Source organism: Oryctolagus cuniculus, chromosome 12 (assembly GCF_964237555.1).
Source record: "Oryctolagus cuniculus chromosome 12, mOryCun1.1, whole genome shotgun sequence".
Taxonomy (NCBI): Eukaryota; Metazoa; Chordata; class Mammalia; order Lagomorpha; family Leporidae; genus Oryctolagus; species Oryctolagus cuniculus.
Window position 1 is genome coordinate 17,621,479 of NC_091443.1, and position 71,669 is coordinate 17,693,147.

At 45.2% G+C, this 71,669-nt stretch overlaps 1 protein-coding gene across 3 annotated transcripts; it reads right to left on the minus strand.

Moving 5' to 3' along the window:
- Nucleotides 1–13,251: 13,251 nt before the first annotated feature.
- Nucleotides 13,252–56,380, minus strand: TUBGCP5 (tubulin gamma complex component 5). 3 transcript variants are annotated; one of them, XR_011380680.1, is made up of 24 exons: nt 56,178–56,380; nt 52,401–52,454; nt 52,185–52,293; nt 45,280–45,376; nt 44,745–44,824; nt 44,203–44,338; nt 40,157–40,274; nt 37,520–37,609; nt 36,778–36,871; nt 35,308–35,554; nt 33,678–33,880; nt 32,507–32,622; nt 30,190–30,458; nt 28,760–28,958; nt 27,979–28,167; nt 24,988–25,170; nt 23,914–23,998; nt 23,696–23,816; nt 23,089–23,270; nt 19,581–19,711; nt 18,509–18,634; nt 17,767–17,855; nt 15,501–15,601; nt 13,252–14,560 (listed from the first exon to the last, which is right to left on the minus strand). XR_011380680.1 is itself a non-coding variant. In XM_008269727.4 (23 exons), exons 1-23 carry the CDS (start codon nt 56,321–56,323, stop codon nt 14,514–14,516), a joined length of 3,081 nt encoding a protein of 1,026 aa, XP_008267949.2. In that variant the 5' UTR covers nt 56,324–56,379; the 3' UTR covers nt 13,252–14,513. The 3 variants fall into 3 exon arrangements, 2 of the variants coding, with proteins under 2 accessions (XP_008267949.2, XP_069909661.1); XM_008269727.4 differs by lacking the exon at nt 19,581–19,711 and having other exon boundaries at nt 56,178–56,379; XM_070053560.1 differs by lacking the exons at nt 19,581–19,711; nt 45,280–45,376 and having other exon boundaries at nt 56,178–56,307.
- Nucleotides 56,381–71,669: the final 15,289 nt, after the last annotated feature.

Genomic DNA, 71,669 nt, shown 5'->3' on the forward strand with positions numbered 1-71,669 from the left:
AACAAATGAAATCCAAAGAGAATAGAAGTGAATAAATAATAAAGGTAAAGGCCGGCGCTGCGGCTCACTAGGCTAATCCTCCGCCTTGCGGCGCCGGCACACCGGGTTCTAGTCCCAGTTGGGGCGCCGGATTCTGTCCCGGTTGCCCCTCTTCCAGGCCAGCTCTCTGCTGTGGCCAGGGAGTGCAGTGGAGGATGGCCCAAGTGCTCGGGCCCTGCACCTGCATGTGAGACCATGAGAAGCACCTGGCTCCTGCCATCGGATAAGTGCAGTGCGCCGGCCGCAGCGCACCAGCCGTGGCGGCCATTGGAGGGTGAACCAACGCCAAAAGGAAGACCTTTCTCTCTGTCTCTCTCTCACACTATCCACTCTGCCTGTCAAAAAAAAAAAAAAAAAAAAAAAAAAAAAGAAAAAGAAAAAAAGAACGTAGGTCAATGAAATAGAGTCAATGAAATAGAAAACAGATAATCAAACTGAAAAAAAATCCCCAAATGCTGGCTTTTTAAAAAGTAATAAAATTGTTATACCCTAGCAAAACTGGCTTTTAAAAAATTAATAACATCAGGCAAAAAACAGAGAAAATAAAATAGATTGATTTACAAAATAAAGCAAGATTAAAGAAATTTTATGGAAAAAATTATGGCAATAAATCCAATGATTTAGAGGAAATAAATTTGTCAAAAAAAATGACGCCCCAAAGCTGACACTTGAAAAATCTGAACAGTCTCATATTGGTAAGAGGAAGAAAAAATTGAGGTCGGCACTGCGGTGTAGCAGGCTGAGCCTCAGTGTGCAGCACCAGCATCCCACATGGCTGCCGGTTCGAGGTCCAGCAGTTCTGCTTTTGATCGAGCAGCAGCAGAAGATGGCCCAAGTGCTTGGGCCCCGGCACCCACATGAGAGACCCAGACAAAGCTCCTAAGTCCTGGCTTTGGCCTGGCCATTGTGGCCATTTGGGGAGTGAACCACAGATGAAAGATATTCTCCTCTCTCCCTCCCTCCCTCCCTCTCTAGCTCTGTAATTCTGACTTGCAGATAAATAAATCTAAAACAATTTTTTTTTTTAAATCAGAAAAAAAATTTAAAGAGAAAAAAAATTGAATCTGTAGTGAAAAAATCTCCCTACAAATAAAAACTCCAGACCTGTATAATTTCTTATTTTTTTTTTTTAAGGGAAAGGGTTTATTGGGGAAAACCCATCAGACCAGGAGGGAAGGGACGAAGAAGGAAAGAGAGACGCAGAGTGTAAAAGAGAGAGAGAGAGAGACAGCGAGGAGAGGAGCTAACGAGGAGAGAAGAGAGAGAGCAGAGAGAAGAGGGAGCGAGAAGGAGATAGAAGAGAAAGGAGCAGAGACAAGAGAGGAGAGAGAGACCAGAGGAAGAGGCTCCATACCTGTATAATTTCATTGGTAAATTCTAGCAAGCACTTAAGGAAGAAGCAAGAGCAATTTTACAAAGCCATATTGATTAAAATAGGTGGCCTTGGCAGGGGAATATACAACTAGATCAATGGGACAGAAGTGAGAAATAAGTACACACTGTTTGTCAGTTGAATTTCAACAAGGAAGTCAACAGAATTCCTGAGAGAAGCTAAAGTCTCTGTGTGTGTTAACAGCACTGGAATAGCTGCACAACCATGGGAAAAAGTGAACCTCAACTCCCTCCCTCACACCGTAAACCAAAATCAACTTGATATTGATCATAGACCTAAAGGTAAACACTAAGGTACAAAGCATCTAGAAGAAAATATCAGAAAATAATTTCACAATCTTGTAGTAGAAGTAGGCAAAGATTTCTTAGAACAGGAAAAGTAAATAGAAAAAAAAACCACAACTTGATCAAATTTTAAAACTTCCATAAAGGGGCCGGCACTGTGGCATTGTGGGTGCCGGCATTCCATGTGGGCACCAGTTAGAGTCCTGGCAGCTCTATTTCCAAACCAACTCTCTGCGAATGCAGTTGTGGCCATTTGGGGTGTGAACAAGTGGATGGAAGATCTCGCTCTATTTCTCTCTGTCTCTTCCTGTAACTCTGCCTTTCGAATAAACAAATAAAACTTAAAAAAAAAAATAAAAAACTTCCATCAAAAGAAAGTGCTGGAGTGGGTGTTTGGGGTAGCTGTTAAGACACAGGCAAGGCTTCCACGTTCCACATCCCAGGTTTGGCTTCCAGCTCCAGGGCGTCTGAGTCTACCTTTCTGCTAACCCAGCCTTGGGATGCAGCAGTGACGGCTGGAGTTACTGGGTTCCCTCCGCCCACGCAGAGACCTGGGTTGAGTGCCTGGCTCCTAGCTCCAGCCATGTGGCATCGGAGGAGAGAACAAGTGAATAGCATCTTTTGTCTTCTCTCTCTATTAAACATTACAAAAACAAAACTAAACAAAAAAACAACACAGGCAATGGGGCTGGCGTTGCGGTGTGATGGATTAAGCCACCGTTTATACCCCAGCATCCCATATGGGTGCTAGTTCGAGTTCTGGCTGCTTCACTTCCTTTTTTTTTTTTTTTTTTTTTGACAGGCAGAGTGGACAGTGAGCGAGAGAGAAACAGACAGAGAAAGGTCTTCTTTCTGTTGGTTCACTCCCCAAGTGGCTGCCACAGCCAGTGCTTTGCCGATCCGAAGCCAGGAGCCAGGTGCTCCTCCTGGTCTCCCATGCGGGTGCAGGGCCCAAGCACCTGGGCCATCTTCCACTGTCCTCCCGGGCCACAGCAGAGAGCTGGCCTGGAAGAGGAGCAACCGGGACAGAATCCGGCGCCCTGACCAGACTAGAAACCGATGGGCCAGCGCCGCAGGCAGAGGATTAGCCTAGTGAGCCGCGGCGCCGGCCCTGGCTGCTTCACTTCCAATCCAACTCCCTGCTAATGCACCTGGGAAAGTGGAGGAAGATGGCCCAAATGCTTGTGCCCCTGCCCTCACACAGGAGACTTGAAAGAAGCTGCTGGCTCCTGGCTTCAGCCTGGCTACTCCCCATTGTGGCCATTTGGGGGATTAACCAGGGGATGGAAGACCTCTCTCCCCCTCTCTAACTCTGCCTTTCAAATAAATAAAATAAATCTTTGTTTTTGAAGGCAATGTTATGGGAGTGAAAAGTCAAGCCACAAACAAAATTACAAGACAATATAACAATACATAGAGCTGACAAAGAGGTTGTATCCAGAATAAAGAACCCCAACAAATCAACAATAAGTCAATAAAAATAAGGCAAAAAGCTAACCAGCACTTCAGAAAGAAATTCCTGGGTCTCTTCTAAGTTAAACATACATACAATACAGTAATTCCATCCCTAGGTATTTACCCATTAGAAATGAAAATTAACCTCTGTACAAAGACTTGCAGTGAACATTCTTATTACTTCACTCATAATAACAAAAAATCCACAAATTTATGTTACAGTTCAGAAGGTCAATGTGAGTCTCACTGGGCTAAAATCGACATGTCAGCAGGACTGCATTCCCTCCCAGAGGCTCCCAGACAGCATCTGCTTCCCCAGCTTCCTGACGGTGTTCACATTCTTCCACGTCTGCCCTCTTTCTCTGTCTCCAAGGCCAGCAGTATAACTTCTCCCTCTTGTTGCATCTGTCATCAGATATTCTCTCCAACTCCAATTTCTGCCTTCCCTTCCACCTTTTGCAACCCTTGTGACAATACCCCCTCTTGCAGATAATCCAGGGTAACCCCTTAGTCCTCTTTGCGCTGCTAAAACAGAATGCCCAAGACTGGGTAATTCATAAAAAAACAGAGATTGGGTTTATTTTTAATTATTTTATATTTATTTTCATCTTAATTGTTGGGTAAACAGAGAGAAAGACAGACAGACAGACAGACAGACACACACACAGATCTTCCATCTGCTAGTTCACTCCACATGCCTCTGACAGCCCAGGCTGGACTAGGCTGAAGCCAGGAGCCTCGAACTCCATCTGTTTCCCACATGCCTGGCAGGAACTTATGTACTTGAGCTTTCATCTGCTGCCTGCCAGGATGTGCAAAAGCAGGAAGCTGGTTGGAAGCAGAGCAGCCAGGACTTGAACCAGGTACACCGAAATGGGATACAGGTGTCCCAAGAGGCAATTGCCTGCCCTTAGAACTTGCAGTTCTGGAGGCTGGGAAGTCCAAGGTCAAGGGGTCTACCCTTGCTTCCTTCCCTTGCTTCCTTATCCCATGGGGGAAGGCAGAAGAGCAAGAGAGTGTGATAAGGGGAGAAGGAAAGGGGGCCATATCCTCTGCTTAGGGGCCCACCCCCAAGACAGAGTCCTCGTGATCTATTCGTCTCTTACAGGTCCCACCTGTCAACACTGTCGCACTGGGGGTTGAGTGTCTAACACAAGACATCTGGGAACACATTCAAACCACAGCCCCTATCTAGCTTATTTTTTTCTAAATGCTTATTTATTTGTTTTATTAGCAATGTAGAGCAACAGTAGGGAGAGTGGGGTGGAGAGAAAAAGAGAGAGAAAGAGAGATCTTCTATCTGCTCTTTCACTTCCCAAATACCCACAAGAACCAGGACTGGGTCAGACCAAAGCCAGGAGCCTACGACTCCATCTGGGTCTCCTACACAGGTGGCAGGGGCCCAAGAACTTCAGCCACCATCTGCTGCCTCCAAGCATGCAGTAGCAGGAAGCTGAATTAGAAATAGAAGAGCGGGGCCGGCACTGTGGCATAGTGGGTAAAGCCGCCGCCCGCAGTGCAGGCATCCCATATGGGTGCTGATTTGAGTCCCAGCTGCTCCACTTCTGATCCAGCTCCTTTCTATGGTCTGGGAGAGCAGTACGAGATGGCCCAAGTCCTTGGGCCCTTGCACCCATGTGGGAGACACAGAAGAAGCTCCTGGCTTCTGGCTTCTGAACGGCACAGCTCCGGCCGTTGTGGGCCAGTTGGGCAGTGAACCAGCAGATGGAAGACTCTCTCTGCCTCTCCTTCTCTCTCTGTGTAACTCTGCCTTTCAAATAAATAAATAAATCTTAAAAAAGAGACAGGACTCGAACCAGGCACTCTAACACAGGTTTTGGGCATCCCAAGCAGTGGGTTAACCTGCTGCTCCACAAAGTGCTTGCTCCTCTAGTTTAGAGTCAGCTGATTAGCAACTTAATTCCATCTGCAATTTCAATCCTCTTGCCATGTAACCTAATGCAGTCACATAGTGCAGGGATTAGGAAGTGGGCGTCTTTGGGGTCCTTATTCTACTCACCACATGCCTTCAGGTGGAATTTCTTCTCTCAGGAGCCTGAGTCCTACTTTTAAGGCTCTTCGCCTGTTTGGGTCAAGCCCACCAGATTATCTAGGGTCATCACCCTTACTTAAAGTCAACCAATTATAGCCGCATCCACAAAACACCTGCACAGCTACACAAGCTGTGTTTTTGATAGAATCACCAGGTCAATAGTCTCACCACATTGATACATCCAAAAGACCACTACGATACACTCTTTCTCCACTTGACACTCACACACTTCTTCTTAAATCACACTTAATCCCCACATAAAGACAATAACAAAGTCATCCCCCCGCTTAACATGACATAACAAAACCATGCACAACCATAGACAATGGATACTTTTCCCCAGCAGAGGAGGCAAAGTGTTTGAGGTTTATTCTCCTCTCATCTCCTGTAACTCAAACACAGTGATATAAAGCTATTGTCAACATATTTTGTGCTAGATGATGAGGAGATAATAAAGAAAAAAAATTACTAGCAAATATTCAGGAGTGACATCAGCAAAGATGGCAGAGGGCCTTTTCCTCCAGAGAAATGCTCCCCCAAAATGAGCAAAAATTGTTGGAGCCAACTTTTCTGGAACTCCAGAAACTAGCCCAAGGCTTACAGTGTCAAAGTGAACACTGAACCAAGAAAAGCCGAACTGAAAACACTGGAAGAGATCAGGACTTCCCCTACGGCAGTGTGAGGTGCTCTGCAGATCAGTTCCCTGGCGGCACTGGTAAAACTTAGGGGAAAAGAAACCAACCATGTAAGGACTCTGGAAATGAGTCTAAGGGCATACAGCCAAAGACGAAACATCTTTTTAGGAAAATCTAAAACTGATGCAAGAAAGGTAAGGAAGAGTCCATGATGTCTGAACCAACATCATTCCCTCCCCACTCTCGGCTCAGGGGCAAACGCCTCTGCACAGTGCTGCAGTCTTTCGGCTCAGGCCCCAGTCTGAGGGTGTTCTTTCCTGCAGGAGTAGAACTTCATCCCGCCTCCATGACCCTTGCCAAGGCCCAGGCAAGTCAGGTGGGCTCCCTTCTTGCACCCGGACTCCACACACGGAGTGGAGGCTGAGCCCGGATTGTTTCGCCCCAGCTCTTGGGAGAATGGCTCCACATCTTAGAAAATGTCAGGCTGACAGCCACCTCCTCGGGGCGCTCACCAGTGAGAGCGGGGACCTCTGCCTCGGCCCTGCGAGATACTGCAACTGAGTCTTCCCAAGGCCGTTCCACTGCTGCATGGTGGTGGGGAACGGGGTACGACCGGGGGGTTTCAGGAACAGGAGCCCACTGCCACACTTCTGCTGTGAAGTGAGTTCCCTGATTGGGAGAAGAGCTGTGTGCGGACTGCGGTGGAGGACAAGGCATTCTGTTGCATCCACAGAGGGTGGTTTCCGCAGAAGCGCTGCATGCAGGGAAGGCAAGCATGTGTCCAGAGTATCTGTTCCAGTAAGAGCCAAACACTGACTGTTCCACAGTGGAAGCAGCCCAGAGTAATCAATCTACCACCATGTAGCTGGATGATCGTCTCAAGGAATGGCTTTTATAAAAGGATTTATTTATTTGAAAGGCTGAGCAGCAGGGAGAAAAAGAGATAGAGAGGTATCTTCCAAATCTGTTGGTTCACTCCCCAAATGGCTGCAACAGCGAGGCCAGGGCCAGGAACTCCATCCAGGTCTCTTACTTGGTGGCAGGGGCCCAAGCACTTGGGTCATCCTCTGCTGTCTTCCCAGGCACATCAGCAGGAAGCTGGATCGGAAGCAGAGCATGCAGGACTCAAACTGGCACTCTGATATGGGATGGGGCATTGCAAGTGGCAGCTCAACCCACTGCGTCACGATGCCTGGCCCTCGAGGAATGCTTGCTTGCCAGTGGCTCATTTCTTATCAGTAGCTCCTCAGAGCATTACACTACAATCGGTGCAGTTCTCTGATGCTGGCAGATTGGGTACTCGGCCCTAAGTCCAGGGTGGCCTTTGTGAGTGGAAGTCCATGTTGCTGCACTCATACGTGACCTCCATCCCTGCCATCATGGCCGCTGTGTTCCTGAGCCCGTTGGATGATGACTAAGGTAGTTGGGAGAAGAAGTTAATTATATCCACAGACCAGGTCCCTCTGTGTACTTGATTATTAACATCCTTTTCTGATGAGGTCACACTCCAGTGAACACTGACACGGAGATGTATGACTTTGCTCAAGCAACAAAACCATACCTGGTACAGCTGCTGGAGATGAAGCCAAGCGTACAGCAATCCACTGTCGTTCTCCATCTGTCCTCTACACAAACAGGAGAATCGAAGGGGGTGCGGTGGAGTCACCATCCCTGTAACTTTCAAGTCCTTGGTGGTGGTGCTCAGCTCTGCACTCCCTTCAAGAATGTGGTACTGCTTTTGGTTAAATATTTTTGAGGGTAGAAGCAGCTCTAGTGGCTTCCACTTGTCCATTCCCACCATAATCTCTCATTGCACTGTTCATTTTGTGAGCTGCTAAGTTTGTCTGTGCCAATTATACATCCTGGAACTGGGGAAATAGTACAAGGTAATTTACGGGAACCCACTGGGCCCCCTGGGAATGGGACCTGAGCTACGTTTCCTCCAGAAACAGGCAGAACCTCTGGGCTGGCCTCCACCAGCGAGTGGCATGGCTTCTTCAGCATGACTGCCACCAACCCCGAGGCTATGAGCAAGCAGGGCCACGAGCAGCACCGCGTGGTGAGCGGGCGGGAGTGCGCCCACCCTCAGGGCTTCCCCAACGCCTTCCAGCTGTTAGGCAACATCCTCAACAAGCACTGGCAGGTGGAAATGCTGTGCTGCCTCCCCCGGCCAAAGCCGTCGGCTTGGAGATCAAGCAGTGTGCGCTGGCAAAGCGGGACAGACTGCCTCAGCTGAAACAGAGGAGGGAGACAAGGCTGCCAGGACTAGTTTTCCTGCCTGACCCCCTTGTTGTAGGCACCAGCAACCTCCAGCATGCACTGATGTCCTTGTATGTTCAACATGTTGAAATCTGTCAGGTCGGGGCCAGAGCTGTGGAGTAGCGGGTAAAGCTGCCGCCTGCAGTGCCAGCATCCCATAGGGGCACTGGTTCAAGTCCCTTCTGCTCCACTTCTGATCCAGCTCTCTGTTATGGCCTGGGGAAGCAGTGGAAGATGGCCCAAGTCCTTGGGCTCCTGCACCTGTGTGGGAGACCCAGAAGAAGCTCCTGGCTCCTGGCTTTCGATCAGCACAGCTCTGGCTATTGCTGCCACTCGGGGAGTGAATCAGTGGATGGAAGATCTCTCTCTCTCTCTCTCTCTGCCTGCCTCTCTGTAACTCTGCCTTTCAAATAAATAAATCAATCTTTAAAAAAAGGAAAAAAAAAAGGAAGAAATCTGTCAGGTCAAATGTACTGTCCACAGTGTCTGTGGCCCTGGCTGACGTGGCGCTCTTGTGTGAGGTTTGCTTATCAACTAATGACTTAATGGCCACACTGTGTAGTCCTTTGTGCATTCTGGATTTTAGAAGTGTTTTATTGTAACTGTATCAAATTACAAGTGGAAATTTAAGACTTTATATAGTTTTTATATGTTGTAATATTTCTTTAAATAAATAAATCTCTCCTATAAATTAGAGAAGCTCAGGTTGATCACCTGAACTCCATAAGCCCCTACTCTGGAAGCCACAGTCTATATCCTGGGTCTCTGGCAGTTAGTTCCAGCTCCAAGTTCGCTTTCTTACCTTCTAGTCACTCCTCCATCATGGACTTCTGCTCTGCCCACTCATCCACTGCAATTCCTTATGGAATTCCAATTCCAATGGCAGAGTCAGCAGGGGTCTCCTCACCAACAGGGCAGCCAGGCTGGTGAGGCTGAGACCATCTCCCTTGTCCTAGTGCACACTCACTCTGGTGAAGAGAACCTGGCATCCTGGAGTGATGAATTCTTCCTCTTTGCTAGGCTGTAACTTAAATCCTCAAAGTACTCAGATATGAAGTTAATTGTTGGTAATGCATCATAAGAAAACAAATAGCAAAATGGTGGACATAAATCCTTCTCAGTGATTATACAATAATAAATGTAATTATATTACTTGTGATGGGTTGAACTCACCAGTTGATAGGTGTGGATTCACATGATTTTCAGATTAGATTTGAAAAAATCCAGCAATCTGCTCTCTACAAGAGACAAATTCCACATTTAAAGACATATTGAAACAAAAAGGATGGAAAAAGCTATTCCACATAAAGAGACTACAAAGGAAAGCAGGAGTGGCTATACTATTATTAGACAAAACAAAGACAAATATTGTTACTAGAAACAAAGAAGGCCATGCTGTGATAACAAAATCACCAATCCATCAACAAGGTATAACAATTGTAAACAAATATGTACCTAACACACAGCCCAAATACATGAAACACACTGACAAATTAAAGGGAGAAACAGATAATTTGGTAAGTAGTCAATAGTTGGAGACTTAAATATGACAATTTCAGAAATAGATAGAACTAGAAGAAAAGACTTGAATGACTCCTCAAGCCAACCAGATGTAACATAAATCTACACACAACAGAACACACATTCTTCTCACATACAATAGAGCATCCTCTTGGACAGAGCATATTCTGATAAGCCAAAGATATCACAATACTATTGTGAAACAATATACCTGATTGTTATAGGTGCAAAAGTCATCGATGAAATGCTAGCAGGCTGATTCCAACAGCACATAAAATAGATTATACAGCATAACCTGCTTGAGTGTATTCCAGGATTGCAAGGTTGGTTCAACAAATAAAAGCCAGTTAATGTAATAAGCCACAGTAATAAAATGAAGGGAGAAAAACCCACGTGGTCTTCTGTAGAATTGCTGCATAAGTGCTTCTCGGGGGCACAACCCCCTGAAATTAAAGGCACAGCCATAGTTTCTGCTCACGCTAAAACAGGCCTGGGATGGGCACACCTGCCCCAAAAAGAATGTAGCAGCTGGAGCAGCAGGGGGCTAATGGACATGAATATGTACCTACAGTATTTTCAGGAATTTGTATATTTGCATGAACATCTAAATGGGCCTGTCTCTGAAGATTTACAACACAGCTCTAATCCCTATCTTAGCCCACCAGACCGAATTCCTTCTCCCAAATCCTTAGGTTGATGTATAACCTTGCTTACATGCCTGCTGGCTTGTAGACTTGATGGTACCCTCTAAATAAAAGTGGGAGCGCATAGCTATCCCGCGGCATGCTCATAGAATGGACACTCCCATGTCCTGTCTCCTCAGTAGATGCACAAAAATACTTCACAAAATCAACAATTTTGTGATAAAAATACTCAAATATATAGAAGTAGAAAAGAGCTTCCTCAAATCAGTAAAAACATTTATAGCTAATACTGTAAAGTTGAGAGTGAAAGCTTTCCCATTAGGTCAAGAACACAAGGACGTTCTCTCTTTAGTTTCACTCACCGATGTACTAGAGTATCCGGCTAGGCAAGAAAATAAAATCAGTCATTAAGATTAAAGAAGTAAAATCTTCTCTATTTGTAGATGACATTATTTTATATACATAAAATTCTGTTTTTAATATTTATTTATATATTTGAAAGAGTTATGGGAGGGAGACTACACACACACACACATTTTCCATCCACTGGTTCATTCCTCAGATAGCCACAATAGCCAGAGCTGAGCCGAAGCCAGGAGCCAGGAGCTTTAGTTGGGTCTTCCACATGGGTGGCAGGGGCCCAAGCACTTTGGCCATCCTCTGCTGCTTTTCCCAGGCCATTAAGCAGGGAGCTGAATAGGAAGTGGAGCAGCAGGGACACCAACTGGCACCCATTTGGGATGCCGAAATTGTAGGCACAGTTTTACCCATTATGCAATAATGCTGGCCCCTCTGTATGTAAAATTCTGAGCAACACATACATACACATTAGGGCTAATAAGTTCAGCAAAAATCATACAAGATCAACATATAAGTCAGTAACATTTCTATGTACTAGCAATTACCAGTGTGAAGATAAAATGAAGAAAACAAATCCATTATAATAGCATCATATATAATAAAATACTTAGGGATAAATTCAACAAAAGTACAAGATTTATGCTCTGAAAAGACGTTGTTGAAAAAAATTACAGACCTAAATAAAGAACAAAGACATCTCATAAATATTGTAAAGATGGCAATACTCTCCAAATTGCTCTACAGTCACTATCAAAATTCCAATTGCCATTTTCAGCTAGACAAATTAATCCTAAAATTCATATGGAAATGCAAAAGAATCAGAATAGCCAAAATAATCTTGAATCATGAATGCAGTTAGAGGACTCATATGTCTTGATTTCAAAACTTACCACAAAACCATAATCAAGACTATGTGGTAGTGGCATATGTATAGACACACAGATTAATAGAATAGAACTGACAGGGTAGAAATAAGCCCACACATATATAATCAATTGATTTTTAACAAGGATGCCAAAATAATTCAACAGGGGTAAGAACAGTCATTTCAACAAATCATGCTGGGATAACAAGACGTCTACATGCAAGTGAACGGTGTCAGACCCTACTTCACACTTCTACCATAAGGACTAAAATTGTTTTTCATGTGCTTCCTGAACATCTGTGTTTCCCAGGGACCTAGAAATATCTGTTGAGTTCCCTTGCTCTCCCCACACATCCCTTTATCCCACAACCTGGCTGGTTCCCCGATCTGCCAGAACAGCTGTGCCGTACCTGGTCCTCAGTCTAATGGGTTTCACACTTCTACCAGCCACAAAATTATCTAAGCCAACCACATCCTCTCTCCTGCCTGATCTAAGACTCACCCTACCTTCTAGTTACTATGCCTGCTTCCTACAGCCCTTGCTTGTTCATTCTCTGCATTGCGGTCTGACAGCAGACTGCACAGTTTCTACTTTTAAAAATTTAAGGTGTGTTTGATGGCCAAAAATTGTGGTTTAGTGAACAGAAGTTTTGTGTAAGCAGGTGGTGCACTCTACTGCTGTTGGGTGAGTGTCATCAATGACAGTAAGCGGCAATGTGATCCAGCTGACTCTGATGCTCAGTACTACCCTGTCCTTGCCGAGTTTCCAGCTCTGCGTCTATTATCCATGGGCTGTTGCATGGTATCCCAGTTTTTCCATTAGAACTCAGCATTTCTGTCAAGTTCTCATACATTCCCAGTCTGATGAACCAAACATTTCTACCATACCTGAGTTGGGTTCTGATTCCTGCGCTGTCTCATCAAACTGTTGTCATTCAGAATGCTGTGTAAATTTCTGTTGAAAGTCAGACGTGATGCACTGGGCAAATGGAACTGAGGTATAGGCCATTAGTGTGGGTTTCTGTTTTATCTGGCCAGGAGATAGACTGTCATTTGCTGTAGCTGTGTCAAAGGTTAAAATTTCCTCTGGTGTTCTTGCTTTTGTCTCCTTAAGTAAGTTTTTAGCCTGCATTGTTTTCAGTTATAATCCCAAGATTTTACAGGAGCCCCGTTGATGGAGATAGAGGAAGTACTGTTGGCCCAGGTTTAGGTTGTGGTTGTTCTATGGGCCAGTGTTCCTGGGCGCTTCTGTTCTCACTCCACATGCCCCTGCTGAGGTTAGGCAAGGCAGCGGGTGGGGGCTGGAGTTTAGAACTCCCCCTACCTCAGGTGGGATTAAACTCCAACCCACTGAGCACTGGCAGATGTGCCTTGACCCAGGCCTTGTTAAGAACAGACTTCTCTGAGCACATTGTAGAGTGGTCACTTTTCCCTTCCACCTGCTGGAAACACGAAGATTTTTTCTGATCTTTCCCATGAAAACCTGGTAGGCCTTCTGGAAGTAAAACTCACCAAAGTCCCCAAGACTGGGCCCCGTGGAGTTTTTGACTCTCAAGCTTGTCCACACTGAGCCTCCAGCAATTTGTTACCCATGGCTTAAGTCCTCTGGTTTCGTATTTCCTCCTAGGGGTTTCTGCTCCTGCTTGGGTATGATGTGACTCTGCCTCTCTGTGATCTACCTCTCCCACTGCTTCTGTTTATCTGAAGAATGCTAATATATGTGCCAAGAAGCATACAAAGGAATGTGGAAAACTGAATAAAAAGCATAATTTTATTTAAGATGTAACTGGCAAGCTCATAAGAATTGCTCAGGAATGCCAAACAAGTACATGTATCAACAGTTGGCTCAAAGTGAGGTTGGTTTTTTACACTTATTATATTGATTTGAAGCTATTTTCCATTTTTGAACTTCCTAGGCACATGAAAATATACATATTTCCTCATCAGACAAATCTAAGACAATTGTTAGGTAAGATGACATGTGAAACTATATAAAAAACTTCTGTGACCAAGTGAAAGAACAATTAAATAATTTAAAGTGCTTTAACTTACTTTTAATATCAATAATTACATGTTCAAAAGATTATATAATTTATATTTAAGCATATCAATACCATAAAACTTCAGCTTACAGTAGGAAATACAAGAGTAAACAGCCTATATATATATATATATGTATATATATACATTATTTACACAGTTTTTAAAAAAGATTTACTTTATTTGAAAGGCACAGTTACAGAGAGAAAGATCATCCACAGGTTCACTCTCCAATGGCCACAATAGCCAGGGGGCTGGGCCAGACTGGAGCCAGGAGCATCTTCCCGGTCTCCTGTGAGGGTGCAGGGGCCCAAGGACTTGGGCCATCCTACACTGCTTTCTCAAGAGCATTAGTGGGGAGCTCAATCAGTAGTGGAGCAGCCAGAACATGAACTAATGCCTATAAGGGACGCCAGCGTCTCAGGTGGTGGCTTTACTAGCTATACCACAATGCCAGCCGCTTAAGATTTATTCATGTATTTACCTGAAAGGAGAGATGGAGAGAGATCGTCCACCCATTGGTTCACTCCCAAAATGGCCACAACAGCTGGGGCTGGGCCAGGCTGAAGTCCGGAGCAAGGAGTCTCATCCAGATCTCTCACATGGGGTCAAGGCCCAAGGACTTGGGCCATCTACCTCTGCCTTCCCAGGATCATTATCAGGGAGCTGGATGGGAAATGGAGCACCCAGAACTCGAACTGGTATCCATATGGGATACTGACATTGCAGGTGGCAGTTTAACTCATTAAGCCACAATGCTGGCCCTATTTACACAATTTTATGTACATGACTATACATTATCTAACAATCTCCAGAGAAAACACCTACAATCCAGGTGAACACACTGTGGACAGCAGTTTTCTAAAAGGAACCCAAATAAAAAGAGTCCCCCTTTTCAGCTGCACGCGGTAGAAATGTACAGGCTATGAAGGTGAAGTCCGAGGTGTTCATCGCACTGAAGGTATTTAACTTTGCTCCATGCCTGCCATGAGGGACAGCGCTAGAGACTCCACTGTGGGAAGGACAAAAACAAGGTTAAGAACAACAGGTTTTAAATGTTTTTAAATGTTCAAAGCTTTAATGAATTAAAAATGGGAAGGTATGCAAAGATGTTTTCTATTTTTAATTAAAACACTGATTAATTTTAATGTATAGCAAAGATGTTTATCTTCATTTATTACATGCAAATGGAAAAAACCACTATGCTATATTTCTATTTTAGATAATTTAAAATTTGAAAAAAAAATAACAAGCAGGTCTTTCACTACACATGTGTCCCATATGTCATAACATCTGGAGTCTGTTCACAACACAGTGCTAACCTATGGATGAAATCTACTTGCGTAACATTCACTCAATGTAAAAATAGATAAATTCATCAATATTTGCTCCAACAGTATATTTTTTTAATGTTTAGCTACTCTTAAAAAGTATACCTCAATTTGAAAACACCATAATTAGAAATGGGGATGAGATTAACCCTATATACATTCTTCAGAGGTACTGCTGTTTCTACAGGTTAAACTGTTTTCTCCTCCCCCTCATACCTCTGTCTAGTTCCCAGCCTGCGTTCTGAACTGCCAAGTCCATATTTCCTTGTGATAAGAGGCAGAACTGGGAATTTAAAAGTTGCTAAAAGAATCCTAGTCCATGTTTTGAAAAGGAATAGTTACAAAGGCTACACGTAGTGGTAAAATGCAATAGAAATCTATTCTGCCACCTGCCTTGTTTTATAATAAATGATGATTTAGAAAGCAACATAAGCAAGAGCTTTAATCTTTGTGCTTCACATTTGATATTCACTCACTCTGAAACGACCCAAAGCATGGGACAACTGCTACAGGACTGCTCAGCTTTGAAAAGGGCGAGGAATTCCAGTTCTTCAAGTGATCAAAATCAAACAATGACATAAGACTTAGATATAATCTGAAAATATTACATGATATACTCACAATGGGGAAAAGATCCTCTACAGACGGCTTTGTTTAAAATGGTTACAAGAAACATGTGGCAATTTTTAAAATCAGACTCCATTTTCTCTATAGATTCCATTCTAGGAAAGAGTAAATTTCAACTCAAGTAAGTACAGAGAGGACTAACAGGTAGGCTATGAAATATCTTTTGAGTAATTTTAAATGCACTGTAATTCTTTGACATTCCAATTCTAAAGAGTACAAAATAAAATGTCCTTTCTTAAAATAAAAATTTTCCAAGTATTGTAGAGAAAGATCATTAGACTATAAAACTGTGTAATTTCGGACAGTATTTAGTTCTGGAGCTAGGATAAGGGGATACCCCTTTTCCTGCATATGGTTCTGTATTTTTATTTTTGTAAGCATATTCTCTTTGAGAAAATACATTAAAGATACCACACCCTAAGAAATGAAATGATTTTTGAAGTCATCTTCCTACTGGAAATACCAAATATGCACAGGAGAACTGCACAATGGGCTTAATGTGCTCCCCCCAGCCTCAGCAGGCGTCCCCCCAGGCAGCCCTGCTTACACCATGAGCCCCACAACAGATCTGGGAGCAAATGTGAGACACAACATTTCAGCTGTAAATGTTTTATAAAGATAACCATATACTTTAACAGCAAACATTACTTTCTTTTTTTTTATTTGACAGGTAGAGTTATAGACAGTGAGAGGTGCACCAACAGGGAGTTGAATAGCAAGAGGAGCAGCTGGGACTAGAACCGGTGCCCATATGCGCTGCAGCGTAGGCCCCATTAAATGTCTTTAAGCAGATGGTATTGTGGCTGTTGAAAGTCATGTTTGCGGCAGCGCCGTGGCTCACTTGGTTAATCCTCCGCCTGCAGCACCGGCATCCCATATGGGCACCAGATTCTGTCCCGGTTGCTCCTCTTCCAGTCCAGCTCTCTGCTGTGGCCCAGGAGGGCGGTGGAGGATGGCCCAAGTGCTTGGACCCCTGCACCCACGTGGGAGACCAGGAAGAAGCACCTGGCTCCTGGCTTAGGATCAGCACAGCGCCGGCCGTAGCGGCCATTTTGGGGGTGAACCAACGGAAGGAAGACCTTTCTCTGTGTCTCTCCCTCTCACTGCCTGTAACTCTGCCTCTCAAATAAAATAAATAAAATCTTTAAGAAAAAAAAAGACATTTAATGATGCTTTAATATAATGTCAGTGGTCAAGCAAGTTTCAAATAGCTTCCACAATTTTTCCCATGTTTCTGCTTTAAACTTCAATCAGTGTCAGTGAACTCCCATGAACCATGATGACTGATAATGCTTCTTCAGTCTTCCTCACTCTGCTTTTCTCTTACAAGTTGTCTGTTGAAGAAACGGAAACAGCTCCGTTTCAGCAAAGTGCAGGCAGCAGTGCTAGTTCCCCCTCCACTGCCATTTAAAATCTGCCTTGCACACTTGGAGACAGCAATAGGAACAAATACATTTTGCACTTTGAGACAGAATCTGCATCTACTGTCTTAGTCTCTTCATTCAGACTACAGTACAGGTTAAGGCTCGTTCCACTGCTCACTGGACTCTCCTCACGTTGCGCGGGTGGGGCACAACAATCCAGTCTCCCAGGCAAGTGCTTTCGTTTCAGGGAAGCAGCAGAGGGTCAGCACACGGAGCTGCACATCCCGGCTGGCAACAGGATGGCACTGCCAGTAAGGAAGGGGTTCCCAGTCCTCGAGGGCGCCCTGACTTCAGGGCATTTGCTACTGTCTGTGACACATGTGAGTAACACACACGCAAAGGAAAATACACGCTATCTCTGAGAGCTCATCTGAAATGCAACTTTGGGCCAGAATCTGCCATGATGTCCAGAATTTGCTTTAAAATAACTCAGGAAGTGCAAGTGGAAGGTAGGAGGCAGACACGACACAGAACTGGTCCACAGTGGTAACTGCGGAAGTGGGGTCATGGGTATATAGGTTTATTATGCTGTCTTCTCTACTTTGTATATATCTGAAAATATCCATAATAAGAATTTAACAAGACATGTTTGTAATCTAAGAATGCTTACTTGTCCTAATTAAGACTTTTCTTGTTCTACCTTTCACTAAAAAAAAAGAAAAGAAAACTGCACCATTTGTGACACTGCCTAGTTTGGGAGAACAAATTCAACTCCTTGACTGTAAAATACAGTGGTGTGCAGTGTGTTGCCAAGATGAAGAAAGGCTTCCTGGACAAAGCCTGTTAGCAGGGAAGCGGAAATGGTCACGACACTGCCTCACGAGGCACATACTTACTGCCAAGCCCCCAGGCCCGCCTGCCAACCTTCTGCAAACATGAGAGCCAAGTTCAATACCTTCATGATGGCTTCTTTCACAAAGCTGACCTGGAGACCAAAGTCGGGCAGAAGAAAATGGGCTCTGTAACTCGGTTTCAACATTGACACCAACACTCTCATCCAGTTTAGATGTCCCAGGAAAAGCTCAGCAGTCCGGCAACTGCCTTCTATGTGTAAGGTGGGCACCAGGCCTGGAATCAAGGCCACCTATGATCAGCCCATCCACTTACTGAGTGCACAATGCAGATACTATTAGCACTGAAGTTGAACCAACAGAACAGGTTCCCACTTCCTGGGATGACCAGTTAAATCCGACAATGAAAACAGGCAAGCAATTCCAGTGGCTGTAATACTATTCAAATATGCGTTCACACTAAGCTGCATGCACTAAGACTCCAGTTTTCCAACTGAATCCAAGTGTAGTGTGGCACTTACTCTTGTTTCTCTTAGATAGAATTTCCAGTAGTAGGGCACACATACCTAACCTCATGTGACCTGGTCCTTCCTTAAAGGACTTGCTGCGGGACAGAAGCATCGCAATGGTAGAATTCCAAGGCAGACATACATACAGACAGACAGACATGCAGACATACAGACATGCGGACAGACATACAGACATGCGGACAGACATACAGACAGACATGCACTTGCTCAGCTTCCCTCTGTGGCAGTGGCCATGCTTGCAGGGACAACTCACGTACCTTTTCTCTCAGCAGACATCGATCGTGGATAGTTGACAGATATCTATAGTGAATTTTAATCAACTGATCTAAATCCTTGGCTTCCTCAACTTGATGTTGAAACTCCAGCCCTGTGCTATGAAGAATCTTGGAAGAGAAAAGATGAAAAGGTTAATCAGCAGACTTCTTCAAAGACTTGTGTGATATACACCAACTTTTATTTTTTTTTCTTTTTAAGATTTATTTCAAAGGCAGAGTTAGAGAGAGAGAGAGACAGAGAAAGAGACAGATCTTCCATTTGCTGGGCTGGTTAACTCCCCAAATAGCCACAACAGCCAACACTGGGCCAGGCCTAAGCCAGGAACTTCTTCCAGATCACCCACATGGGAGCAGAGACCCATGCACATGGGCCATCCTGTGCTCTTTCCCAGGCAGATTAGCAGGGAGCTGGCTTCAAAGTAGGGCAGCCAAGTCTTGAACCGGCACCCATACGGGATGCTGGCATTGCAGGCGGTAGCTTTACCTGGTACACAATGCTAGCCCCTTTACCAGTCTTCGTCACTCTTCTCAAATTCCTCCTTCAGTAATACCACACCTAAGGTGGGTGTTGTGGTATACTGGGTTCAGCCACCACTTGGGACACCTGCATCACATATTGGAGTGCCTGGTTTGAGTTCCAGCTACTCTGCACTTTTTTTTTTTTTTTTTTTTAAGATTTTCATTTTATTTACTTGGAAGGCAGTTACAGAGAGAAATCTTCCACCTTCTGGTTCATTCCCCAAATGGCTGAAATGACCAGGGCTTGGTCAGATCAAAGCCACGAGCCAGCAGCTTCATCCAGATCTCCCATGCGGGTGCAGGGGCACAAGGACTTGGGCCATCTTCTGCTGCTAAGGGAAACCGGCAGGGCGTTTGATAGGAAGTGGAGCAGCTGGGACTTGAACTGGCACTAATACGGTATACAGGCGGTAGCTTACCTCACTATGCCTAGGCCGCAACGGTGTCCCTATTTTGCACTTGTGACCCAGTTTCTGGCTAGTGTACCTGGGAGCCAGCAGACGATGGCCCAAGTACTTGGGTTCCCATCACTTACGTGGGGAGAGCCAGACTGAGTTTCTGGCTCCTGGATTTGGCCTGATGTAGACTTGGCTGTTGTAGGCATTTGGGGAATGAACCGGCAGATGGATGATACCTCTCTCTCTCTCTCAAATAAATAAATAAAACCTAAAAAAAAAAAAAAAAAGCATCATATTTGTAAAGTTTCATAAAGTACCCTTCTTTAAAGGCTGATTGGACACCTTGGCATTTTGATGCTAAGACAATGACAGGTAAGTCTTGTGGGTAACCCCTTCCACAGTGAATAAACATCAAACTTTTGACTAACAGACTTCCTGGCAGCAGGGGCAAGTTCGTCAAACTTCACAGAAAACGTACTGCTCTAAAGAATCATCAGGCAGACTTGTATCTGCACCAGCATCCTATCTGGGAGTGCTGAATCGAGCCCCAGCTGCTGCTTTCAATCCAGCTTCCTGCTAATGCACCTAGGAAGACAGTGGAGGATGGCTCAAGAACTTGGACCCCTGCCACCCACACGGGAGACCAGGATGAAGTTCCTGGCCCCTGGCTTCAGCCTGGCTCAGACACGGTTGTTGCAGCCATCTAGGAAGTGAACTTGTAGATGGACGATCTCTGTCTCTCTTTCAAATAAATAAATAAATCTTTTTTTTTAAGTTCATGGAAAAAAAATATCAGGTAAATTTGTTGTAAATGGAAATGTTACTTTTATAATGAATTTATATGTTGTAGTAAACTTCACTTTTATACAGAATATTGGTCTTTAAGAGCATAGATATACTTCACATTGAAAATAAACTAAGAAAAAAGTTAAACTCCCACCATTTACTTTTAATAATTAGGGGCGTAAGGCCAGCCCCCAGAAGCCAGCAACGTAATTACTGAGAGCACACAATCCCTTTCCCACATCCCTCACAGCCACACCACGGTTCCCAAGGGTCACTTCATTTTAACGACAGGATTTAAAATTTAAAGCTCTGGGGCCGGCGCTGCAGTGCTGCTGGTTAACACATCTCATATGGGCGCTGGTTCTAGTCCCGGCTGCTCCACTTCCTACCCAGCTCTCTGCCACGGCCTGGGAAAACAGTACAAGATGACCCAAGTCCTTGGGCCCCTGCTCCTGTGTGGGAGACCTGGAAGAAGCCCCTGGTTCCTGGTTTCAGACTGGTGCAGCTCTGACCATTACGGCCAATTAGGGAGCGAACCAGCAGATGGAAGACTCACTCTCTCTCTGTGTAACTCCTTCAAATAAATAAATAAAGCTTTAAAAAATAATTTAAAGCCAGAATGGGGTTGTATCTATGAAATAATGAAATCTATTCTCTTAATAAAAATTTAAAAATAAATAAATAAAACCAGAATGGGAATAGATGAAGTTTTTTAAAAGTAATTTTAAAGCCAAATGAGAGCTTTCCTGTAACAGCACTTCTGTTTTTCCTCCCCGAGAACTTCCTCTGGAAACGGTTGTTAAGATGTGTAAGACCAGCAGTTTCATTTACTTCACAGTAAGTTACTTCTTGTTTTTTAAGGGAAAAAAAAAAAAAAGACACATCTGGCTGCATCTTCTTCCTTACATACCCACTAGCCTGAGGGTTTTGGCTGTGACTAAACACGGAGGCCATTTTCCAGGGACAGCAGGCTCTAGGAGGAAATTGAGGATCATGGATGTTTCAAAAGAGAGCTCAGGGTGTGCCTGTCCCAGTGGGTTGTGGACAGCAGGGACCCCAGGTTCTGAACACACATGCTCTGGGATGTTGAAGACATTTCTGAGTGGGTGTCGTGGCATCTGCATCCCGTATCAGAATGCTGGTTCAAGTCTTAGCACCTCGGCTTTAATCCAGCTTCCTGCTAATGCATCCTGGGAGGCAGCGGATAACGGCCTATGCTCTCAAGTCCCTGCCACTCACGTGTAGACCCAGATGGAAGGCCTGGCTTCTGGTTTCAGCCTGGCCCAGGCCTGGCTGTTGCAGGCATTTGGAGAACGAACCAGTGCACAGAAGCTCTTTCTCCTTTTCCCCCTTGGCCTGTTGCTCTGCCTTTCAATCATTTCTCCCCGATAGGATGTTTTATGATTAAAAAAACAAACAACAAAAAACTTTTAAACATTCTCATCTTGGGGCCAGCATTGTGGCACAGTGGGTAAAGGCACTGCCTGCAATGCAGGCATTCCTTACGGGCACCAATTTGTGTCCTGGCTACTCTACTTCCAATCTAACTTCCCTTTTATGGCCTGAGAAAGCAGCAGAAGATAACCCAAGTACTTGGGCCCCTGTGGCCATATGGGGAGTAAACCACTGTTACTATTTCAAATAAATACACAAATCTTAAAAAAAAAAAAGTTCTCATCTTGAGCATTCTTTTTTTTTTTAAAAAAAGATTTTATTTATTTATTTGAGAGGTAGAATTATAAACAGTGAGAGGGAGAGACAGAGAGAAAGGTCTTCCCTCTGTTGGTTTACTCCCCAGATGGTTGCAACAGCCAGAGCTGAGCCAATCTGAAGCCAGGAGCCAGGTGCTTCCTCCAGGTCTCCCATGCAGGTGCAGGGGCCCAAGGACTTGGGCCATCCTCTACTGTCTTCCCAGGCCATAGCAGAGAGCTGGATCAGAAGAGGGGCAACCGGGACTAGAACCGGCGCCCAAATGGGATGCTGGCGCCACAAGTGGAGGATTAACCTACTGTGCCATGGCGCTAGCCCCTTGAGCATTCTTGTTAAAAAACCATATTTATATATTTGGAAGGCAGCCGAGAGACAGAGAGAGAGAAAAAGACAAAACACAGAAAGATCTTCCTTTTGCTGGTTCACCCCCAAGTGCCTGTACTTGCTGGAGTCAGGCAGGCCACAGTCAAGAGCATGGGGCTCAATGCGGGTCTCCCACACTGAGGGCAGAGACTCAAGCACTCGAGTCATTACCTGCTGGCTCCCTGGAACACACGTGTTAGCAGGAAGCTGGAACTGGGAGTGGAGTCGGACTCAAATCCAGGCACTCTGATATGGGATGAGGGCATCCCAAGTAGCGTCTTAATCTCTGTGCCAAATACCAGATCTTCTACGTCCCATCTCCACCATCTACATGAATCTATGAGTTCCTGTGCACTTATTTTTTTTTTTTCTCTTTTTCTTTTTCTTTTTTGACAGGCAGAGTGAACAGTGAGACAGAGAGACAGAGAGAAAGGTCTTCCTTTGCCGTTGGTTCACCCTCCAATGGCCGCCACGGCCGGCGCACCGCGCTGATCCAATGGCAGGAGCCAGGTGCTTCTCCTGTCTCCCATGGGGTGCAGGGCCCAAGCACTTGGGTCATCCTCCACTGCACTCCCTGGCCACAGCAGAGAGCTGGCCTGGAGGAGGGGCAACCGGGACAGAAACCGGCGCCCCGACCGGGACTAGAACCTCGTGTGCCGGCGCCGCAAGGCAGAGGATTAGCCTAGTGAGCCACGGCGCCAGCCCCTGTGCACTTCTATAAATGCAAAAAGTACTTTGCTATGAACAACTGTTGGATACAGAACTGAGGTAGAGGCAGACACAAACCCTGGTCATGATGTAGTTGTGTAAGCTGTTCACAAAATGCATAAGCTTCACTCTCAGGAGGAACATGCGGTGGATCTGCTGCCTCACTGGCGGCTCCTTCTGCGGTCCAAACGGTGCAGCTGTGTCTTGTTCACCCAGAAGGCCTTCCTGGAGCGGCGGTTTTTGAGCAGCACTAGCCAACTCTGTAGGAGATTGAAAAAAGTGGTAGAGAGAGCACGGCCTCGAGCCCGGCTGCCTGCTGCACATGGTGGGAATTCTGGGGGCCAGGCTTTGGCACTACGTCAAGGACTGACCTCAGCGCCTTGGGAAAAGGGAGCATGAAGGACCCATGTCACCTTTGGAATCACTCTCGTGAAAAATATGAGTCAGGAGTTCTATACACTTACTATATTTTTTGAATAACCTAAGTGTTTATTCTGGCTGAATTCTCACTCAAAGCACTGTATTTCAGATTATCCATAAAACATTCCAATATTCCATTCAGATATCAGGTGTTTGCTATAAATTTTGGTATTTGTGTACACATAAAAAATGGTCAAAGACCACCAATCTCTTTTTTTCAGGGCTAAGATTAAATTGCAATTTATCTGTTGAAAACAAATCTTACCACCAAATAGTAAAACATCCAGACTATATTTTGCCCACTTTATTTGCAATAGGAGCAGGAACACCTGATTATAAATTTTTTGACATTCCAAACTTATAACAATGTCCACAGGCCAAGGAACCTATGAAAACAAAACCAGAAAATTAGAAGAGAAAGTAATCCACCATTGTCTGCTTTAGAATAGAAAACAGCATCTGTAAAAGAATTTCAGCACACACCTTGTAGCTCAGGGTCAAACCATCTAAGATATGAACAGGGAGCTTCTTCTTCGTGGTGTCAACGTTTTCAAAAGATATAGACAGACTAAATAAAGAAATTTCAATTTTAGTTTATGATGGCACTATGCTTATATAAAACAGCCTTTTAAAAACAATTAGCTTTTTAACATTTATTTACATAATATTCCAAAAGTATTCTGGATTTCAAAGAATGCTAATTTGTTAACTAAGGTTATGTTTTCTAGCATCTATTTCAGAACAGACATTTGACTTTCAAAATAAGGAAAAATGGCAAAAATTTCAGACAATGGGTTTAGCTATAGAAGACATACTAACAAAGGCAATTCTTAATAAAAAAAAAAAAAGGCAAAGACAGAGAAGAAATAGCAGTAATAGGCTGGGAGCTTAATTCTGATAAAATCAAAGAGGCTCAGCAGACAGAGCCTTCTGCTCGCGTTTGAGGAGGCAGGAGGGAGCCATGCATGTGGTACGTGCAGCAGCTGCCAGAGTCAGACCCAGGTGAGCACAGGGTGTGTGTGTGGGGTGCTGCATCTGTGGCACAAGTGGCACACTTTGTTTTCCCCCATGCATTCCTGAAGCAAGTCTGAATATGATTCTCAAAAGGAGAGTACCTAACACAGCACATGGGGTGTCCATGCACCAGGCACTACTGAGGCACTACTCACGTAATCCTCAAAAAAGCCTCATGGGTGTTACCAAGGGGATTGACTCCCATGGTCATAGAGGTATTAAGAGATGGTGCTGGGGAGCATTCTCCAGGGAGACTTAGCACCAAAGATGTGTGGGAGCTAAGAGAGAAGCACAGACTCCAAGCACACGGTGGGGCCTATAGACCCCAAGAGGCTGGGTGGTTCCATCTGATGGTCTTTTGTTTTGTAGGTGAGGCGCTTGGGTACTCACTGTCTCAACTTTCTAATATATAAAATAATATTAGCAGACCTCAGAGGGCTAGTGTCAAGATTAAGAAGGATAATAAATGTAAAGATTCAGATATTTCCTGGCACATGGTTAATTTTATACTGTTTTAATAAAAAGGCATCTCCTTAATTTTACCGTGAACTATCTTCAGGATAACGTTGTCCTACTGCTTCCTGGAGCTGAACATTAAGAAAAGACACATTCTGCCAGGTTTCCTTTTCTCGTATTTTATCAAAAATCGACGTGTAAAAGTCATACATGGTATCTCCACCTTCCATTAAGAAAAAATTTCTCATAGCCTGTAGGTATTCCACCAGCCTGGATGGAGAGAAGTGACAAAGATGTTTTCAATTCATAAGGCAGGATTCTCCATCAACACCAGGTTTTGTACACTGTCAGTTTTAGTGAAACAAGTGTCTATTCTATATTTATTTATTTATTTTTGACAGGCCGAGTTAGACAGTGAGATAGAGAGAAAGGTCTTCCTTTTCCATTGGTTCACCCCCCAAATGGCTGCCACGGCCGGCGTGCTGCGCCGATCCAAAGCCAGGAGCCAGGTGCTTCCGCCTGGTCTCCCACGCGGGTGCAGGGCCCAAGCAATTGGGCCATCCTCCACTGCCTTCTCGGGCCACAGCAGAGAGCTGAACTGGAAGAGGAGCAACCGGGACAGAATCCGGTGCCCCAACCAGACTAGAACCCGGGGTGTCGGAGCCACAGGTGGAGGATTAGCCAAGTGAGCCGTGGCACCGGCCATATATTTATTAAAATTAGAAATACTAACATCTCTTAAAGATCTCTTTAAATAATATGCTATTCTTTAATAAACACAAATGTTATCTTTCCAAAATATAAAAATTTGACCAAGTCACAAAAACATAACAAAAAAATCAATTCAAATCTCACCATCCACAGTGGATTTCAATTATTAAATATCTGAGGGGCTGGCGCTGTGGTGCAGTGGGCTAAAGCCCTGGCTTGAAGCGCCAGCATCCCACATGGGCACTCATGTTTGGGCCCCTGCAGCCACATGGGAGACCCGAAGAAGCTCCTGGCTCCTGGCTTCAGATCGGCTCAGCTCCGGCTGTTGTGGCCATGTGGGGAGTGAACCAGGGGATGGAGGACCTCTCTCTGTGACTCTTTCAAATAAATAAAAATAAATCTTTAAAAACATTTTTTTGAGTTTTTCTTTTCCAGAATATTTTTCTAGGTATGTAAAAAAATCCATTTCTTACCACATATTATATCCTACCTAAGTTTTAAGGACTTTTTTTAAGGACTTAAAATTCTATACAAACATAATTTTTGTGAACTTTATAAAGCTCCTGCATAGCATACATGTGCCATCCTGTAAAGAATGAGTCTCTTAGTAACTGCAGAGTTTTCAGTCTCACAGCAAACTCTGTGATGGATTTCTCTTTTTTTTTTTAAGATTTATTTATTTATTTGAAAGAGTTACACAGAGAGAAGGAGAGGCAGAGAGAAAGAGAGAGAGAGAGAAAGAGAGAGAAAGTCTTCCATCTGCTGGTTCATTCCCCAGTTGGCTGCTTCTTCTGGGTCTCCCACGTGGGTGCAGGAGCCCAAGCACTTGGGCCATCTTCTACTGCTTTCCCAGGTCATAGCAGAGAGCTGGATCAGAAGTGAAGCAGACTAGACTTGAACCGGAGCCCATATGCGATGCCAGCACTGCAGGCGGTGGCTTTACTCGCTACGCCACAGCAACAGCCCCAGTGGATTTCTTTTTAAAAGAATTATTTATTTATTTGAAAGGCAGAGTTACACAAAGAGACAGAAAGAAAGATTTTTCCATCTGCTGGTTCTCTCCTTAAATAGCTGCAACAGCTAGGGCTAGGCCAGACTGAAGCCAGGGGCCAGGAGCTTCTTGCAGGTCTCACACATAGCTGGCAGGGGCCCAAACACTTGGGCCATCTTCCACTGCTTTTGCAGGCAATTAGCAGTAAGCTAGATGAGAAGTGGAACAGCTGGGACAGGAACTGTTGCCTATATGGGATGCCAGTGTCACAGGAGGTAGCTTAAACCACTATGCCACAACACCAGTCCTAAAACTAAACAAATAATTACATTTTTAAACACACCTAAGATATTGGTGGGGCCAGTGTTGTGGTGTAGTGAGTAGAGCTGCTGCCTGCAACACCAGCATCCCAGGAGTGACGGTCCCTGTCTGGCTGCTCCACTTCCAATCCAGCTCCCTGCAAGTGGCCTGGGAAAAGCAGCAGAGAATGGCCCATGTACTTGGGGCCCTGCCATCCTCATGGGAGACCCAGATGAAGTTCCTGGCTTTGGCCTGGACTACCCAGCTATTGTAGCCATCTCAGGGAGTGAACCAGATCTCTCTCTCTCTCTCTTTCTGTAACTCTGACATTCAAATAAACAAATAAATCTTGAAAAAAAAAAAAAAAAAAAAGACAATATTGGTGGTTAATTAATCCTTCTGAAAGAACACTGTTGAGGCCAGCATTGTGGCGTAATTGCTTAAGCCACCCGCCTGCAAAGCGGACATCCCAAATGGGTGTTGGCTCAAGTCCTGGCTTCTCCACTCCTGGTGCACATTCCTGCTAATGGCCTGGGAAGGCATCAGAAGAAGCAGCTGCTTTAAAATAAATAAAATAAATCTTAAAAAAATTGTTTACTTTAGATCTGTTTCTGACTAATAAAAATTAACTTGAAACATAGTTTTTAAAATAATTTCAACTGGCCGGCGCCGCGGCAACAGGCTAATCCTCCACCTAGCGGCGCCAGCACACCGGGTTCTAGTCCCGGTCGGGGCGCTGGATTCTGTCCCGGTTGCTCTTCTTCCAGGCCAGCTCTCTGCTGTGGCCCGGGAGCGCAGTGGAGGATGACCCAAGCACTTGGGCCCTGCACCCCATGGGAGACCAGGAGAGGCACCTGGCTCCTGCCTTCGGATCAGCGTGGTGCGCCGGCTGCAGCGCACCGGCCGCGGCAGCCATTGGAGGGTGAACCAACGGCAAAGGAAGACCTTTCTCTCTGTCTCTCTCTCTCACTGTTCACTCTGCCTGTCAAAAAAAAAAAAAAAAAAAAAAAAAATTCAACTGTTCTTTAAGTATAGTCAACGATGAGTACTTCTAAGACTCAGTTACTTCTTTTCACCTGTAATCTTTCTTAAGAGTTTGCATGAGAGTCCCACAGCAGTCCAGATACTGCTTATCAATGTGAGGATAGAGGCACGATCTCAGTGTCAACTCGAAGGTCTGGCAGGTCACAGATTCCGATGATCTATCGACACATACGTCACCACCAGAAAACTTCTCATGAAAGTCGCTCTGCTCCAAATACAACCTTCAAGATAAAAATGTGAGTTATTTTTGATGAGCTGTTATCAACGGAATTCTCTTAAAACATCAGCATTCCATTTTTCCAATTAATTTTAAAATGAACAATTTAAAGAGAAAATCTTCCTCTCCAAAACAGCCTATCAGAGAACCGCTCTCAGAGTTGCTGATGCCTTTAGGATCTGCTAGCTGTTAGGGTGGTCTGCACATCGTGAATGCTGGCTGCGGGATATTACGGCACTGCATGGGCAGTAACAGCTTATCACTGGGCTAAGTGCAGGAAACCTCCCAAGCCCATGTCCCGACTCTTGCATGTCTGATGCCTGCCCATGACCCAGACTTCAGGATTTCTGGGTGAGCCTGGGGGCACAGAGATGACAGCAGAGCCAAGTTTGAGGACTACTACAGATAATCAGGAGGCCAAATTATGCATCCGAAATAAGTGAGCACAACTTGTATTCAATTCATTAGAAATTACAGCCACAATTTTTTTTGAGATTTTTTTAAGGTTGGGCAGCCCTACCTGGCAGAAATTAACAGTTACCAGACAGTGCACAGATTCTGCCATTTCAATCACTGAAAATCTTGCAGGTGATCACCTTGCAAAGTTAATGGCCAGGAGTGGATCATGAGCATCGTCCAGTTCAAGATGCCTTTCCGCAATGGACTGCATCTTAATGAGGTTCTCTTTGGTGGCCTGTTGCTCAGTGAGCACCTGTGCAGTGGAATCTTCTCCGTGCCGAAGGCGTGACTGCACTGACTCCAGGAAGAGGGTGTACAAGCTTTTCCTTTCTGCATCTGGACATAAAGAAACATGTAAGGTGAATGACGCTCAGTGAATACTACCAGGGCATAGTAAGTAATGCTATCTGAATACAGCCTGGTATTTTATTTTTGGTCTATGAAGGTCTATTCCTGTTTCTTTAGTTTTTACCTTATGTTACAGCAAAATTCAACCTTTTTATATCCTCTATTAGACAATTGCAAAGTTCCTGTTAAAAATCACAACGCATAAGCTAATTTTTGTCTAAATAGAGTTAACACCTCAAGCAGAACACCTGAAGTTACCACCTCACTACAGAACACTACGTTAGCACTACTCAGAGCCACATTTTACTAGAAACAGCATTTTAGCACTGAAGATGCTGGGCTCATTACAGTTCATAATTCAGTCAAAAAAGAACTATTCCACAGAATGAGAATATTTAAAGCAGATGTAATAATATGGAACAATTACTACCTATAGCCAAGCAAATAAGGTCACATCTACAGCATTTAGGGGTTTTGAGTTAATGAAACTTTAAATATATTACTTAAATTACATAAAAAAGAAATTACACTAAGATTTTCCCAGAATCTGTGATCAAGTCTGAACTGCATGTAGGCAAATTCCTGTCCGCCAGAGTTCATGGTCAAGAGCCAGACGCCGCACGCAGTAAGAATGGCAGAGAACGTTTCTATAAAGGAGCAGTCCGAAGGGATCAAAGTGAGGAACATGCATGTGGGGCTCCCTGCCACTGCCTTTCCAAACAGGACAGTAAGTGTCAAATGAAACAGGCTTCTTGTCCCAGCTAGAAGCAACGTGATCACTAATTCAATCATGGTAATAATTTTCATTAAAACAAAAGCTTGATGATTTTCCAATTACAGAATAATTAGGTTTCATGGGTTGACAGAAGTGAATTGGAAGCAGCTAGTCCCGCTCTAAAGGAGACACAAAAAGGGACTGGTGGGATTAGCACCTGGACTACTGGTGAAGCTGCCGGTTCTGGTGTCAGTTAAAACACTCACATCCCACAGTGGAGTATACAGGTTCAATTCCCCACTCTGGCTCCAGTAACTGGCATTCTGCCACCCACACGGGACAAGACCCTGACTAGTTCACAGCTCCTGGCTTCAGCCTGACCAGCCCAGTTGTTATGATCACCTGGGTAGCAAACCAGCAGAGGGGAGCCCTGTCTGTCTCTGTCTCTGAAACAATAAGATAAATATACAAACGCAATGTTTAGGGAAGGAAGGAACGGGCTACCTCTGGCCGCTGCCTGGCCTGGGGTGCTCTGCACGCACCTCAGGTTCTTCAGCAGCTGCATGGACTTGCCGGCCATTATGATCTGCTTCAGCACGGGCTTGAGGAAGGACACCATGGTGTGCTGCCTGCTGGACGGCCCCTGATCGCTGCCGGAACTGGCACTGGCGTTGTCACTCATTTTCTCTTCATTTTCTGTCTTTTCCGACACGCTATATAGCGTGTACGTTGCATACCAGAAGTCTCTGTGATTTACTGGAACGTTTTTGTTTCTGTAGATTCAGAAGAATTTTAAACTTTCAACTTGTCTTTCTAAAATAACAATATAATCTTATAGCTTGTGCATGTTGACTATACATCCCAAAACACAGTAATAGCACTTTTTAGTAAAATGAAACAATCTTTAGGCAGAGTCCAGCAGGTTTCATCTGACCCCAGTTTAACGAAGTGAAGCAGGGGCCGGTGCTGTGGTATAGCAGGTAGAGCCGCCACTGGCAGTGCTGGCATCCCATATGCACCATATGCACTGGTTCGAGTCCCAGCTGCTCCACTTCTGATCCAGCTCTCTGCTTTGGCCTGGGAAAGCTGTAGAAGATGGCCCAAGTCATTGGGCCGCTGCACCTCCGTGGGAGACCTAGAGGAGGCTCCTGGCTCCTGGTTTCAGATTGGTGCAGCTCTGGCTGTTGCAGTCAACTGGGGAGTAAACCAGTAGATGGAAGACCTCTCTCTCTCTCTGCCTCTCTGTAACTATGCATTTCAAATAAATAAATAAATCTTAAAAAAAAAAAAAGTGAAGCAAATGAACACTCTGAAAGGTATAGGTAAAATTAAGTAGATATAGCTTCCTGAATTGGAATTAAACAAAATATGATGAATTTGGTCCTTTGAATGAATTAAATGAATTAAAATTAAAGTTTGTCCATTTTATCATTTCCTGTGAAAGTAATTTCGTGACTTTTCTACCCCAACACAAGTTCTTGACTGCTTTTTTTTTTTTTTTGAAGATTTTATTTATTTATTTGAGAGGTAGAGTTACAGACAATGAGAGAGAGAGAGACAAAGAGAAAGGTCTTCTGTCTGCTAGTTCACTCCCCAAATGGCCGCAATGACTGAAGCTGCACCCATCCGAAGCCAGGAGCCAAGCGCTTCTTCTGGTCTCCCACGCGGATGCAGGGGCCCAAGGACTTGAGCCATCTTCCATTGCTTTCCCAGGCCATAGCAGAGAGCTGGATTGGAAGTGAAGCGGCCGGGACTCGAACCATTGCCCATATGGGATACAGGTGCCACAGGTGGAGGATTAACCTTCTGTGCCACAGCGCTGGCCCCAACTGGACTGCTTTTAATGGTGAGATGACGGTCATTCATTGCCCTAGAACAGGTGTGGGGAAGGTCAGGCCTATGGGCTGACGAAACCATTTGGTCTGGCCCTGCCAAGGCCACCACAGGTGGGATTTAAAATCTGATGAATCTAGAGCAGACTAATTTTTAAGCAGATAAATTTATACTGCCTGCAAATGGTGTGGTAAATATCCAAATGGCCCTTAGCAGAAAAAAGTTCCCCACCCTTGCCCTAGAACAGTCGGAGCACCCTTCTCACACGAGACGAATGAAGCAGGCCCGAGAGAAGGATGTGAGCACTGGGTAAAGAGCAGGACCTTTCCTGTGCCCTGGGGATTAAGGTCTGCTTCCTCAAGAGCTCAGTGGGTTGCTAGCAACAGAAACCACACAGCTGAACGGACTGCATAACTTAGCACTGGGTTAGACCTGGACTAGTCGTTGTACTTCGCAGTTTATGATCCTGCTCAGAGAAATCTATTAATGGAAAGGGAATGATCATAAATGGATCAATGTTTTTCTTAGTTGTTTTATTAAATATTATACTGAAAGTAGACAATCAGTAGCTTATTCTGAGAAATACGTGTTTTAGAGGATTTTCTGTAATACTTTCATACCTTTTACTTTATTGATAAATTATAATGGGAATGGGTGAAACAGTTTGATATCACCTAAATTCATTTATGGGAACAGTGTACATTTAACATGCTAGTTACTCATAAACACACTACCATTCAAAAAACACAGTTTATTAACAAAAGCTGTGAACTGACATGAAATTCAGATATTATTAATAGGCTACAGTTTCTGACATTTTCTATGGAAATGCAGTAGTTGCCCACGCTATAGCAGCAGAACAGCTCTGCCACTGAAACTGTACTCTCTTAGTAATGCCTGGAGCTAATGCATGCACCTGAATTCTCATGTGCAAGCAAAACAGTGAAGCCAGCACTCAGTGTCCATCATACCCGAGCCACAGCCTCACCTCTGGATGATGAATTCTCTGGCGCCATCCCACAGGTGCCCGTGAACGATCCACTCATCTACCGTCTGTAGGTAGGGCCTCACAGTTTCCACCCAGAGAGAGAACAAGAGTGAGACCTAAGAATGAGAAGGTGTAGTTAGTGCTCATAGCTCATGGTAGAATGAAGCTCAAATACTGCCAAAAAGTGGTCGGATTTCTATGCTTTTCTGAAACAATGTAAGATTAAAAACACAAAATATACACTACAAAATCCTTATGAAAAACTTACCTAAATATGGGATGATCCTATCGTTTTTCATCTGCACCAGGACCTTCCCGAGAGTGAAAATTAGGCAGGTGTAACCTGGGACAGCCCAGACAAAAGGGTACGAGTGCCCTAGTGAAACAGCACTACCAACATGTCTACTGAGAATGACCACACTGATTTCATTCTCCTACGGTATCCAGTAGGAAAAAAAACTGTATGGCTAAAAGAAACCAACAACCTTTATACTGAATTGCATTACCAAAATGGTGCAAAACAGAAAGCTACCCCAACAAATGGCAGCACACATAAAATATGCACCTAGACAAACCTTTACAGATTATTTAATACTATTTTTATATTTTTTAAAAAACTGTAGTAAAAATATATATAACATAAGGTTTACCATTTTAACCATTTTAAAAGTTTAAAATTGTGACAGATTTCCAGAACTTTCCATCATGTAAAACCAAAACTTTATACCCATTAAAGAACTTCTCATTTCTTTTCTCTCCAGCTCCTGGTAATTATCATTCTACCTTCTGTTTCTATAAATGTGACTTATTTATTTGCAAGACAGGGACAGAGAGAGAGCTCCCATCCACTGGCTAACTCCCCGAATGTTCACAATGGCACCCAGTCCTGACACTGAGAGCCTGGAATTCAATCCAGTTTCCTCAAGTGGGTGGCAGGAACCCAATTTCTTGAACCATTACTGCTGCATTAACCAGAAAAGTGGAATAAAGAGCTAGAGTCAGGAATTGAACCCAGGTATTTTGATGTGGGATGTGAGCGTTCTAACCACTAGGCTAAACATTCACCTCAATTTAAGCATCATTTAGCGTGGAACTATGACAGGCTATCCACCACTCCTCTGCTGTGTAGAATGGAGACACATACATTAGATTAGGCAGAGGTCCCACATACCGTTTGCTCAGAAGCTTCTCCAACGTTGTCATATTCAAGAATGGCCTTGTACAGCGTGTTGAGCAGGTGAGATGCCCGGACAACATTTCGAGTGTCAGGTGGAACTTCAGCTACTCCAGTGCTAAACACTTTGTGTAGAACCTTGAGTTGAGCCAATCGAGGTGACAACTTGTCCACCACTATTGCAAGAGTTATTGTAGTGTCTGTAAGTATCGACAAACCAAATTCAACATCAGGGGGAAACATCTGCATCCAAAATGTACTATAAATGCTAGGCCACTTATCTGGCTAATAGAAAGGCATGGCAAAATGGAGGGTGGTGGGTTTTAATCTCACAACACAAGGAACTAATTTCCCCAAGGAAGAAAGAACTTCTACAAGTCAACAAGAGAAACATAACACATAAAGGAAATGACAGTTCACAGGCAAGGAAAGAGAAGAGATTTTTATACAGATAAAGACACACTCAACCTGACTTATAAAAAGAAACAATGTAAAGTAAAACTACACCAGGTAAAACAAAATTTCCCCACAATGGGCCACCAGTTCAGTGAGTGGTGGCGGAGGCTGTGACTACAAAGGGGTGACACAAGCAAGTTACTGTGTGGTGACAGTACAGTTTGGGTCAGAACCACTCACAAAGATGTATGTGCCCCTCATTCCAGCCGTGAAGCCCGTGTGCGGTCTGCAGACTGCCTCTGTGCTCTGTCAGTGTCAGCCTCCCAGTTTTGAACATGCACTACTTTTATGTAAAGTTTCAATACTGGGGGTAGCAGGGTGATGGAGATCTCTCTGTACTACTGTTTACAATGGTTTAAAATAAAAGTTAAAGGCAGGGGCAAACTACATTTGCTTCCAATTTCACATCTGTCATACTGGCAAAGCCTGAAAAGCTTGACAATGCAGCACTGGCAAGAACGTGAGGAAACGTGTATTCATAGACCTGCAGGCCAGAGTGTACATTTACTTATCTTTACCTCCTAGAGACAAATCTAGGGAAACCACACATGCCATCACATACCCTTGACCCAGTAATTCCATTTTTAAGAAACTACTCTACAGATAACCTGCTTCATGTGTATGATTATGGACACGGTTAAGTGGTTATAACTACTAGCAAAAACTCAGGACTATAGCAAAAAATCAGGGGACTAGGCTATGACACAGCCAAATACAAAACAGTTTATAAAAAGGCAAGAGGAGGCTCTCATCTACTCATGTGGCATAATTCTCAAAATTTACATGAGAAAGCATGGGAGAGAGCAGTGTGACTACTCACAGGTGTGTGTGCCTGGTGTACACACTGTTTCTGTATGTCTAAGTTGTATCTGGAAGAATACACAAGAAGCTGAGTTCCTCTGCTCTCAAACTGGTGCCTCTGGGGAGAGGAACTGACTGGCTGGGGAAGTAAAGTAGCTGGCTGAATTTTATTGTAAATCATCTGTACTTTTTGAATTTTTAAATATATGAATCGATTAAAAATATAAACTTAAGATAATTTAAAATATGAGTGTTTTCACGAGAATTACTTATTTGCCATCTAACCTTCAAAATGTATCAATGAATAACTTCAGTGGCATTCAAAATGAGTTATCTGTCTTATGAATAAAAGCAAAAAGCATTTAAATACCATTGTTGATGATGCACTTCTCAATTTCTGCAAGTTCCTCTTTGAAGCTAATGAAGTATTTATATAGTGCCCACATGAACGCCTGGTAGGTTCTAAAGGGTGCCTCCGTCGACTTCTTAGGAATGGACCCATTCCCAGGTAAGATGCTCTCGGAACTGTGTCCCATGACTTCATCGATGAACTCTTGGAGTCGAAACACAACCTGGCCGTATGCTGCTATTTGCTCCAGTACAGATCGTAAACAGCTCTAAGACACAGGCAAACCGCAATCACTTAATGTCAGTCTTCAGTAAACATTCAAAGTCATTTCATTCTCACTGTAAAGTATTTCTTTTGTGACAGTTTTAAACACTATGTTCAGTAGAAGACGAAGTAATAAGGAAGGAATAGCTTTATATTCAAAGAAAACACAGTAAGCATTAATTTCTACAGAGTGTACAATTGTGGTTTATATTTTTAACAATTATCTATTTTCATTTTATTTGAAAGGCAGAGATAGACACAGAAAGAGAGAGATTTTCCATTTGCTGGTTTACTCCCCAAATGCCTGCAACAGCTAGGGCTGCGCCAGGCCAAGGCTAGAGCCTGGAACTCAGCCTGGTTCTCCCACATGAGTGGCAAGGACCCATTTACTTGAGCCATCAACTGCTGTCTCTCAGGGTGTGCATTAGCAGGAAGCTAGAACTGAAGTGGAGCCAGGACTTGAATATAGGCCTCCTGGTATGGGATGAAATGGAGCAAGGACCTGAACACAGGCCCTCTGATATGGGATGTGGGCATCCTAAGCAGTGTCTTAATTGCTGCATTGAATTTTCACCGCATGGCTTATATGATTTAAAAATAAATATTAAGTAAAAAAAAAATTCATAGTATATAATTTCTCAATACAGAGACAGAAATGAAAAGCAGAAAGTACAAATCAAAATTAAATAAGTTGCAAAAACAATTAAAGAATTACTGAGGGGCCGGTGCTGTGGTGTAGCAAGTAAAGCCACTGCCTGCAGTGCTGGCATCCCATATGGGCATCGGTTCGAGTCGTGGCTGCTGCTCCACCTTCTATCCAGCTCTCTGCTATGGCCTGGGAAAGCAGCAGAGGATGGCCCAAGTTCTTGGGCTCCTGCAACCACGTGGGAGACCTGGAAGGGGTTCCTGGCTTCAGATCAGCACAGCTCCGGCCATTGCAGCCAATTGGGAAGTGAACCAGTGGATGGAGGACCTCTCTCTCTCTCTCTCTCCCTCTCTCTGCCTCTTCTTCTTTCTCTGTGTATCTCTGCCTTTCAAATAAATAAATAAATCTTTAAAAACAAAAGAATTACTGAAACACAACTTACTTTTGCTGTTTGGATCTTAAATATGTTTAACAAGCTTAATTTTAATATCATAAAATGTTCTAAAGTTGAATTACCACAGTTTACACACAACTCATTATTTAAGTTAAATCTTAAATTACAGTAAATACAAATAACTTACTTGTGTCAAATGAGTTACTATAATATTGTTTCTCACAGTTACTTTTCCATCTATCAACTGAAATATAAAGAGCTTTTTAACCCCTGAAAGTAACCTGAAATAAAATAAAAAAGATGAATGTATTTTAAGCCTAGAAAAATATCCAACACATTACTGCCTAATTTTTTTTTATTAAAAGTTAAGAATTAGGGGAGCGAATAAGGTCAGATAATAAGAAAAGGGAACATCTTTTAATGTGATTACCTTAAGACTCAAGATTTTTCAACACTGTCTTAGAGGAAAATCTAAACCAGTGTTGTCAAAGCATCTCCCCCACGTACTTGATGAACTGGAGAGACCATCCAATGCTAAGACTGTCAGAATGTCAGAACCACACTTCATGGTGAGAGCACGGGGGCCTGCAGGTGCAGCAGAAACAATTCTACCTGCTGCCTCAGACCCTGGCCTCCAGGGGCACACACAGGCAACTGTCACTGCTGTTCTCTTCTCTGTCTGGTCAGAGCTTTGAACGCAGATGCTAAAAAAGTGAAAGTCTAATCCCTAAAACCATATACTAAATTATTTCAAATGGGAAATACATCAAAATCTCTCAATCCTCATGGTCAAATCTCAAGTCTGAACTACCCAACAGGCTGTTTCTAATTTGCATTTGAAAAAATCCTGAATTCATCCCTTTAAAAACATAGTTTCTCATCTTACTGATAACGTCTTTCAAATGATTAATTTGGTTAACAGATCTTACCATAGGGTTTCTCGAATAACTTGTGTCTCTGTAACAAAAACCCTGTCATCTGGAATATACAATGGATCACTGCTATACAAGTGCTGGTCCCTGTAAGACAGCAAATATCAAATGTCAACAGAAAAGCTTCTAAGTGTAACTATTTGTCTAAAAGAATATATGCAATTTAATTCTAACTTTTTTTCTTTTTTAATTTATTTGACAGATAGAATTAGATAGTGAGAGAGAGAGAGAGACAAAGGTCTTCCTTCCATTGGTTCACCCCCCAAATGGCCACTACGGCCGGAGCCACGCTGATCTAAAGACAGGAGCCAGGTGTTTTTCCTGGTCTCCCATGTGGGTGTAGGCACCCAAGCACTTGGGCCATCCTCCACTGCCTTCCCGGGCCACAGCAGAGAGCTGGACTGGAAAAGGAGCAACCGGGACTAGAACCGGTGCCCATATGGGATGCTGGCGCCGCAGGTGGAGGATTAACCAAGTGAGCCATGGCGCTGGCCCCAATTTAATGCTAACTTAACACATAATCAATCAAAAATCAGTGTAATAAAAGCCTGAAATGCCCTCCATATTCATGTTCACACTTAAATCAAAATATCCTCAGGGAAACATTTTCACAGAAATTCCAATTGCTATGTTATTACTGATTTCTTTCTTTAAAAAAATATTTATTTATTTGAAAGTCAGTTACACAGAGAGGAGGAGAGGCAGAGAGAGAGAGAAAATCTTCCATCCATTGGTTCACTCCCCAATTGGCGGCAATGGCCGGAGCTGCACCGATCCGAAGCCAGGAGCCAGGAGCCAGGAGCCAGGAGCCAGGAGCTTCTTCCTCGGTCTCCCACCTTGGGCCATCTTCTACTGCTTTCCCAGGCCATAGCAGAGAGCTGGATCAGAAGTAGAGCAGCCAGGACTCAAACCAGCGCCCCTAGGGGTGCTGACATTGCAGGTGCCACAGTGCCGACTCCACTGATTTCAGCAAATGTTTAAAGTTATGCAATGTTATTTTTTGAAAAACAGTAGGGGCCAGTGCTATGGCGTGGTGGGTAAAGCTGCTGCCTACAGGGCCGGCATCCCATATGGGCACTGGCTTGTGTCCAGGCTGCTCTGCTTCCAATCCAGCTCTCTGCTATGGCCTGGTAAAGCAGTAGAAGATGGCCAAAGTCCTTGGGCCCCTGCACCCACATGGGAGACCTGGAGGAAGCTCCTGGCTTCGGATCGGCGCAGCTCTGGCCATTGCAGCCATCTGGGGAATGAACCAGCAAATGGAAGACCTCTCTCTCTCTTTCTATGCCTCTCTGTAACTCTGCCTTCAAATAAATAAATAAATTTAAAAACAGAAAACCAAAAAGAGTAACTGGAGGCTGGCACTGTGGCACAGCAAGTAAGGCCGCTGCCTGCAATGCTGGTGTCCTATATAGGAGCGGGTTTGAGTCCTGGCTGTTCCACTTCTGATCCAGCTCCCTGCTAATGCGCCTGAGAAAGCAGCACAAGATGGCCCAAGTGCCTGGGCCCTGGCATCAGTGTGGGAGACCTGGAAGAAGCTCCTGGTTCCTGGCTTTGGCCTGGCCCTGCCTCCACTGTTACAGCCATTTGGGGGAGTGAACCAGTGAATGAACAATCTCTCTGTATAACTCTGAGTTTCAAATAAATAATAAATTAAAAAAGAAGTGTATTTTTGTAATAAATGCCCTAAAACAGAAATTACATAATAAAGTAATATATACCAATTCATTCACATTGAAATAACAAAAGTTAAACAGTTCAATTAAATTTCATTATTTAAAAAAAAAAAAAAACTAAAAGTTGTTCAGTTAGAATTATTTTTTTTTTTTTTTTTTTTTTTTTTTTTTTGACAGGCAGAGTGGACAGTGAGAGAGAGAGACAGAGAGAAAGGTCTTCCTTTTGCCGTTGGTTCACCCTCCAATGGCCGCCGCTGCAGCCGGCGCACCGCGCTAATCCTGGCAGGAGCCAGGAGCCAGGTGCTTTTCCTGGTCTCCCATGGGGTGCAGGGCCCAAGCACCTGGGCCATCCTCCACTGCACTCCCTGGCCATAGCAGAGAGCTGGCCTCGAAGAGGGGCAACCGGGACAGAATCCGGCGCCCCAACCGGGACTAGAACCCGGTGTGCCGGCGCCGCAAGGTGGAGGATTAGCCTATTGAGCCACGGCGCCGGCTCAGTTAGAATTATTAAGAAAAAGATTAAAGGCTGGCACTGTGGCACAGTAGGCTAAGCCTCTGCCTGCAGTGCCGGCACTCCATAGGGATGCCGGTTCAAGTCTTGGCTGCTCCATTTCCTATCTAGCTCCTTCTTAATGGCCTGGGGAAGCAGTAGAAGACAGCCCAAGTGCTTGGGTCCCTGCATCCACATGGGAGACCTAGAAGAAGCCTCTGGCTCCTGGCTTCAGATTGGCCCAGCTCCGGCTGTTGCAACCATTTGGGGGGTGAACCAGAGGATGAAAGACATCTGTCTCTCTTTGCAACTCCGCCTCTCAAATAAATAAATCTTTAAAAAACAAAAAACAAAAAAGGCTAACAAAGTTTAAATTTCAAGGAAGTACTTGATTTAAACCAGAAATTAAAGTCAAATATTTGAACATCAGAGTTTCTGCTATGATTTAAATAAAAAGTTTGGCTTCTTTACCAGACAGCAGCTAAATTGGAGTGTAAATGCAGACTATGAGGAAACCGTGAAGGCCTGGCTGTCCAGTACTGATGGACCACATGCTGCTCCAGCCAGCTTCGGCCATCTGGTTCATCTTCTGGAAGAAGATGTAATAAATTTGAGTTAAAATAGTTAATTAAGAAAAATCCTGGCCACAGTATCTGGACTTACGACTTCATACAAATACATATACATACCCGACAGTGCTCTTTAACAGTTACCAGACAACAAACATGTAGCTGAGTATGTGTGTGTGTGAATACATATGCATATAATCATATATTTCAAATTACAGATGCACACTCAAAATTTAATGGTCATTGAATGGAAAAAAAATTTTAAATGCTCAAATTTAAAATGACCTCGTGAATGAAAAGATACAGACAGTATATTGAATAATCCAACAAACACTAAAGATATTGAAATAAAAGACCTCCCACCCATCCCCAAAGCCTCAGGACTGGGGATGTCGAAGAGTTAGATACTGCCTTTTTATACAGGATGTTTCAGAAAACAGGAAAAGAGAAAGCTGTCTTTCATTTTTACAAGACTAACATAACCACGATGCTAAAATCAAACCAGACAAAGACATGATAAGAAAAGTTATTCATCAAAGATCAAAGATGAAAAGTACTATAGTAAAAAATAGTGGAATTAATCTAATAATGTACAAAAAATAGAATGATCAAGGAAATTTAACTCAGAAATTCAAGAATGATTTAACATCAGAAAATTTATCAATACAGTAATAAAACAGGCAATATTTGCAACAAAAAATGATAACATATATAGAAATTAATGAACAAATACCTTTACAAATTAACAAATGAATATCTCTAAAAATAAAATTTTCAAATTTCTAAAGTGTTTATAGATTAAAGGCTCACAAACAGCTACACCAAGTTTGAAGAGGAGCAGAGGAGACTTACCTATATGTTTAAAATACAGTATTAAAAAGTCTGTCTGGTGCTGGCACTGTGGCTTAGTGGGCTAAGTGCCAGCATCCCAAATGGGCACTGGTTCTAATCCCAGTTGCTCCTCTTCTGATCCAGCTCTCTGCTATGGCCTGGGAAAGCAGTAGAAGATGGTTCAAGTGCTTGGGCTCCTGAATTCATGTGGGAGACATGAAAGAAGCTCCTGGCTCTTGGCTTCGGAATGACACAGTTCTGGCCATTGTGGCCGTTTCGGAGTGAACTAGTGAATGAAGATCTCTCTCTGTCTTTCCCTTTCTGTCTATAACTCTACCTCTCGAATAAATAAATAAATCTTAAAAAAAAAAAAAAAATTCTGCTCCTGGGCCAGACTCATATTAAAGGGACAGAACAGAACAGGAAGTCTAGAATAAATACAGCATCAACAGGGGAATCTGATGCATGATAAAGGTGAAATCACAGAGCAATGTGGAAAGAATAAATTGTTTCCTTGAATACTGCTGGGAAATTTGGTTCATGACATGGGAGAACAGTAAGCTGGACTCTTTAACTTCACTTCTTGTACAACAGCATATCTAATGTCACTAAAGACCCAAACACAACTGATAAAAAAGCATGCAGAATAAAAGTACAGAGGAATTAAAAAATTTTTTAAATATATATTTGAAATGCAGAAGAACAGAGAAAGATAAAATGCATATATGCACTCCCATCTGCTGATGCACTGCCCCAAATGCCAGGCTAGGGGCTGAAGCTGGTAGCCAGGAACTCAGTCCAGATCTCCCAAATGGGTGGCAGGAATCCACCCACTTGCTGCCGCCCAGGATCTCCATTAGCAGGAAATGGAGAATGGAGAGCTGGAGCTGGGATTACAATCCAGGTACTCCGATATAGGACCTGGGCATTTTTTTTTAAAACAGGCGGAGTTAGACAGTGAGAGAGAGAGACAGAGAGAAAGATCTTCCTTCCGTTGGTTCACTCCCCAAATGGCCGCCATTGCGCCAATCTGAAGCCGGGAGCCAGGTGCTTCCTCCTGGTCTCCCATGCAGGTGCAGGGCCCAAGCACTTGGGCCATCCTCCACTGCACTCCCAGGCCGCAGAAGAGAGCTGGACTGGAAGAGGAGCAACCGGGACAGAACCAGCGCCCCAACCGGGACTAGAACCTGGGGTGCCGGCACCGCAAGTGGAGGATTAGCCAAGTGAGCCGCGGTGCCGGCCCCTCTACTTTTTAAAATTTATTTATTTGACAGGTAGAGCTACAGACAGAGAGAGAGACCCAAAGAATAACAACATGAAAAATTCAGAGGTTTGAATAGTTCTTTACCCAAATGCTGCAACAGCTAGGGTTGGTCCAGGCCAAACCCAGGAGCCCAAAATTCAATTTATATATATAAACACTCAAAGATTTTACTTGAAGGATATCAGACAAAAATGTTAACAGTCATGTGACTGACTAGAATATGTTTCCAGATCTGTAAAGATCTCTCAGGGGTAAGAATGGGTAGGAATGATATGAAACACAAAAGGAAATGGTATCAGCAGGCAAGCAATTCACAGAAGGGGTAATTCTGAGAGACCAACAAGTACATGAAGAAACCCCTAAACCATTTGTTGTCAGACAAATGCAATGGAAACAGTGGTGCCAATCAAAAGGGAGGATCTTATCAAGCACTGATGAGACAGTAGGGGCAGGAATTTGCATTGCAGTAAAATTCTCCCACAGGTCCACAGTGGGCAGAGTTGTAGCGGTGGCAGAGAGGGTAAGGGCAACTCAGGCAACAGAGAATAGGTTGTGGAAAAATGTTGGCTGCAAACTGCAGAATCCTACACAGCAGTTAGGAACAAAGGAAGCAATGTCCACATGGCAGCAGAGACACATTGCAAAATAAAGCTGAGGGCAAATAGTAACAAGAAAATTTACACACAGTATAATATCAGTTACTTACTTTAAAAAATGAAACACACCAACAAACACAATGTTGTTTTATAAGAATTCAGGACACATAAGAATACAGCAATGAAAGCACTTCAGAAAGTCCAGGGAAAAATGGAATTTAAAGTATGAGTTTATTCTGGTACAAAAACATGTTTTGAAATCCATGTAGTTTTTCATAATATCCATTGTGCATATTATAAAAATTTTTTGCACCAAAATGAAGCCGTATTTTAACTTCCATTTTCCCATGAGCGTTTAAAAGATTCATGGTATATCAGAACAGTTGCCTATGACACAGCTGGCAGAAAAAAGGAAACAGGAGTAGCAAACAGAAATAGCACAAGGGAAGAAATAAATTAAGAGGCTTAGACAGAGAGATGATGATGTACTTGAACTGAGTTGCACAGGTAACACAATTTACCCTGGAGGTTCAACTCAAGAATGAAGAAAGGAAAGAAAAAGAAAACCAGAAAATCATCAGGATGTTAAGTCACAGCTACAGTCTGAATACAATATGGCCCCTTACTCATACAGGAGTTTAAACTCCAAAGTTGGGACTGGCACTTGGCAGAGCAGGAAGCCTGGACTGGAGTCCTGGCTCCACTCCCAATTCCAACTTCTTATATGTGCACACTGGAAGGCAGGAGGTAACGCTTCAAATGCTGGGTCCCTGCACCTATGATAGAGACCTGAATTGACTTTGGGGCTCCTGGGTTTGGCCTGGACCAACGCTAGCTGTTGTAGGCATTTGGGAAAAGAACTAGCATCTGAAGAGCTCTCCCCGTTTCTGACTCTCTGACATTTGTGTGCTCCTGCCACTGTCTAGTGTGGTCAAGCAGAATGCTCATCAAAGCTACCACGCACTCTTTGGACTTCGAATCTCCAGAACTGTGAGCCAAAGTAAGGCATTCGTCTCTATGAGTTAGCTGCCATTGTTACAGTAATGAAGAGGTGATCAATAGAGTCATCTGTAACTACTATGTGCCCATCTGGCAAAGCTACTTCTTAGATGCATGAATGGTTTAAAAAGATCTGCTTTACAAAGACAGCTCAGCTTAGCACTATCCGGATCACAAGGAACCATCTTAAAGCCTGCCCTTCCTCCCAGAGAATTCCTGCTAGAAAGCACCAGCATTTGACAGCACATACTACACTACCTTTCCAGCTGACACGAGACCCCAGTTTCCTGTTTTGATCTTGTTCTTCTAACGGTGTCCTGTCCACCTGAATCCCAGAGTCCTCTCTGCTTAAGGGCTGTTGGTCATCTTCATCTTCACTATCTTCAGACCAATTCTGATGTAAAAAGGAAACAGACCGCACCCTTAGGGAATATTACCACCAGAGCTATTTAGGTTAAAAGATGAAGAAAATTTTGTAAGAAAAGTAAAAATTCTCAAGTAACGTGGACATAAAAGCAAAAACAAATTTTTTTAATAAATATCTTAAAATTGTCAATTACAGGAATGAAATTATTTGGAGCAGCAAAAATCCCAGGGTCACAGCCCCTTAACTGTGAGTTGTATTCACTCAGTCACCTTTCCTGTACTAATAATTTACAAGCTCTAAGGAACTCCTCCATAACAAGCTATTCTGGCTCTGTGAAGAGTGTTCCCATTTTAGCTAAGTTGCTCTATGGCAGGTAGATCCACTAAACTCATCTATATCACTTGGCAAGTGTAACAGGACTATGGCCACTTACTGGTGTATCCTCGTTCGGACCAAGGTCAATTTCTTCACCTTCCATTAAGTATTTTCCCCAGTCAAAATCATCTTTCTTTTCTAAAATGTAACAAGAACCTCATCAGCTTTATCATAAATGTTTCTAAAACAAACTCCAAAACTAAATGAAAAAAGTCTAACAAAACTCAAGACACACTCGGGTAATGAAAAGTTCCAAAATAAAGAAATACAATAAATTGTATTTATACAATTTATACAATGTATAAATGTACAATGTATTTATACAATTTATACAATGTTTTAATACATTTGCACAGTTTAATTAACTCACATTCAAATGTGTTTTCTCATTCTTATAATTGAAGGTAGTTTAACTTACAAAGTCAGAACTCAAATTTTAAATGAAATTTTGCAATTGCAATCACATTCAAAGAAACATACATTTTACTTTTGTACAGTTTTACAACTTTTAATAAAACCTCAATGTCTACTAATTAAGTAATAAAATCAATTTCTTGAATATTTCTTATATGATAAACTATCTGGTAACATACCCACTTCTTTATCTCTTGGTGTTTCCACATAATTGCTGTTTGAAGGAGAATCAGACAGACACAGAAGGAGTGAGAGAAGGGAATAATGCGCATCTGTCTTTAAAAGAAAAGATGAAGATGATGAGTCACTCAGGGGAGTGCTTTCTGAACCAGAGCCAAGAAAACCCCATGACAGTCATCTCCCAATTTTTTCCTGGTTTGAGAAAACATGAATTATACCTAATTAAATCCTAATCTCTAAACTCTTTTCATAGCTCAAATGTGAACACCTAAGGAACTGCAAAGCCGTCAGAAGTTTCAATTCTGTTTCTAACAAGTGTAAAACATCTGAGTGATGAGAGTGTTTATTTCTAGAACAAGTGAAATGCTTTTAGGGACTGATTATTCTCTCACGGCAATATGTAAGATGAAGCTTAAACATGTCCAACAGTTTAACACAGATGTACCATTTTTTTATTTAACCATTCCCCTGTTAGTAAAATTGAAACTTTTCCCCAATCATTTCTTTAAGATTTAAAATTTGTTTATTTGATAGACAGAGTTGGAGAGAGGTCTTTCTTCCACTGGTTTACTCTCCAAATAGCTACAGTGGCCAGAGCTGGGCTGATCCAAAGCCAGGAGCCAGGAACTTCTTCTGGGTTTCCCACATGGTTGCAGGGGCCCAGGCATTTTGGTCATCTTCTACCACTTTCCTAGGCCATTAGCAGGGAGCTGGATGGGAAGTGGAGCAGCTGGGACTCGATCTGGTGCCCATATGGGATGCTGACATTACAGGCAAAGGCTTAACTTACTACGCCACAGCATGGCTCCTCCCTCAATCTTTTGTAATCACAAACTTACTGCTTCATAATTATAAGAGTTCACCTATATAATAAATTCCTAAAATGTGAAATGCTAAGTCAAATAATATTTACATTTGGAATTTCAAGAAATAATGCCAAAATACCCTCCATAAAAATTATACTATACACACACACAGACATGTATACGTAGCTACAAACAGTATGGTGGTAAGGACAGGCATAGAACAATGAAACAATACAGACTCCAGAAATCTATCCTTACATTTACTAAGATAGATTTGTTTTTGGCAAAGCTGCCAAGATAATCTAACAGGTAAAGGATAGCCTTTCTCAATAAGTGGTATTAGGACAATAGGATATTCCTGTGTAAAATAAATTAACTTAAGCTCTTTCCTCACAGCACATGCAACAACGGAGCACAGACATAGACATGAGTGCTATTACTATAAAAAGACTCACAATGCAATTATGTCTCGATAAACCCATTGTTAAGTTGAAAATGCTTTTAATACACCAAACCTAACCAACATCAGAGCCTAGCCAAGCCTAGATTAAATGTGCTCAAAAGCACTTACATTAGCCCAGAGCTGGCTAAACCATCTAATTTGTTTTAAATAATATGTTGAATACACAGTACAACTTGTTAAATAAGAGGGATCTCCAAAAAGTTCATGGAAAATGCATATTATGAAAAACTATGCATGGATTTCAATTTTTTTTTGCATCAGAATAAACTTATACTAATATGTTTCAACTTGTCTGAATGGATCTAGTTCGAGGCAAAGGGTAGGCTAAGAAGTCAATTTGAAAAGAGCCCCCAGTCAGAGCAATATGAATTCTACTAAAATTGAAGTAAGAACAAACATTACATCTGTGGTGAAGCTTGGGTGGAAGAATGTTGAGATTTTTCCATCTGCTTGTTCATTCCCCAGATCGCTGCAAAAGCCAGGGCTGGGCCAACCTGGAGCCAGGAGCTTCATCTGGGTCTCCCACATGGGTGCAAGGGGTCAAATATTTGGGCCATCTTCCACTGCTTTTCCCAGGCCATTAGCAGGGAGTTGGACTGGAAATGGAGCAGTCGGGACATGATTCGGCGCACATATAGGACGCCAACATTACAGGTGGCAGCTTTACAAGCTTTGTCACAATGCCAGCCCCAAAAGCCAAATTTTATGTGGAAATTTTATTTTACTTTTCAATGGTGATTTGCTTTTTATTTTTTCTTTTTTTTCTAAACTTCTGAAGCAATTTCAATTTTTTTAAAACAAAGTTTGACAAAAATAAGTTTGCAGCAATACTGATACACACAGACATTTCTTTTATATTTTTGTTTTTTGATATAAGGGAGAACATGCAATATGTGTTTCTGTGTCCAGCTTATTTCACTCAATACGATGTTCTCCAGTTGCAACCATTTTGATGCAAATGGAATTTCAGTCTTCTTTATAGCTGAATAATATTTGTGTACACATAAGAAACACATTTTCTTTGTCCATTCATGTGGTAACGACACCTTGGTTGATTGCATGGTGGTTCAAAAATCTCTTTGATAGTCTCTTTGATATAATGTGGTCACATCTTTGGGGCATATACCCACTACTGGGATTGCTGGATCATATGGCAAATCTATTTCTAGTTTTTTAAGAAACCATGTTGTGGTGCCGTGCGTTAAAGCCCTAGCCTGAAGCACTGGCATCCCAATGGGCGCTAGTCCCGGCTGCTCCTCTTCCGATCCAGCTCTCTGCTATGGCCTGGGAAAGCAGTAGAAGATGGCCAAAGTCCTTGAGCCCCTGCACCCACGTGGGAGACCTGGAAGAAGCTCCTGGCTCCTGACTTTGGATCGGTGCAGCTCCTGCCACTGCGGCCATCTGGGGAGTGAACAAGCGAAGTGAATCTCTCTCTCTGTCACTACCTCTCTCTGTAATTCTGTCTTTCAAATAAAATAAATCTTAAAAAAAAAAAAAAAAAAAAAAAGAAACCATGTTGCTTTTCCCGGTAGCTATGCTAATTTACATTCCCATTCTGTGTATTAGTGTTCCCCTTTTAAGTTGAAAAATTTTTTTTAAAGATTTATTTTGTTTATTTGAAAGACAGAGTTACAGAGAGGTAGAGACAGAAGTCTTTCATCCGCTGGTTCACTCCCCAGATGGCTGTAACAGCTGGAACTGCGCCAATCTGAAGCCAATCATAGCAGAGAGCTGGATCGGAAGAGGAACAGCTGGGACTAGAAATGGCGCCCATATGGGATGCCAGTGCTTCAGGCCAGGGCTTTAATCCGCTGCGCCACAACGCCGACCCTGTAAGTGGAAATTTTAAATAAGTGGCATCAAGATCCTGAAGCCCTTCTTTGAAGAATTACAGCAGGAGTTGAAACATGGTGTTACCAGTGTGATCCTGAAGACAAAGCACAATCAAGACAATGGCTACCAAGAGGCAAAAGTCATGGCAACAGGCTTTCGGGGATGACAAAGGATTTTGCTTGTTGACTTTCTAAAAGGCCAAAGAATGATAACATCTGTTTAGCATGAGAGGTTCTGAGAAAGTTAGCCCAGAACTTTAGGAGAAAAACACCTGGAAAAATTCAACAGGATCCTTCTCTACCGAGACGATGCTCCTGTTCATTCCTCCTGTCAAACAAGGGCAGTTCTGTGAGTTTTGATGGGAAGTCACTAGGCACCTATTTTACAGAACTAGTTTGACACCTTCTGGCTTCCTTTGGCTTCTTAAATTCTGTTAAAAAGTACCCATTTTTTTTCTTCAGTTAATAATGTAAAAAAGGACTGTGTTGATGTGGATAAATTCCCAGGACACTTAGTTCTTCAGGCATGGACAAAATGACTGGTGGCATCATTTATCAAAGTGTCATGGGGGCCAGCACTGTGGCATGTTAGGCTAAGTCTCCACCTGCGGTGCCAGCATCCTATATGGGTAGCAGTTCAAGTCCTGGCTGCTCCTCTTCTGATCCAGCTCCCTGCTGATGTCCTGGGAAAGCAGTGGAAGATGGCCCAAGCACTCACACCCTTGTGGGAGACCGGGAACAAGTTCCTGGCTACTGACTTTTCAGCAGCTCAGCTCCAGCCACTGTGGCCATTTTGGAAGTGACCCAATGGAAGGAAGACCTTTCTGTGTCTCCCTCTCTTTCTCTGTAACTTTACCTCTCAAATAAATAAGTCTTTAAAAAACAACAACAACAACAACAACAACAACACAGTGTTATTAACTTGGTGAAGTGTATGCTGAAAAACAAGTGGGCCGGCACCGTGGCTCACTAGGCTAATCCTCCGCCTGCAGCGCTGGTACTCCGGGTTCTAGTCCCAGTTGCTCCTCTTCCAGTCCAGCTCTCTGCTGTGGCCCGGGAAGGCAGTGGAGGATGGCCCAAGTGCTTGGGCCCTGCACCCGCATGGGAGACCAGGAGGAAGTGCCTGGCTCCTGGCTCGCCGGCCGTGGTGGCCATTTGGGGGGTGAACCAACAGATGGAGGACCTTTCTCTCTGTTTCTCTCAACAAAAGAAAGAAAGAAAGAAAAAAAGTGTATATATTTTATCTTTTAATGCCATTTTCCATGGACTTCTTCCAGTCCCCTTATACAGTATACTGTAGAGTATCAGTTGTGTACGTTCATGATTGTGAGTCTGATAGGGGCCTGTTGCTCACTGATGCTGCCCAGCATCACAGACTATTGTGTCATAACACACGTACTAGGTGCAGAAAAGATAAAATTGAAGTAGGGCTTCTACTGAATGCATATTGCTTTTGCATTATTTCAAAGTTGAAAAACGGCTAAGTGAAAAAAATTTTTTTTTTTTGACAGTCAGTGTGGACAGTGAGAGAGAGAGAGACAGAGAGAAAGGTCTTCCTTTTCTGCTGGTTCACCCTCCAATGGCCACTGCTACCGGCGTACCGCGCTGATCCGAAGGCAGGAGCCAGGTGCTTCTCCTGGTTTCCCATGCGGGTGCAGGGCCCAAGCACTTGGGCCATCCTCCACTGCACTCCCAGGACACAGCAGAGAGCTGGCCTGGAAGAGGAGCAACCGGGGCAGAATCCGGTGCCCCGACCAGGACTAGAACCCAGGGTGCCAGCCACAGGTGGAGGATTAGCCTATTGAGCCGCGGCGCCGGCCAAGCAAAATAATTGTATCTTGGGGATCTCAAAAGAAAACAGAGACTATAGGGGCCAGCGCTGTGGCATAATGGGTAAAGCCGCCATCTGCAGTGCTGGCATCCCATATGAGCGCCAGTTTGAGTCCTGGCTGCTCCACTTCCAGTCCATCTCTTTGCTATGTCTTGGGAAAGCAGTGGAAGATGGCCTAAGTGCTTGGGCCCCTGCACCAGCATGGGAGACCTGGAAGAAGCTTCTGGCTCCTGGCTTCAGCTCGGTGCAGTTCCAGCCGTTGCAGCTTACTGGGGAGTGAAGCAGTCGATGGAAGACCTCTCTCTGTCTCTCCTCTCTCTGTGTAACTCTTACTTTCAAATAAATAAATAAATCTTAAACAAAAATCACTTTTCTGATAAGGAAACTGGTAACTCAGTAAGATAAGCCAATTTAAAAATGAGTAAACGACTTGAGTGGATACTAAGAAAACAAACGAATGGCCAAAAACATATACATGAAAAGAGGCTCTCGTTTTGGTTTAGTGGGTAAAAGCTGCCACCTGTGATACTGGCATCCCATATGGGCACTGGTTCACATCCTGGCTGCTATAGTTCTGATCTAGCTCCCTCTTAATGGCCTGGGAAATGCAGAAGAAGATGGCCAAAGTGGCTCCACGAGGGAGACTGAGATGAAACCAGGCTCTTGCATTAGTGCTGGCCATTGCGGCTATCTGAGGCACGAGCCAGCAAATGAAGATCTTTCTCTGTTTTTCTCTCTCTGTAACTCTTTCAAAATAAATGAAGTAAATCTTCAAAAAAAAAAAAAAAAAAAAAAAAAGATGAAGAGGTGCTCAATATCATGAGGTGTTAGAGAAAGGTAAACTCTAACACAGTGAGATATTACTGCATACCCTTTAGGATGTCTTCAATCAAAAGGACAGACAATAATAAGAGCTGACCAGGATATGGAGAGAGTAGAACCCTTATACTTTGCTAGTAGAAATATAAGCCTCTTTGGGAAACAATTTAGCAGCTTCTTAAAAGGCTAAGTGAAATACACAGTACCCACTAAGACAGTACTTGAGTTTAACAAAGGGTGAGAGTCCCCAGTCAGGAGAAAGAAGAGCAGCAAGGCAGGTAAGGTACAGGATGTGTCACAGCAGAGGAGGGGACGTGGTCCCATTGTGTCCAGGGTGCCCATAGTGGAGAGAACACAGAAAAATGGTTGGAGATGCTAATGAAAGGCCAAAATGGGAATTAGAGGTAGGCTCTGCCTGCCTATGTGGCTGATCCTCTGCCCCCCCCAAAAACCTCTGGGTACCAATTTTCAAATCCTGTCACACACTATTACAAGAGAATTAAGTGCACTCCTTTTGTGTCTCCCCACGGCGAGGGACATTGGAAGCTCCTGCCCGGTTTCTCCCAGCCTTTGCTCCACGCACCTTTGCCCACGTGGATCACATCTGCACCCTTCCACTGTAACAAGCACTAACAGTGAAGATGACAGCTTAAGTCTGTGAATCCTTCTAGTGAGTCACTGTGCCCACGGGTGGTTTTGGTGACGCATGACATGGTATGAAAGTGCACCTGATACGTAACAAGCACAGGCAGTTATCACCACGTGCTCGGACTGTAACAAGTGTAGGCAGTTATTGTTACCAAGTGCTGGGAAGTCATTTGGAAGTTTTAAGGTATCCAGCCTGTGCTACTATTTGAGCCAATCTCTGGTGTCTAGTTCCATAGCAGGTTTGGGGTTAGGCAATGGAGATGAGAACATGCTCTTCCTTTCATCCCAAGCTGAGGCACACCTGGTTGATGGCAATGTTAAAGTCAGTTTTCAGGAGATCCTGTTTTAGCCACTTGACAATACTAAAATTGAATAAACATAATACGTATCCTTATTATGTTATATTAGTTAATATATACCCTTGTTATATTAGCAGAAATAAGCTGACAATAATCAGATTGGAAATAGTAAAATACCCAACAGAGATCTTGTAAGTGAACCATACCTTTGTTTCGTTTACGTTGGGAAGTGATGAATTTAGAAATTCCTCAGTTAATCTCTTCCAGCTAGCAGCCTTGCTGAGATCAGAATGAATTATGAATTTCTCATGAATTCTGAAATATTTAAAACATCAACTGTTATAGAGCTATATTAACAGAAAGGTGCATAAAAATACATATATTTCTGAATGTGCACATATTTACATGAAAACCCAACTTACCCTTCTATTGTCTTTTCTATTTTGTGGCTATTGACATCCAAAAAACGATGAAACCTAACAAAAATAAAATGCAATGTTTTGGTCAGTTCTGTCACCTGGCTAAGTAGCCCTGCCTCACAGCTCTGAATATCCGTCCATAGACCCTATACTTAAACATTTCCAGGGTGCACCTCTCCCCCTTACCTCCACCATCAGACAGGCAAACAGCCCCTGTGTTCTGAGAAAGCATCCTTGCCCTGTCTGCTAGCTCCTGTGTCTTCCAACAAGGCCCTAAGTTCAGCACAGCCTATCTACATCAGGTGCTCCTAATCTTTGTTACGATTGAAGGGCCCCTGAATGATGCTTTGAAATGCAAAAATACAAAGAAAACGGAAATAAAGCCGTCAAGTAATTTTAAATATTGGTGATGGAGTTAAGAGATACATTTCTTTATTAAACATTTAAATATAGCATCTAGCAGTGGGCCTAAGGATAAGGACTGCCATTAAAGTCAGAGTAAACAATGTTCAGTAATACCTGCACAACAACTCTAATATGACATGTGGTTTTTACTGCTGACAAATCATAGGTAGGCTAACATTGCTGTGGTTTGTTGCTTTCATTCATAATTGATGAAAATGCTACTTTTCAGTTAGTGGATGGTGTAAAAATTTTTTCTCAACCAAATTCACAAGCCCCTGAATGCCAGCTTTGGACCCTCAGGTTAGAACCCTATTCTGCATCCTCCTGCAACTGACTTTGGTGTTCCTCCTTCTTAAGGACAGAGGACAGCTCTTACTTGTCTTCGAATTTTCAAGGCCTAAAATGTGGCCACAATTTTCAAAAATGTAACCATGAATCATTCATTTTTCTGATGAATTAAAGTATAACATTATAGCATAGCTCTCTCAACTTTTCCAGCTTTTTTATTTTTTATACTTATTTATTTATTTTTTTGACAGGCAGAGTTAGACAGTGAGAGAGAGAGAGGGACAGAGAGAAAGGTCTTCCTTTTCCGATGGCTCACCCCCCAAATGGCCACTATGGCTGGTGCACTGCGCTGATCCGAAGGCAGGAGCCAGGTGCTTCCTCCTGGTCTCCCATGCGGGTGCAGGGCCCAAGCACTTGGGCCATCCTCCACTGCACTCCCGGGACACAGCAGAGAGCTGGCCTGGAAGAGGAGCAACCGGGACAGAATCCGGCGCCCCAACCGGGACTAGCACTCGGGGTGCCAGCACTGCAGGTGGAGGATTAGCCTAGTGAGCCGCGGCCCCAGCCTTCCAGCTTTTTTATTAACAACCCCACCAATGTGTGCTATAAAGAAACAAATTACACTGTTTAGTAACACATTTAATTCTACCCTAGTAAATGGCTGCCTGGAACACCATTTTACCTATCACAATTTAGTCTCTCAATTTTCATAAGGAAACAATTTCAACTGTTCTTTCCACATCTAAAATAATGATCATCTACCTACTGCCAATAAGAAATACTAACAGAAAAATTAATTGGGATATACCACTTAAGTTTCTGTGTCATATGAGCTATTTCAGGCATTTATTTTTGTTTATTATTATTATTTTTAAAGATGTATTTATTTGAAAGGTAGAGTTACAGCGAAGGAGAGGCAGAGACAGAGCCTGAAATCTCCCGACTGCTGGTTCACTCCTGAAACGGCCACAATGGTCAGGGCTGCACCAGGTAAAAGCCGGAGCCAGGAGCTTCATCCAGGTCTCCCATGTGGGTGCAGGGGTCCAATGACTCGGCCCACCTTCTGCTGCTTTTCCTGGTGCATTGGCAGGGAGCTGGATCAGAGTGGAGCAAATGGAGGCTGGTGCTGTGGTGTAGCAGGGAAAAGCAGCATCCCAACATGGGTGCTGGTTCAAGTCCTGGCTGCTGCAATTCTAAGCCAGCTCTCTGCTATGGCCTGGGGAAGCAGTAAAAGATGGCCCAAATTCATGGGGCCCTGCACCCACACGGGAGACCTGGAAGAAACTCCTGGCTTCTGGCTTTGGATCAGCTTAGCTTTGGCTAATGTGGCCATCTGGGGAGTGAACTAGCAGGTGGAAGATTTCTCTCACTCCCCTCCCCCAGCTTCTTCTCTGTAACTCTGCCTTTCAAATAAATAAATTTTAAAAAGAAGGAAGTGGAGCAAATGGAACTAGAATGGGTGTGCATATGGGATGCTGGCACTGCAGGAGTGGCTTTACCTGCTACCCCACAGAGCCGGCCCACAGACACTGTTATTTTTATAAACTACATTTAAGAATGGAGTTGAAGGGATGGGCACTTGGCACAGAGGTTGAGACACCATTTGGGACACCCACATTCCACATCAGAGTGCCTCAGTTCAAGTTCTTGCTCAGCTTCCAATCCAGCTTCCTGCTAATGCAGGTGATGGTTTTAGGCCTGGTCCCTGCCACTGGTGTGGGAGGCGGGGACTGAGTTCTGGACTCACGGCTTTGGCCTGACCCAGTCCTGGTGGCTGTGGGCATCTGGGGAATGAACCAGCAGATGGACGATCTGTCTCATGCTGTCTATCTCTTGGGTTCTCTCTCTGTCTCCTGCTGTGCCTTTCAAACAAAAATAAGCAAAAAAAGTGGGTTTCCTAAAAAAGGAACTGTTTATTATTTCAGAAATCTGGCACACTTTCACTGAATCTGAAAGACCTCTATTCTTATAAACCAAGTAGGCAGATTATATCCATGATCACTAAGCAATCAAGATTAAAAGATCCTGAAAAACTTCATTATTTGATTTGTATGGAACTTAGAATATTAACAATGAACGACACTCTTTCAGTGATAATTCCATTATGGGTAATAATCATAATAGTACTGTCTAATTTACATTTTCCAGAAACAAAAAATCGATCATCTGATTCCAGCCAAATACCTGGCCCAGCTCTTCCAAAATTAATCACCCGAGAAAGTGAATGAGAACCGGGCGAGGAGCCTTAGCGTACTCTGTGCCAGCAGCCCTTCCAGGCGCTGGGGTGCGGCGGTCGGGGCGACCGCAGTCACTTTCCTACACTCCCCAGTGCGTCGAAGTAAGAATGGAAGGGGGCCCGGAACACAGTTCCAGAGGGTGTCGGTGTGCGCCGCACACGACTCCCGATGGGCAGCGAGTTCAGCAGGGCACACGGCAGACACAAGGCTAGGTGGGAGGCCGGCGCCCCACGGTGCACAGCCCCCGGGGGCACCGCGCGGCTCACCGGGGCACCGCGCAGCTCACCGGGGCACGAGCGGCTCACTGGGGGCACCGCGCGGCTCACCGGGGCACCGCGCAGCTCACCGGGGCACCAGGCAGCGGCTCACCGGGGCACCGCGCGGCTCACCGGGGCACCAGGCAGCGGCTCACCGGGGGCACCGAGCGGCTCACCGGGGCACCAGGCAGCGGCTCACCGGCGGCACCGAGCGGCTCACCGGGGGCACCAGCTCACCGGGGCACCGCGCGGCTCACCGGGGCACCAGGGAGCGGCTCACCGGGGCACCGCGCGGCTCACCGGGGGCACCACGCGGTTCACCGGGGCACCAGGGAGCTCACCGGGGCACCAGGCAGCGGCTCACCGCGGCACCGCGCAGCTCACCGTGGGCACCAGGCAGCGGCTCACCGGGGCACCGAGCGGCTCACCGGGGCACCAGGCAGAGGCTCACCGGGGGCACCAGGCAGCGGCTCACCGGGGCACCGAGCGGCTCACCGGGGGCACCAGGCAGAGGCTCACCGGGGCACCGCGCAGCGGCTCACCGGGCACCGCGGCCTGCGCGCCCGCCCCAGCCTCCCCGGCTCCCCACGGACCTGAAGTTGGACCAGGCGAAGTTCAGCGCGAGCTGGAAGTTGGGGTCCGCCTCGTCCTGCAGGCCGGTGACATGTCGCACGAGTTCGCGCACGTCGCGCTCCTGCTGCCGCTCCTGCCGGCTCCAGGACGGCCCCGGCCGGGCCATAGCTCCGCGCTCCGCCGCGCCGCCTCTCCGTGATCATGCAGCCGTTCTCGCGAGAGTTCTGGCTCCCGCGGCGCAGCGCCTTCTGTTCTCGCGAGAGTTCCTACTGGTCTGGGTGGCTTTGGCGGCAATCTGAATGTGTTTTGTAGTTGCGCGCGGTGTCTTCAGAGCGAACTGTTATTATCATTAATCAGATTAATAAGCGTCCGGCCAGCGCTGGTGGGTGGTTTAAGTTAGGATGGCTTTAGGATGACAGCGCCGCCAGTGAGTTCTCCAGTACGTTGATTGCCCCAGCATTCCCACGTACCACGGTGTGGTTGGCTGGTTATTCTTCAAGCTTTAGCTTCTCAAATCCTTGGCCTGGCAGTCTTTCCTGCTCCAGCTTCAAGCATCATGCTTGTAACTCTCAAATCTGGATGCACAGCCCACATATTCTTGGCACCCCAAACACATTGTTTAGTTGCTGATTATCTCCCAAATAAAAATGTGTGTATAAATGGGTGTATATATTCATTTCCTCATTGTGTTTTACCCGCTAAATGTCAACTGCATGCGAGTTCTGCTCACAACTAATCACTAGCACTTAGAATAAGGATACCTGGACCATCCTGAGACTCATTAAAGAAGGAAACAATGCTTCCCTGGAAGGCTCAAACACCACTCAGCTAAATGCACTCTCTCCCTTCCTGATCAGCCTGTGTTCTCATTTGAGATATGAACCAGTACCAGCGTTCCCCACTGCACCTAGCCAGAGGCTCCCTGCCTATGCCGGTCTCTTTCTTCTCAGTAATGCAGAACAATTAGTTGATTTCTGAATTCTCTCTGAAGTCTGCTTTTCTTCCCCGTTGCCTCAGGCTAGACCCCAGACTCCTGGAAGGTCCCCTCACCCATCTCTGACTCTGATCCCATCACAGATCTGATAACCCCACTCCCCACGGTCTGCAGCAGGATTTCTAGACCTCAGCTTTAGAGGACAATTCTTTCTTGTGGAGAGTTGTCTTGCACACTGAACTTGAAGCAGTTTCCTTGGCTTCTCCTCACTAGATTCCAACAGTAACTCTCCTCACCCCTGCTGTGACAACCAAAAGGTCTCCAAACGTTGCAAATGCATTCTGGGGGCAAAATCACCCCTCGGTAGGAACTGCTGGCCTACAGGATAAACTCCAAACTTCAGAGCAATAGGACTCAGGGGTTTTTCTAACCTTGGCTTATCTGACCTGCTTCATCCGTCTCTATTATGGAGAGGTCATTTCCACGGGCAGGAAGAATTAATATTGTAAAAGATGGTAGCTGTCGTTAATCAATCCGGGCAGTTTCCTTCGACCTGCAGAACAGGCCCTGTATGATCCAGCTCTTTAGCTGCGTGTCCTGCTGTGTTCTAGCTCAGGCACAGAGTCAGAGCGACTCTGCAAGGAGAAAGAAATGCCAGGAAAAAGAACAGTGTCGCTGCGACAAGCTGTGGCCTGAGTCCTTGCTCCCGAGGTCTCCCATCCAGACTGCTGCTGAGTGCCCAGTGTCGGATGAAAGCCAGGGAAGGGGACAACTCCCCGGAGCCTCTGAATCTGGCTGTGAAGGAGGTTGCTGGAAGAAGCAGGGCGTGTGGTTATGTCAGCTTCTAAATGGCCACACAGTGACGAAATTTCAACCCACTTCCATCTTGTTTAGAATTATTTATTTGAAAGACAGTTACAGAGGAGGTAAAGCCAGAGAGAAAGAGAGGTCTTCCATTCCACTGGTTCACTCCCCAAATGACCACAATGGCAAGAGCTGAGCTGATCCGAAGCCAGAAGCTTCTTCTGGGTCTCCCACGCGGGTGCAGGGGCCCAAGGACTTGGGCCATCTTCCACTGCTTTCCCAGGCCATAGCAGAGAGCTGGATTGGAAGAGGAGCAGCTCGAACTGGTGCCCATATGGGATGCTGACGCTGCAGGATGCGGCTTTAACCCGCTGTGCCACAGTGCCAGCCACATTCATTCCCATCTTCTTATGGCTTTCAGCATATATATTCCTGAGCTTTAATTCGTCACATACATCATCAGTATGCTCTTAGACTGTTTGAATTTTTCTTTTATATTTTAGGAGATGTGTGTCTGTGTATCTCTGTGTGCTTAAACACACTCCAGGCACAAATTATTTGCCAATTATATACAGTATGAATAGCATCACCCGTCTCTGATTTATTTTTAAACTACTTATGGTATTTTCATTATCCCAGAGTTTTAATTTCCATTGTATAAAACTGTTAAATCCTTAAAAATGGATAATCAAAATTCTGAGGGATAGAAAAAGTATATCCAGGGCTGGCACTGTGACGTAGCAGGTAAAAGCCAGCATATGGGTGCCAGTTCGAGTCCCAGCTGCTCCTCTTCTGATCCAGCTTCCTGCCATGGTTTGGGAAAGCAGTAGAAGATGGCCCAAGTTCTTGGGTGCCTAAACTCATGTGGGAGACCCGGAAGACACTCCTGGCCCCTGGCTTCAGTGCAGCTCTGGCCGTTCTGGCCATTTGGAGAGTGAACCAGCAGATGGAAGACCTCTCCCTCTCTCTCTTTCTCCCCTGCCTCTCTGTAACTCTGCCTTTCAAATAATAAATAAATAAATCTTTTTAAAAAATATATCCATTAAATAGGAAGAGATGTCTATATCATAGTATTGGAAGTTATGGCTGAAACCTGTCTGAAGCAGGCCAGAAAAAAAAATAGTGAGAAAACATGAGAAAAGCAGATAACATGAACAATCCAGAAGATCCAGAAATAGAAATCAGAGGAAACCATCTAAGAAACAGAGCAAGAACTCCCAAGGATGAACACCTGTTCCCAGATTTTTTTTTTTAAAGCAACCTCCCCAGGCCTCATAGCTTTCCCCAGAATGGGACCTAAAGCAATTGATGGAAGGTGCATCCTAAATCCTGTCCCCAGGTGGGAATGCAAGCAGGTGTGGCCTTCCCTGCCCTCCCCTCTGGGTCTGGCCTCTGCCGGGCCCTGCAGGTGGACTTTGAAACTTTCTGTATGGGGTCTGGGGAAGTTCAGAAAGTCTGTAGAAAACAGAATGAAAAAATAAGTTCATGCATATTTTCATAATGCATATGTTCCATAAAGCTTTCGGAGACCCCTTATACGCGTGGATTTCCAATTTTTCCTTTTTGCACCAAAACAAACTTAGTTTTTTGTTTTCTCCTAGCGCCTCCGATGCCAGGACCCTACCCAGAACAGCAGCTGGCCAACCATCCTCCCACGATGTTTCTAGATAGTGGGGCCGGTGCTGCTCTGACAGGGTGGAAGTTCGTGGACCAGCCGGGGGGTGACGTAGGATCCTACTGCCTCCTCCCTGGTCCTTCGTGGTCAGCCGGCTCCCCTAAGTAAGGAGAAAAGTTGGGGGGTGGAATGCGCCTCGGGCAATTGGGTGCCTGGTTGACCACATCTGAGTCAAGGCACCTGTGGCGCCTTCTATCACCTGCCCACCAGTGCCACATCTCCCGGAGAGGGGCGGGAACGTTCCAGTGGGTGTCTCCTACCACCCTCCTCCAGCCCCCGCCTCTGGGGAGAGACTCAAAAATCTTTCAGGGATAACTCCCCAAATGACTGAGCGCCCCCAGGGCACCCTCCATGCCCTCTGTGGCTGTTTTGGGGTGGTGTTCCCTTCCTGGGAGTTGTAAAATTTTTTCCAGCGGTGTCGCCAATATGTGAAGTGCATTCAAGCCACCACTGGCCCCCAGACATCCTCTGTGGGTCTCCATGGCTGGCTCTAGCCGCTCATCCTCTCTGTAGGGTGTACACACTTTTTTTGGAATTGCATAGGGAGACTGAGCCAGGTGTGCTCCATGCTAGGCATCCTTCCCTGGCCTGGGCCAGTGCAGTCTTCCAGGCATGCAAAGACTGGGCCCTGTGCAAGGCTGCCTCCCCAGGCAGCCAGTCCTGCTGCTCAGCTAGGAGGGCCTCTGAGAGATGTATCACACACAGGACTGTGGCCAGCTTGGGGCTGCCTGCTATAGACCCACATGTCTGCCTAAGTCTGTCCTGGCTTTGGAAGGGGACTTGCAAAAATATTTGGGAGTTGCAATGTCCTTGTGCTCCCCCACAGCTGAGCTTTGCTGATGCCCACCTCAGTAGGGGCAGACAGGAGATTGGAAATGTTTTTTGGGAGAAGCAACCAATGAGCAGTACTTTCATGGAATTACAGCCAGCTCACAATGCCCTCCCCTAGGTTTGTCTGTACTAGCAGGGCTGGCTTTGGAGGGGGCTTAGAATCTTTTCAGGAAGAACAGCAAATCATGTGTAGGATAGAGAGCCATCCTAGCCTCCTCTCCAGGCCTCCTTGGCCTGCCTGGCCTTTCCATGCTAGAAGACACTGAGAAATCTCCAACAGGCTGCAGAAGAACCATAGCCAGAGCCAAGGTGCCATTCCCAGAGCCCCAGCCTGTCTGGATGGCTGCCATCTTTGGAGGGAAACTTAAGATAGTTTCCTTGTGTGGATTCCTCGTCTCTGCTTCCAGCGTTCTGAGGCTGGAATTGCTGTCTCTCGATTCTCCCTGATGATAAATAATGGATCAGTAATGCACTTCCAAGTAGAATGGCAACAAAATGGTTCTGGGTGCCCTGGGAGAGCCCTAGACCCACCAAGGTTTCTTGTGGGGCTGGTTCCTGCACATGGACCTAGAAAACTTAAAAGCGTCGCTCTGGCAGAAGGTGCCTTCTCTGGCTGGGACTCTGAAGAGGGGCATTTAAAAACTGTTCAAGTTGCTCATCCATACCCAGGCCCAGGCAGTTCCTGCCCTCCAGAGAATACTTGGAAAGTGTTTTCAGGAGGTGCTACGATGACCAGGCCCCAGAAGGCATTGCATCTAGCAGGCTAAGTTAGCCCATGCTGGTCCTACCCACAGTGGTGGCAGGAATGTGTTAGGGAGCATAGCCAAGGGCACCTCCAAGTCAGTGCCCAGCCTGGCAGTCACAGCCCTCATCTGACCCTGCTATGGAGGGTGGGGATGGGAGGAGGTGCCTGTTGCATAGCTGGTTTCTCTATTTCTATACGTTGTACATACACTCTGTGCCACTTGGTGATAACACCTCACTCTTACGTTATGCATTATCTTTCCAATGAAGTTTTTTATTTTTATTTTTTTATCTATTTGAAAGGCAGAGAGAGGAGGGGGAGAGTTGGAGAGCTGGAGGGAGAAAGAGAAGGAGATATTCATCCACAGGCTCATCCCCTAAATGTCCACCAGGGGCCAGGCTAAAACCAGGAGCCAGAACTACCTCCGGGTCTTCCACATGAGTGTCAGAACTCAGCACATGAGCCATCAGCTGCTGCCTCCCAGGTGCGTTAGCAGGAAGCTGGATCAGAAGCGGATCTGGAGATGGGAGTGGTGATCCCAGGCCCTCCACTGTGGGATGCAAGTGGCAGCTTAACCCACAATGCCACAACACCGTCCCCATAACTTCATTTTATTAGAGTCGATAACTAGCCCAAATAAGGAAAAACAAATTTGAATTCTTAGTACAAGCAAAAACCACCTGTCCACATAATAAAGGGTATTCTTAATGCAATAAGGGCATAATACTCTCCACAGCCTGGCATTTTATTGTACTTCTCTGTAGTTCTTCCTTCCACTTAGAAACTGACAACCATCTTTTAATTAAGTTGCTATTTCTTCCTCTTTCCCCAGCTTGGGGATAGGCTGCACAAGTCTTACTTTATACAAATTAAGACATTAAATTTTCATTTATATATTTTAAGTGTTTATGAAGCATTCAAAAACCTCCAACACTGTCGCTCCCCCTCTTCGTGGAGGAACGACACTAAACCCTGCCTAGGCTTCATATCCGAGTCACGGCACCATTATGTCGCTCCCCCTCTTCGTGGAGGAACGACACAGGACCCTGCGTTGTTCTTTTGTCTGCTCGGCCCTCCCCGGGTTTGCTGCTGGTTCTTCCCGGGTTGGCTACCGACCCTTCCACCTCCGTGGAAGGGCGGTTCCCCCTGCCACATTCCCCACTTCCGCGGGGGAGCGGCACACCGCCGGCTGGCTCTCTCGGGGGCTGCACAGGTGTTCCCCTTAGATGTTCCTGGTGCATGCCGTCTCTCTCCTCCTTTATAGTCCTCCTCTGCCAATCCCAACTCGGCTGCCCACACGCCGAGTACGCTGCTTTCCTCCAATCAGGAGCAAGTCCTACAGTTTATTGGCTGAACTGGAGGCAGCTGTGTAGAAGCTGTTTTCTCCTCTCCCAGCGCCATATTGTGGGAGAGCAGATGCATAGAATAAGTCTTAATTCCAGTAACTTAGTCTAGTCCGGGTTGCTCCCCACAGATCCCCCTTTCTTTTTATTTTTTGGCGTTGATACGCGCCTGTCTTCGGTGTCCCGCGGCACACACTCTGCTCTGCTTGCTAGAGTTGCCCGCACGTTCTTACAAGTCCTATCAATCAGGCAAACCGAATCCGGGTCCTCTCTTCGCCATGTTGTGAGGAGGTTTCTAGGCGCTGATGCGTGCCTGTGTTCGGTGCCCTGCAGTGCATGCTCTGCTCTGCCTGCAGGTGCTTACAAGCCCTATTAGGCAAACCGAATCCAAGCCTTCTCATTGCCATATTGTGGGGAGGCTTATTGGTGTTGATTCGTGCCTATCTTCGGTGACCTGCAGCTCATACTCTGGTCGAGCCGCCTATTGGTGCTTACCGCCTTACTAATCAGGCAGACCGAATCCAAGCCTTCTCATTGCGGTATTGTGGGGAGGCCTTATTGATGTTAATTCGTGCCTGTCTTCGGTGACCTGTGGTGCATAAACTGCTAGCCGCCCGCAGGTGCTCATCGCCTCACTAATCAGGCAGACCGAATCCAAGCTTTCTCATTGCCATGTTGTGGGGAGGCCTTTCTATTTCTCTATTTCTCTATCTCCGGGCATTCCTATTTCTCCCATTTTACTTCTGTCTGCCAACATTCCTATTTCTCTCATTTTACTTCTAAACTTCTGTTTCTCTTATCCTTGCGGCTTCCCGGCGCCCGCCCCGAGGCTGCGTCTCGGCGGCTTCCCGGCTCTGAGCCGCTTCAGCCTGCACTTCTCCGATCTGTGCGGCTTCCCGGCTTTGCGCGGCTTGGCTTCGCGCGTGCACTCCGCGGTCTCGCACTAGCCCAGCGTTCCCTATCTACTTGTGCCCTGCACGCTCTCTCTGCGCGCGGCAGCCTCCGCGAGTCACACAGCGTAGCTTACGTCTCCGCCACTAGCATTCAATCCAAGTTCCCCGGACTAACCTGACGAATTCCAACCTGGCGGCCCACATCTCTGCGTCTGGTTCCAGATCTTCGCCTCTTGCTCCCCGGGGTGACTTGAAGAATTCCAAGGTGGCTTACGTCTCCGCCTCGGCCTGCACTCGCGGCTTCATCCTCCCTAACATTTTTCTCTACCCGGTATGTTTCCCTAAGTTTTCTTCCAACAATATTCCTCCCTCATTTCTCCTGGCCTCTCCCCACAGTCCGTATCCAAGTCTAAGTTTCTTATAGGTTTCACTTTCACTTTCAACCTGCAGTCCGTATCTGAGTCTAAGTTTCTTCTTGCTTTCACTTTAAATCCTAACTTCTTTCCCACAGTCCGTATCCAAGTCTATGCCTAGGCTTTCGATAGCTTCCTCCGGCACCTTTTCCGTCCGGCTTTCCCCTAGGCTCTTTGCTAGTCTCTCTCTCCGGTAATTTCCACTTCTTCCCGTTTCTTCCCTCCTAAGTTTCGTATCCGTCCTAGGTTTCCTATCCGAGTCACGGCACTATTATGTCGCTCCCCCTCTTCGTGGAGGAACGACAGAGGACCCTGCCTAGGCTTCATATCCGAGTCACGGCACTATTATGTCGCTCCCCCTCTTCGTGGAGGAATGACACAGGACCCTGCCTAGGCTTCATATCAGAGTCACGGCACTATTATGTCGCTCCCCCTCTTCGTGGAGGAACGACACAGGACCCTGCCTAGGCTTCATATCCGAGTCACGGCACTATTATGTCGCTCCCCCTCTTCGTGGAGGAATGACACAGGACCCTGCCTAGGCTTCATATCAGAGTCACGGCACTATTATGTCGCTCCCCCTCTTCGTGGAGGAACGACACTAAACCCTGCCTAGGCTTCATATCCGAGTCACGGCACCATTATGTCGCTCCCCCTCTTCGTGGAGGAACGACACAGGACCCTGCGTTGTTCTTTTGTCTGCTCGGCCCTCCCCGGGTTTGCTGCTGGTTCTTCCCGGGTTGGCTACCGACCCTTCCACCTCCGTGGAAGGGCGGTTCCCCCTGCCACATTCCCCACTTCCGCGGGGGAGCGGCACACCGCCGGCCGCCTCTCTCGGGGGCTGCACAGGTGTTCCCCTTAGATGTTCCTGGTGCATGCCGTCTCTCTCCTCCTTTATAGTCCTCCTCTGCCAATCCCAACTCGGCTGCCCACATGCCGAGTACGCTGCTCTCCTCCAATCAGGAGCAAGTCCTACAGTTTATTGGCTGAACTGGAGGCAGCTGTGTAGAAGCTGTTTTCTCCTCTCCCAGCGCCATATTGTGGGAGAGCAGATGCATAGAATAAGTCTTAATTCCAGTAACTTAGTCTAGTCCGGGTTGCTCCCCACACAACACAGTTTTTCTGTCCTGAAAAGCATAGTGCATACATTCATATGAACAAAACAATCTTTGTGCTTGGGAAATTTACTATGCAAATAAAGTTAAAAAAAAAAACTAGCAATATTTCCAACATTAAGGTGACTGGGTGCCACCTAGTGTTCAACTTCTGAAACTACTAAATTTACAAATTAATAAAATTGCTATTGAAACTCAGGTTCTTGGACAAAGGATTCATATTCAGATAATAAATATTATTTTTTAAAAGATTTAGTTATTTGAAAGACAGAGTTACAGACAAAGAAGGAGAAACACTCCTCACTCCCCAAATGACTGCAACGTCCAAGGCTGTGCCAGGCAGAGGCCAGGAGCCAGGAGTTTCATCTGGGTCTCCCACATAGGTGCAGGGGCCCAAGGACATGGACCATCTTCCACTGCTTTCCCGGGTGCATTATCAGGGAGCTGGATTGGAAATGGAACAACTGGGACTTGATATGGCACCATATGAGATGCTGGCATTACAGGTGGCAGCTTAACCCATTATACCACAGTGCCGGCCACATTAACTCTTTTTTTTTTATTTAATAATTTTGATAGGTGGAGGCGCAGACACAGACACACACAAATAAACACACAAACACATAAATATGGAGAAAAGGGGGGCACTATTTGTTAGTTCACTCCCCAAATGATGCCTGGGCTTAAAGTCAGAGCCAGGAGTCAGTAACTTCCAAGTGGCAGGAACCCAATTACCTGAGCCATCATCTGCTGCCTCCCAGGATCTTCACTGGCAGGAAGCTGGAGCCAGGCATCAAACCAGGAACTCAGATATGGGATGTGGATGTCTTAACTGGCGTCTTAACCGCTGGGTCCATGCCGCTGCCCAACATCGCTCAGCATCACTTCCCACCTCCACTCCCTTGCCCTATCCCATACACCTTTAGATAATCAAAATCTGTTTGTTTGTTTGTGTCTATGAAGGTTTGACTTCTGGGAACTCTGGATATTTCTTTTTTTTAATTTTTTAAAATTTTTATTATTTTTTGTGACAGGCAGAGTGGACAGTGTGAGAGAGAGAGACAGAGAGAAAGGTCTTCCTTTGCCGTTGGTTCACCCTCCAATGGCCGCCGTGGCTGGCGCGCTGCAGCTGGCAGGAGCCAGGTACTTCTCCTGGTCTCCCATGGGGTGCAGGGCCCAAGCACTTGGGCCATCCTCCACTGCACTTCCTGGCCATGGCAGAGGGGCAACGGGACAGAATCCGGCGCCCCGACGGGGACTAGAACCCGGTGTGCCGGCGCCGCAAGGTGGAGGATTAGCCTAGTGAGCTGCAGCGCCAGCCTTGGATATTTCTTTTAATTAAGTAATTTACTTTTCATCTTTTATGTCTGGATTATGTAACCTTGACATTCATCTATGTTGTAGCTTGTATCAGTATTTCATTTCTTTTTGGTACAAAAACAGTTTGAAATACATACACAGGAAGATTCTTCAAAAAGTTTGTGGAAAGTGTATAGTATGAAAAGTATGCATGGATTTCAAAAATTATTTTGCACCAAAGCGAACTTTTATTTTTTAAAAGATTTATTTATTTATTTGAAAGGCAGAGTTACAGAGAGGCAGAGGCAGAGGCAGAGAGAGAGAAAGAGAGAGCACGCGCACGAGAGAGACAGGACTTCCATCTGCTGGTTCACTCCCCAAATGGCTTTAATGGCCAGAGCTGTGCCGATCCAAAACCAGGACCCAGGAGCTTCTTCTGGATCTCCTACATGGATTCAGGGGCTGAAGCACTTGGGCCATCCTCTACTGCTTTCTTAGGCCATAGCGGAGAGATGGATCAGAAGTGGAGCAGCTTGGTCTTGAACCAGTGCCCATGTGGGGTGCCCTCCAATAAATGGCTAACTTATACATGAAAAGGTGCTAAACATCAATAATTATTAGGGATGTGCAAATTGAATTCACAATGAGATAACACTTCACTCTAATTAACATGATTATCATTGAAATGCAAAAAATAACAAATGTTGGTGAAGATGTGGAGAATTTGCAACCCTTGTGCACTGCTAAAAGGGATTTAAAATGGTGCAGCTGCTATGGAAAACAGTATGGCAGTTCCTCAGAAAATGAAACAGAGTTGCTGGCCGGCGCCGCGGCTCAATAGGCTAATCCTCAGCCTGCGGTGCCAGCATCCCAGGTTCTAGTCCCGGTCGGGGCGCCGGATTCTGTCCTGGTTGCCCCTCTTCCAGTCCAGCTCTCTGCTGTGTCCCGGGAGTGCAGTGGAGGATGGCCCAAATCTTTGGGCTCTGTATCCGCAGAAAGGCACCTGGCTCCTGGCTTCAGATCAGCACGGTTCACCGGCTGTGGTGGCCATTGGAGGGTGAACCAGCAGTAAAAAGGAAGACCTTTTTCTCTCTCTCTCTCACTGTCCACTCTGCCTGTCAAAACAAACAAACAAACAAACAAACAAAAGAAACACAGAGTTGCCATAAGTTGTGACAATTATGCTTAGGGGTGTGTACACCAAAAGAACTGAAAACAGGGACATGAGCAGTTCTCAGTACACCAATATTCATTACAGCACTGTTCAAAATAATCAGAAGGTAGAAAACAGCCTAAGTGATATTCATGGTTGACGTGGTAAACAGAATATTTCATATAAAGTTGGTGAACACATACTACAACATGGATGAAACTGGAGGATGTCATGCTAAGTGAAATACGCTAATCGTGAATACTGTGTGGTTATTAACTTCATAGAGACAGAAGGTGTGGGGGGACTGAGGAGTGGAGAAGGGTAATTGATGGGTACAGAGTTTCAGTGTCTGGAGGAAGGATTGCAGAACAGTGGGAATGTATCCAATGCCAGTGACCTGTACATCAAGAAAGTGGTTAAAATGGGGAAATTTATATCACACATATTTTACCACAACAAAAAAGGGAATTATCAGTGGGTGCTAAAATTATTAAGTAGAACTTGAGAAGTAACAGAGTATGTGTCCTTTACCCCCTCATGAACTACAGACTCATTACAAAATAGAAGAGAACATTAGAACGGAGAAGCCTGCAGATGTCATCTTTCGTCCCCTTGTATTTCCAAAAGCTTAAATGAACAAATCGTAGACGAATGCAGACTCCACCCTAATTACACATCAAGTTACCATCAGTAATAGAGCACTCACACATCACGATACCACTGACCTGATACGAGCATGGAAGAACATAGCACCCTTTTGGTGGTTTTCCTGCCAGACATACAATCCTAAAGGCAACTATGAAGAAGCATCAGACAAAGCCACACTAAGGCACATTCTTCCCAGTATCCGATCCTGTCAGTCAGGGAAAGACCAAGGTAAAATACAATGGGAGATGGTGACCCAGATCCTTCCATTGTACGGCACGTATCAGGGACAGCTGGTGAAATTCAAAGGAGCCTGCAGACTCAGCGCAGTGATGCGTTGGTGCTGGGTTTTTAGCTTTGATGACTGAATAATGCAAGAGGGAGACACACTAGCGTGTTTTGAGACTGTGGGGCACCAGTTTGGTACTCCACACTTTGCGATCTGCACCCTGGCACCTCCCCTTAACCTGTGGTCTTGTAGCACACACCAATCCAGTGGGAGGTCTGTAAGGTAGAGAAGGGCTGCAAAGACCCTCGCTGTCAACCTGAGCCCAGGCAGGAAATCAGACTATCACAAAGACCCCACCTCCAATGCTCCCCAAGTTCCCAGTGTGGGTTCCAATCCCTGGTCTGATCCTGCTGGCCCTGGCACCCATTTCTCAGAGGCTGCTGCACCCACCAGTCTCCTGCCCATTTAGGGGGTTGGTGCTTGATTTGAGCAGTGGGCACACGTTTCTCCAAAGCTCGCTTTTAGGACAGTTCTGATTCTGCAGTGACCAACCACTCCCCGGAGCCCCCAGGTGTTCCGTGCCAGCCCTAGCCTCCCACTGTTCTAGACCCCTGGCCAGGCCAGAGCCAAAGCAGGAGCAGTGGAGATGTTCCCTCACTAGGGCCCTGAGGTGGAGGCAGAGCCCATTGTATAGGCTCCAGGCACCTCGGCCAGTGGCAAGGATGAGCCGCAGGTCCATAGTCCTGGGCAGGATGCTGGGGTCCATAGTCTTGGGCAGGATGCTTTCTCCTGGCAACGCAGAGTGGGGACATGGCAGCCTTGGGGTGAGAGACAGCAGCCTATGGCTGCTTAGCCAACGGGCACTCTGGCTGATGGGAAACCGTGGGTGGCTGTTACTTAGAAATGGACATCTGATTGACGCACAACTGAGATGGAGCTGTTCAGAACAAGATGTTTTCTGTACACCAGATGTTCACGGTTTGTCTTTCAAATCCCACCAGGTTTTCATTATAGTGCATACTCTGCCGCAGGTACCCCCATCAGACATCAGGATCCCGACCAACAGGTGCCCATGTCAAGCCTTATCATGGCAGGGGATGATGGGGAGCCCCTTGCGCTCAGGATACGCTCCAAGAACTTCATGCTCTGTTCGTTTATTTCTCCTTTACTTCTAATCTTTTTTTTAACTTCTACTTTTAGGACAAGGGGGCTTCAAAAAGTTTGTGGAAAATGGAATTGCAACATAAGATTACTTGGCTGCCAAAAGTTCTGAAATTCTGGCATGGTTTCTGCACCAGCGTATTGGAAACCCCTCGTCATTTTCCTAGGAATGACTGCCCCGTTCTCATGGAGTAGAACTTAGAAGTTGGGCCGTGGGCTCTGTAACAGGGAGGTGAGTGGTGCTGTGATTGCGATGTGGTTTTGAGTGTGCTCCCCAGAGGTCCATGTGCTTGGACACCTGGTGCCCAGTGGTGCTGGGAGGTGCTGGAACTTTTAAGAGGTAGAGCCCAGTGGAAGTGGACAGGTCCTTGGGGACCCCACAATTGGGAGGGATTATTGATTCTAGTTTCTGCCAGAGAGAGTTATAAAAAGAGCAATGCTGGCTCCCGGATCTCTCTGGCATCCTGTCTTGCCCTGTGATGTCTTCTGCGTGCCTAGCCACCCCGTGATTCCATTTGCCACGAGGCACTTATCAGGCCTTTATCAAAGTGCAGGTGTCTTTCTGGTTATCTTGCCTGGATAATTGATATATATATATATCAAAAGTTCATTGAAAAATGGAGTTAAAAAGGTAAGCATTTGGCCTAGCAGTTAGATGCCTGCGTCCCATATTGAAGTGTCCCAGCTCCACTCCTGATTCCACCTTCCTGCTAATCTGTACCCTGGGATGCAGCAGGTATTGGCTCAGGTATTTGAAGTCCCTGCCATCCACATGAGAGATCTGGATGGAGTTCCTGGCTTCTGACTTCTACCCCACCCAGCCCCAGTCATTTTGAGTACTTAGGGGATGAATTAGAGGATGAGAACTCTATCAGTCTCTGTCTCTTTGCTTCTCAAATAAATATTTTATAATGGAATTAAAATATAACTATTTTGGTGCAAAGTTTTTTGAAATTATATATACAAGTATATATATGAGAATGCTTTATAATGTTCATGGAAAATTCTTACTTTCAACTAAAAATTATTGATTTGAGAGAGAGACAGCTTCCTTCCACTGGTTCACTTCCCAGATGCATGCATCAGCTGGGACTGGACTGAGTGAAGCAGGAAGCTGGGACTCAATCAGGTTTCTCACATGGGTGGCAAGAAAGAACCCAATTACCTGCGCCATCACCACTGCCCTTCAGGGTCTGCATTAGCTGGAAACTGGAATCAGGAGCCAGAACTGGGATTCAAATTCAGATACGCTGGTGTGGATGCTGGGCATCTTAACTATTAAATGCTATCCCTGGGAGGCGCTGCGGCTCACTAGGCTAATCCTCCGCCTGTGGCACCGGCACCCTGGGTTCTAGTCCCGGTTGGGGTGCTGGATTCTTTTCTGGTTGCTCCTCTTCCAGTCCAGCTCTCTGCTGTGGCCCGGGAGTGCAGTGGAGGATGGCCCAAGTGCTTGGGCCCTGCAGCTGCATGGGAGACCAGGAGGAAGCACCTGGCTCCTGGCTTTGGATTGGCCCGGCCCGCCGGCCACAGCGCAACAGCCATAGAGGCCATTTGGGGGGTGAACCAACAGAAAGAAGACCTTTCTCTCTGTTTCTCTCTCTCTCTCTCATTGCCTAACTCTGCCTGTCAAAAAAAAAAAAAAATGCCTATCCCTGAATTAGATGTGTGTGTGTGTTTGTGTATTTGTTTGTTTAATTGAAAGACAGACTTACAGAAAGAGATGGATCTTCCATCCACGTGTTCACTCCCTATGTGGCTGCAACAGCTGGAATTGGGCTGGGCCAAGCCAGAGCCGCAAGCTACTTCCAGGCCTCCCACATGTGTAGCAAGGACCCAAGCACCTGGGCCAGCCTCTGCTGCTTTCCCAGGTGAATTAGGAGGGAGCAAGATCATAAGTGGAGCAGCTGGGACTTGAACTGGGGCCCATATGGGACAACAGCATCACAGGTGCTGGTTTAACCCGCTATCCCACAGTGCTGGACCCACCCTGCATTACATTTTTAAAATTTTTTTTTTGACAGGCAGAGTGGACAGTGAGAGAGAGAGACAGAGAGAAAGGTCTTCCTTTGCCGTTGGTTCACCCTCCTATGGCCGCCGTGGCTGGCACGCTGTGGCCGACGCACCGCGCTGATCTGATGGCAGGAGCCAGGTGCTTCTCCTGGTCTCCCATGGGGTGCAGGGCTCAAGCACTTGGGCCATCCTCCACTGCACTCCCTGGCCACAGCAGAGAGCTGGCCTGGAAGAGGGGCAACCGGGACAGAATCCGGCGCCC

What these genes read in the sequence shown, in the direction of transcription:
- TUBGCP5 (XM_008269727.4), bottom strand. Translation starts at nt 56,323, where the DNA reads ATGGCCCGGCCGGGGCCGTCCTGGAGCCGGCAGGAGCGGCAGCAGGAG. An exon ending in ACAACTACATCATGACCAGG is followed by an intron (nt 18,635 to 23,088) that starts GTTTGTGTCTGC and finishes TTCTCTTCCAAG; the next exon opens with ATTCTTCATAGCACAGGGCT. An exon ending in GATGTCTGCTGAGAGAAAAG is followed by an intron (nt 17,856 to 18,508) that starts GTACGTGAGTTG and finishes TTTGGTCTCCAG; the next exon opens with GTCAGCTTTGTGAAAGAAGC.